Genomic DNA, 72,089 nt, shown 5'->3' with positions numbered 1-72,089 from the left:
ACCTTGACTCTCTACTCTCATTATTTTACATATATATGTTTATGAACCTTAGCTTTCTTCGTACGTAAGTAATCCTTATTTTTTAGCGTTGCGCTTTTAATTTTACGATTTTGCTTTACCTATTCTTCAAAACTCCTAGTATACTACGTTCTTTCGATTATATATATATATATATATATATATATATATATATATATATTATTTTAAAGATTATAATACCATACCACATCTGTTTTACAATTTAAACATAAAATTCTGTGTGGTAAGGTGTTACACTAATAACATTTCAAATATTATTCACTGAATTTGAAATAAAAGAATTAAACTTTAGTTCATCGTATATTCTTTCTTTTTATTTGGAAAATGAGTAAATCAAATTCAGTTTTAACATTTCTTAATCATTTATATATCCATCACTATATATTTATTGATCACACATTTTTTTTATTAAATAATTATAGAATAATCTAACATATACTATAATAAAATAATCAAATCTACGAAAACAATTAATCAAATTTGGTTACAATTATATCATATATAATTGTTTAGCAAGAAGTCAAATACATACTTTTGTATTCGGTGATTGACTGATTGTTAATTTTTAATGTATATGTAATATGATTATAAATGTTTAAAAAAATTAAAATAGAAAAGATAGCACAACGTACAATTGTGTAAGGAATATATGTAATAGATAATGAGTTATAACTTAAATAATATAGAATAAATTATCATTTGTATCCATAAAAGATATAAACGCTAACAAATATATTCATATAAGAATAAAATGACAATTGTATTTACAGAAGATAGTTTCAGTATGCCAAAAATACCCTAACGGATCAATTGTGTAACCAACGTCCAGATACTCTTGGCATATGAAAGCTATCTTCCGTAGTTATAATTGTCGTTTTATTCTTATATATATACATTTGTCAGTATTTATATCTTTTATGGGTTATCATTGATAATTTATTCTTTTTCTATACTCATCTAAAGTCTCTCTATTTTTTATAAAAAAAAAAAAAATATGTAATATGATGATCAAATATATATACATGCTTCCAAAATAGAAATTTGACCCATTTAAGGAAAGCTCAAAAAGCTAAATGCGCCAGCTCATTTATTTTAAGTCAGCATACGTAATTTTTAATTAAAAAAACAAAAAATAATTTTTAAATTAAAATATTAATTTTGGATCAAATTTTTTGTTTTTTAATAGGTTATTAGGCTAGAATTTGAGATACTTGGGTTGAATTGTTAAAAATTTTGTTAAAACTTAAAAACATTAAAAGATAGAAAAAAAAATGAGAATATATTGTTAAACAGATTATTCCCAAGAATTCAACCTATTTTGACAGTCATAATACTTCAATCATTGTATAAGGATATATTGTTTTTTATTTTTACTATATCTAAATTAAAATCTTTGTTTATTTTATTGTAAATTAAATAGAGATAACATAGTCACACACAAAAATAGAAACAAAATAAAATATGATAAGTCTAATAAAATTATTTATGACAGAAGAAGATAAATAATTAATATTTTGATATAAAATTTATAATAATCGTTTTATATATAATTTTAAGCTTAATTATAAGCTTATAAATAGGTTTAGTTATTAATGAGTCCTGTCATAAATTAAACTTAATTTTCAAGAGTTACATCTAATCTTAGCCGAATTCAACTCAACATATCTCGGTTAGAGTTAAGTATTGGATAAAATTAATTGACTAATAAGTATGTTACGTATATATAAAAGTTAATTATTGTTTAATATAAAATATATATTAAAATATAAAATAATATTAAAAATAAATTAAATAATATATATAAATATATAATCATTAATTTAGTGACCAACTATTAATATACACAAACATATTTTTTAAGATAAAATTAATTAGTCTCAATATTTTAAATCCTTCTAGTGTAGAAATTTAGTTAAGTACGATTTTAGTGTCTAAGATATAGGACGAAAATTTTGTTCGTTTCTAATTTTTTTGTGCATACAAAATCGTTTCTAAGGTTTCAAATCAAGCTTTAAAATTGTTATTTTTACTTAAATCTTAAAATTTTAGACCAAATTACCATAATAAAAAAAATTATAAAATAAAAAATAAAAGAAAGAGAGTATTTTTACTCCTACAAAAGAGAAAGAAAAAAAGAAGAAAGAAAAAAGAAAGATGATGAAAAAGCTGTCCACGACCTATCTCTATCTCTATTTCTGCCGTCATTTCCGTACGATTTTATTCCCTAAGATAAGGCTTATTTTAAAACTAAATTAAATATTAGGGGCGATTTAGTATATAAAAAAAATTAAAAACAAAAATTTTTTTTGACTTATACGTTAATAACCAAAATCGTAATTAACCCGTAAAAATTTCTTTAAAAAGTCTTTTATATTTTAGGACCTAGCAAATAGTGATTGGCCATCATGACATGAATTCATGCGCCTTTCTATGTGCCACGTGTATAAGTATGACTCTCATTTCTTATTATTTTTTACTAAACTTTTTTTTTTTCTAGGAACCACATAAATTGAAGCTTTATTAAAAGCATTTTTAACGGAGTATTTTAGAATATTATTTTTTTATATTTTAAAAAATAAATTAATTTAAAATTAAAATTTTTATTAAAATTAATTAGTGAAGTGAAATTGATATTATTTTAAAAATATGATATCATTTTAATAAAAAATTAATAAAATTTTACTATTTATATAATTATGTCGATAAAATAATATAAAATTTTAATTAAATTAAAATTAAATATTAAAAAAATAAATTTTATTTTAAATTTTAAATTATTATTTATAATATATAGTCTCATAAATATTTATATATTATTTTATAAAATTTAAAATAAAATTAAAATTAAATTTAGCATTAAAATTGCTCTAAGATTCGACAAATCACTTAGGATTTAGTCCCTGGTAGAAATAGAATTTGAAAATTTTTACCTATTCGGCTTGCGTTGTTAACCACTTGTATTGTGAATTTGTGAAAAAAATAAAAAACATATTTTGTTAACCACTGAATCATATTTTGTTAATACTTTTCATAAGTTTTAATTTATTTTTCAACATTTTCGGACTAAATTTAATTTTTCAATCTTATATAAAATAAAAATATTATATGAATACTAAAATTATATATTAATACATATAATATAATTGTATGTAAATGAAATGTTAGATTTTTTTAATGAAAAGATTTATAGAATGAGACACTAAATTAAGATCACAAATCTCACAAATAATTAAAATTATAAATTCATATATTACTAAAATATATTTTTTTTGTCAATAAATTATAATTCAAATGGGATAGTCTCCTTATACTCATCTAAGAGATTGCAGATTTAAATTTCTTATCTTTGATAATAAAAAATATTTTTTTTTATTTTATAAATGTCCTAATTTTAGATAAGCTAAATTTTAAAAAGCTAAGAAAAAAGTTTAAATAATATAAACTATTTTTATTAAATTGCTCAATTATACATGTTTTTTTAATATAAAATAATTATTTTTGTTGAGACATAATATATAATTAAATTTATATGTAAAACTATTTTACTAAAAGTGCATCAAAACAATTGTTAAATTAAAGCTTTTCACAAACTTTATTTAAAAACATATGTTTTGGGTTTTTCCTTAATTTATTAATAAAAATGTAAAGAAAGATAAATTAAAAAAAAAATGGATAAGAAAAGGGCCTTCTGTAGTGGGGAGTCTAGAAGCAGTGAAGCACACAAACACCTGTGTTTTCTATTTTCTAATCCTATCCATCAATACTAATACTATCAAGTATCAACCATCACAACTATTTAGTTAGTTTCAAAAGAATGGAAGTGGCGATGTCACTGAACGCGCTCGTACGGCTTCCTCCGTCGAGTTCAGCTTCAAGGCTCAACCTCCACGACGAAGCTTCAGCTTCACCAATTAGGCACTCTCTTTTTACTTCCCGAAATACCCCCAAGCCTCCTCAACGACGCAGCGCATTCTTCGTTGTTGAAGCCAAGGGTAAAAAGGGAATGATGGCTCGCCAGTATCAGCGACCCCCTCCTCCTCCCTTGCCCAAGCTCGAGGACGATGGAAACCCCAAATTCGTTATCTTCATTCGCATGGCTGACGTAATTCATTTTATTTTATTTGTTTAATTAACTAATACTCTTTTCCATTTCTTCAATTAAATAACTTATGTGTCATTATTTTTAGCTGTACATATGGTACCCTCTCAGCATAGTAACGGGTGGCACCACTGCCAAAATCATGGTTGCAGCAAAGGATAATTTTCTTGGCAAGTATATATACAAAGATACACTTGATAGAAATCTTGCAGCAGTTATTTACAAAGTAAGTCATTTTTTCCTTGTACTTATTTATTTATTATTATTATTATAAAATTTGGCGGTGTTGGTATGAGACTGAATTTTACAATAGCCTTAATATTCAAATTGTCTATTAAAAATAGCTCCTTTTAGAAAGAGTTCATTAATCATATTAGTCCTAAAAGTTACCCCACTAGGTCAGATCTTTATGATAGCTAGATGATGACGTGTTTAATTACGTGTCAAGGTAACATGACGTGTTAATGCCACGTGTTACAAAATAATTGATTATGTCATAACATGATATGAAATAACCAATCATTCTGTAACACGTGGCATTAATATGACATGTCTTTATGTCACGTGGACGTGACTCATATCATTTAAATTGGAGACTTTGCATGACTTTTATATATTGGCCACTTAAAAGTGTTTGTCTAACTTACAAAAAAGGGTTAAAAATTAATATTTAATTTTAAAAGTATAAATGTAAATAATTATTAAATATTCAAAATTTGCGATAAAAAATAAATTAGGCAAAAGTTAAACACTAAGTTACAGACACCATAGAATTCACCTTTACATATTTGATGTTCATAGAAGAATGGTGAGTTATATGATCTTAACTAACCTCAGTAAAGCAGAATACTGTATTTTGAAGTGGATTGTTATGACATTCTGAACCCTCAACTCTTGACTTCTTAATGAATCTTTTTTCAAGTTTGACTTGCGGTTCCGCCTCTAAAGCGTGATTGTGAGCTGAGATTTTAGCAGGGGGGAGAAAGAGAAGAGTTCAACAAGTAACTGTATGAGTCTGTTTTACACTTATGACCCTTTTTTGCCCCTTCGAAACCTCAATTCATTGTGTCCGGGAGTAAAATGAACTCACAACTACTCTTAAAACCCCTTCAGTTTCCTCTATGCTTAATTACAATATGCTTTCTTCATTGCTGATTGCATGTTTGAATTTAAATAGGATGAGAAGGAGATACAGAAAACTGCATTCAAGCAGCATGCTGTGCTGCGGGACGCCACTGATTTCAGATACGGCTACAAACTTGTTGTAATGTCCTTATACTTTGTTTATATGCCTCAATATTTTAAGGCCATCTTTAAATATTTCTAGTGTTGGAAGTGAACATCTCACAATCTTTGAAAGGAAGAGTCCTGCTTGTTTATCTAACTTATCAATATGCTGAATTTGCAGGAGAATAACAATATAAGAGCTGCACTTTCTACGTCGGATGTTGTTGAGGTGAACATTCACAAGATTTTCTTTACTACTACTACTGTTATTGATGTTATCATTTTTAATGTTTCTCGAACAGAGTACTTTGGTATTTTCATCTAAATTTTCAATCTTCCTGCATTAGATAGCACATGTTCTTAAAGATGGAAAGTGAGGATCCTAGTTGTTTGTATTGATGGATTTGCAAAAAATTGGAAACATCATTAACACTCAAAGATTTAGGTTTAAGCAAGTAGATCAATGATTGCCAGATAGTCTATATTACAAACTTTATGTGTCATGATTATTAAATCACTTTCCCCCAAAATTTTAAATTGTCAAATGGAAGCACATGAATAGACTTATTCTAACATGTTTTCTTGCATAAGAGTCTTTTTTGGAGATGAAACATGTTGAAATGATTTTAGTATTTTACATTGAACCATATAGCCATATACTTCCTACTTTTAATATTTTTAGAACTTAATGTTCCAAAAAAATTAACTAACAAACTCTGTTGATGATTTTCCTCTAACATGTATTGTGGTTTGCATGTCCATTTTGAAGCTTCCAACACCGGATAAGCTAAAAACCGTACTTGATAAAGTGAAAGACTTCTTTGGAGATGCAAAGGAGTCCTTTGGAAAGATAACGGCCTTGGGCTCTACTGAAACTGAGGAGTCTGAGGGAGGTACAAAAGAAAAGTCCAAGTGAGTTTCCATGTATATATATATTTTTTTATTTTCTTTGCTGCAAGTATAATTTACCCAAAGGGGAAATAGAGTATATTTTATACCATGCTCAATGAAGGGGATCCTTGGAGCAACAACTGAGTTGTCTCAGTGGATCACGGGTTCAAACCGTGGAATCAGCCACTGATATAATTATCGGCTCAGGCTGCTTATATTACTCTCTTTGGATGTGGCCCTTCTCCGGACCTTGCATTACCGCGGGTCGCGGGATGTTTGTGCACTGGCTGTCCTTTTATATGACCCTCAATATTCATGTATTTTATATAATGTGATGCTTACCTCCTGAGTCTCGTGTCAAGGAGCTCAGCGTAATTTACCATTCTTCTGTTTCTCTGCTACATATTGCCTTTGGATGCCCACATTTGGTGTGGTATCTCTGATTATGGCTGGTAATTCTCAAAGTTTGTGTTGTTCTATACCATTCTGTGCCAATGCCAGGGTTAAAGGATGAATCTGTTGCTGGGATCTATTTGCTTCGTTAGTTACGAAGCAGCCGATGACTGTATGAGCTCCGAAATATTCGTGGTATTTGTGGGATTGGTTAATGGAAAAGGTGCCATGCACAACAATGCTGCTCATGGTCTTGTTCTTATATATCTGTAGACATAACATGACTTTTATATTTCTTGAGAGTGAAACACCACTTTTATGTTGCTGATCACAAATGCAATGGCATCACTATCAGTTCAAGAGATTCCTAGAACTGTTGTACAAATTATTTGTTGTAATATCCATACATTTATTTCACACAAATTCATTAACTTTATTTGGAGTTGCAAGTTATCAAGCTATTAAGAGTATCTTAGTGATAAATTTGGGCAGAATGTGAGAATTTAGGTTTAAAAACTAATGAAATGAAAAAAAAAAAAGGAAGATGTATAACTTACATTCAGAAGTCCTAATAATAGTTCTAATATTAATCCTTTAGATGCCAATGATTTGTAATTATTTTGTTGTCTTGTCAGTGAAAATACACAAAGCAGGCATAGAATGGCAAGTTTTTAAAAATACAAAAATTGAAAAATAATAATTTTTATTTAAATAAAGAACGTTGTTATGAAGATTTTTTTTAAGCAAACAAAATAAATTATTTACTAAGATATACAAAGTTGAGAATATTTGTGTTTTTTTTTTTTGTGACAAGCAATGCAATGTTTTTTTTTTTTTTTGTTCGATGGATTGGACAATCCCCAATCCTAGGTTACATACTCACATACCCACCCACACTAACCTAGCCACTGCTAGGATTCGAACTTGTGTGGCTTTGGATTGAAGCAAATACTTTTGCCACTGAACCACATGCCTCAGCCACAGCAATGCAATGGTTTAACTCTTCTCCTCGGAATCTTCAAGTCAGTTTTGATAGTGAGAATTTTTAGTGAGAATCCAATATAATTTTTGTCTTTTCATACTGAGCCCAATTTAGCTTGATAGATATAATGTAAAAAAAGCAACTCTGATTGAATTTAGATTGGATTTGGACTTGGACTATGTCCCTAGTAAAGTCCAACTATGGGAAAGGGAATAATTGCACTCCCACTCCATCCCTTCGGAGAAGCTTTAAAGTCCAACTCTTAGAAAGGGGGTAATTGCTCTCTCACTCCATCCCTTCCCAGAAGCCATCAACCACCCACCTCCTCTCTCAATCTATTTATTTTATTTCTATTTCAATTTTAATATATTTTTTTATTCAATTTGAGTTCTTATCTTCTTGTTATCCTTTTTTCTGATCAGAATGAGAAAAAGTAAAACATACCTGAAAAAGAAAGTTGAAAAAAGTAAGAAGTTGTGCTGAAAATAGTTTGGAGAAAAATAGCAAAATTGAAGGTGGAGAAGATGGAGAAGAAATGCGTGTGGAGTAGATTACGGAAGAGAATGAATTTTAATGATCATCTGAGTTTGGGGCATTATTTTGTACTAGCCCCAAGGCTCATGAAATAAGTTACGGTTTTAAACTCGAAAGATCGTTGTATTAATATGGAATCTTTAGCATTGAAATATAATCCCAAAAATTTAGAAAAATGTACCATCAAGGTAAATTAAAAGGATATGAAACTGTTATATGAAAATGAGGAATGCTAGGAGCAATTTTGGTGTTTTGTAATTATCAATTAACTATTAATAGTGTTTTTAATGATGTGAGATTACATCTAATGGTAGGAGATCACTCACTTTTATTTTGATGGTTAAGTGCTGGCTAAAAAATACAAAAATTACTGCCCGTAAACTTTTCTATATGAAAATAATATTATAAATAACAGAATATGAAAGGGAGGTACATAATCTCAGATACTCGTTATCTCTTTATTCTGATTTATATAGTTAATATATATTATTAATGTAAATAATATGATCTGAAAAAAAAACATTATTATCGGTGGCTGAACTACAATAAAATTATATTATTAATCAATTAGAAATATTTATTAATTGTTAGGGATAGTTTTAATGTTTGTAACTTTAACTTATTTTCTAGTTTAATTTTGGTAAATCTTATTACCAACGAATAAGATGTCACTAATACAAATTTATTTTATCAACAATTTCGGACTGTTAATAATATTTATGAAAATTACTTATGATATTTTTTTTTTTTACTTTGACCGTCGCTAAAAATAATTTTCAACATTTTGATCATGGATAAATGATACGATATTATATCAAGAAATATAGAAAATTATATAAAAATCAAAGAAAATAGAATAAAGATCTCTTGAATTAGGGTCGAAGAAGGGAATTAGAATTTTCAATTATATGATGCATATCGACACTATTATCGCATAGTCTTATTTATGACATAATATTTTAGTTGAGTTATAGACTCAATACTAATCCTAACACTACTCTTCCCTTTAAAAACAATCTTACCCTTAAGGTTGCGGGGAAAAAAAATATAAATCCTAAGTAAAATTTTAAATGTAAATTACAATGAATAAAAAAATTAATTAAGACTAAACTAATATTTTCTATGCTATTGCTTAAAATAAAAATTTACCACCAAAATTTCATTATTTAAAATGAAAATCTTTAGTGAGAATCCAATATAATTTTTGTCTTTTCATAGCTGAGTCCAATTTAGCTTTATAGATAAAATATAGAGAAAGCGTACTCTAATCCAATTTAGATTGGATTTGGACTTGGAATATGCCTCTAGTGAGGTCCAACTCTGGGAAAGGGGATAATTGCTCTCCCACTCCATCCCTTCCCAGCAGGGGTGTGCATGGTCCAGCCTAGTCCGAAGATCCGGCCCGGCCCGACCCGAAAACCTGGTTCGGCCCCGAACACTGTAGGGGCTAATTTGGTGTGATTTCACCGGGTCTAGGGCCGGGTAAAGGTCTCAAAAATAGACCCGGTCATTATTTCGGGTCGGGTCTGGGCCAAGGCTCGGGTCACCCGAACTCAGCTCGGTGGCCCAGCCATCATACACAATTAATATTTTGTGTTATTAGTGATGGATGATAGTTATTCTTATGTGAAATTTAAGTATTGTAAACCTTAATATTTTGTTTTATTAGTTATTATAAGACTATAAGTTAATGTTTTATGTTTAAAATGCATAAGATTTTAGACAAATGCATAATATTGTGTTATTTGTATTGATTTAAATATTTGGTGTTATTAGACAATATTAGTATTGATTATGGATATGCTTTAATTTTAGAGAAGAGTTGGTTCTTGTTATATTTTTCTAAATGAATTTTACCATGTCAAATAATAGTTAGAGTCTTGAAAATTTGGATATTTTCACATGCTAGCTTATAAGAAAGTATCAAGGTAATATAATGTTAGCGGCCCGATTTTCACCCAGTATAATCGTGGCCCGAAAGTATATAGGTTTCATCAGGTCTAAGGCTGGGTTCAGGTCTAATAAACAGGTCCGGTGTATATTTTGGGTCGGATCTGGGTCACATCAAACCCGGTTTCACCCGACCCATGCACACCCCTACTTCCCAGAAGCATATGCGCAAGAAATGGCGATGCTCTCAAGTTGTTGTTGGATTGCAAAACCTCCATAATCAGTATTATTGCAGAATTTTACCAGAAAATCTATAGCATGCCTCCTATAAACTCTGGGCCTCAGCTCTGGTACATTTTTAGAATTTTAAAATTTTCAGACAGAGACCAGCTTTTCTCTCGTAAGGAGAGCTGTTTCTCTCTAGGTAGCTAGAGCTGTGACCTTAAGAAGAATACGGTGCTCCTCCTATTAGCGGAGCTTCATCCGATCTCGTCATTCCACTTCAAACACGTTACCAACATCTTTAAAGTCTACAATCACTTTTTTATGTCTGGAACCAAAGACGAGTGTGGTGGTGAAGCCAATGTCTAATCCCACAAGAGAGGATTATAGAGGAGATGTTTTAGAACTGCAAGACAATGCAGAGGCTAGGAAAGCACCAGCAAATCAAAAACTAGTAGGAAAGGTACTAACAAGCAAAAATCTAAATGCAACAACAGTTAAAAAATCCATAGACAAAATGTGGGGTAACCTTCAAGGTTTGGTCATCTCCAACACAGAAACAGAGTCTTATATTTTCAATTTCAGCAATCAAGAGGATCTACAATGACGGTCCATAGAGGGTGTTGGGACATATGCTGAGCCTGCAATGGTGGAGACCCAAGGTGTCTGAGTATGAGGTAAATTATGATCTTCTTCCTATTTGGATTCAAATACATGGTTTATCCCTAGATAAGATAAATAGAGAGAATGCTAAAAAAATAGGAGCTGCTGTGGGAAGAGTGATTGAAGTGGAGGATCCTTTTGTGGAAAGAAATTTACTCAGAACCTTCTTAAGAATAAGGGTAGAGTTAAATACCCTTATTCCTCTAAAAACTGGATTTTGGTTTTAAAGAAGAGAAGGAAATTATTCGTGGGCTAAGATAAAGTATGAAAAGCTGTGTGATTACTGCTATAATTGTGGAAGGATTGGTCATGATGGGAGAGTATGCAAAATGGAAATGGCTATGGCAGTTGAAAATCCAGAACTACCAAGATATGGTCCAAATCTTTCAGTTGCGGGAGTAAGACCGATTGCTGCTTTAGCTGCAAGGTTTGGCATTCAATTACAGAAGCAAAGAAACAGTGATAGGGAGAACCAGATTTGGGAGGCGCGTGAAGAAAGCCTATGGAATGGAGAGTCCAAGCAAAAGGAGCCAAGAGATGAGATAGGGTCAAATCAGCAGCATGGTATGTTTGCAGAAGCTAGTATGATTAGTGACAACCAAGAGAGGGTAGATGATACAGATAAAAGACAGAGATTGAGACACATGGAAGAAGAAATTACAGTTGGAGAAAATAAAGGGCTAGATGAAGAGAATGTGACTAGAAAGGGTGATATGACTTATTGGAAAAGCAAGAACGGACAGAGTAGAGACAGAAGAATGGAAGTAGAAGGAGGATATGAAGCAGAAGAGGCTGATGTTATGAGTTGTCAGAACCCCTTTCAAGAAAGATCTAGAGAGGATGAAAGGAAGAGAAGAGCTAATGAATATATTGGGCCTAACCAATTGGGCCTAAGTGGGAAGCACAAGTCTCAAATGAAGCAAATTGAGCTAGACATAGAAATATTAAAAGGAAAGAAGGCCTTGGAGATGGAGGTTATGAAAGTGGGCTGGGCAAATAATAATAAAAATTTCAATATAATGGGTCAAAGCCTTTCACTAAACAGATCAGCAGAAAAGAATACTTGTCTTAAAATAATAGGAAAAAAGGGAAAGAAGACACAAGTGCATGGAACTGAAATAGGGGAGTATTATTTTGTGGAACTTTCGAGTGATGATGACGATGATGATAAGACACGAACCAGCAAGGAGGAGAAGGTACCAGAGGCATTGGTGATAGAGCTGGTGCATGGCATCAACCAAAAGCTGAAGATCAAGAGAAAGTGGGAAGAGATTAGGCAGCAAGAGATAACAAGAGCAGGGACAAGTATTGATGATCAAGAGAGCGAAGAAGAGACAAGTAAGAGAACCAGAAGGGAACTAGTCAAAGGAGGTGAAATGATGGCATAATGGGTTTATATGAAGATGTTACTGGTGAATATGGACACAAGGATGAGGAGGCGGGCCTAAACATGCCCCACCCTCAGCCATGAGTGTCATTAGTTGGAACTGTCGTGGGATGCGGCTCCTGCAACAGTATCCGAATTGTTTAATCTGTGTAGACAGATAAAACCCGCCATGGTTTTTTTGATGGAAACTAGAGCTAAACAAGAATATTTCAATAGAGTTAGGAGAAAGTTACATTTTGATAAATCCTTTTGTGTAGAATCCCGGGGGATGTCTGGCGGTCTATGTCTTTTCTGGAATAATGAAATTAATGTTGAAGTTTACTCGTGGACCAATAATCTTATTAACGTAAATGTGAGGGACAAAAAAGGGAATAAATAGATCAGCCACTTTATTTATGGAAACCCAATGTATTTACAGAGAAAGAAGCTGTGGAGAGAATTGGCAGCTAATACGGAAGATCCGCTGACTCCGCAAATGTGCATAGAAGAATTTAATGATATCTTAAGCCAAGAAGAGAAGATTGGGATGCATCCAAAACCAGTTAGTCAAATGATAGAATTCAGAAATTTTGTGGACTGCAACGGCCTAATGGACTTGGAGTTGCAAGGGGAAAAGTTTACGTGGTTCAGTAATACAAGAAGTGGGTTCATCACGAGGGAGAGGATTGATAGAGCTCTAGCGAATTGGAAATGGAGGAAATTGTTCCAACATGCCAAATTGGAGTCCATGCCTGCAGTAAGCTCGGACCATTGTCATATTGTCTTAACACCGGAACCAAAGGAAAAATGCAAAAAAAATTTCAAATTTGAAACTTTTTGGGAGGATCACAAGGAATGCGAGGAGATCGTTAGAAAAGGGTCGAATAGGAGAACAAAGAGGGTCAGCGGATGGGGTAGCTTAATTGATAAGATGAATAACTGCAAAAAAAAATTACAGAGTTGGAGTAAAAAAACATTTACTAGAGCGGATAAAGAGATAGCTAGGCTACATAAGGAACTTCAGCATCTTCAAACAGCGAATTTTTCAGTAAATCAACAAGAAAGGATAGTGCAAATTAAGGAAAGAATTAAACAGTTATGGAAACAAGAGGAGATGTATTAGCGGCAAAGGTCAAGATTAAAATGGATACGACTTGGGGACAAAAACACAGCATTTTTTCATGCAACAACAATCCAAAGAAGGAATAGGAACATGATTGAAAAGCTTAAGAACTCACAAGGAGAGTGGGTCTATGGAAGTGTGGAGGTGATGAAGCTCATTGAAGACTATTATACTGATCTATTCAGGGCCTCACAAAGCAAAAATCTGGAACAGTGTGTACAAAAAATTTCAAAGAAAGTGACTCAAGAGATGAACGAGGGGTTAACAAAGCAAGTAACAGAAGAGGAAGTTAAGGAAGCAGTTTTTAGCATGGGAGGTTTAAAGGCGCCAGGTCCGGACGGGCTCAACGGTTTGTTTTATCAGAGGCACTGGAATGACATAAAAAACGAGGTATTTGATGTGGTTAGAGAGTTCTTTACAAATAAATCTTTACCTGATGAAATTAGTGAAACAACGATAGTCCTTGTTCCTAAGATTAAACAACCATAAAGCCTGAATCACCTTAGACCTATCAGTTGTTGTAACTTCATCTATAAGATTATTTCAAAGATTCTAGTAATGAGGCTGAGAAAGATTCTAGACAAAGTGGTGTCCCCGACTTAAAGTGCCTTTGTAGGAGAGAGGTTAATTCAGGATAATATAGTGATAGTTCAAGAAGTACTACATAGTCTTAGAAGGAAAGGAAGGAGGGGATCAGAAAACTTAGCTATCAAGTTGGACATGAATAAAGCATATGATAGAGTGGAATGGAATTTCTTAGAAAAAGTGTTAAGGGCTTTCGGGTTCACTGAGAATTGGGTACAACTACACATGAAGTATGTCAGAAGTGCGAGCTACAGGTTCAAAGTGAATGGAGAGTTGTCACAGAAGGTGATACCCCAAAGAGGTCTGAGGCAGAGGGATCCTGTATCTCCCTATTTGTTTATAATAGCAGCCGAGGTTTTCACGATTCTTATGAATGAGGCTCAAACAAATGGGGTTATATCTGGTTTCAAAGTCACACCCAATGCCCCTACCATCACTCACCTCCTATTTGCAGATGACTGTATTATTTTAGCTGAGGCAAAGGAAGAGGAGATATACCAGATCATTTTGATTCTAAATGAATACACTGAAGCATCAGGTCAACGTATTAATTTAGAAAAATCAGGTATAATTTTTGGAGAGCAGGTGTCGATACAAGTAAGAGTGAATATTGAAGAAATACTTGGTATAGCTGCGTGGGATAATCCAGGAAAGTATCTTGGCTTACTAGCACAATGGAGAAGATCCAAGAATAAAGCATTGGCATGGATAGCGGAACGAGTGATGAGTAAGTTGGAAGGATGGAAAGAGAAGCTATTAAATCAAGTAGGGAAGGAGGTATTGATTAAAGCAGTAGTTCAAGCAATTCCAACATACGCGATGAATGTGGTTAAATTTCCTAAGAACTTTTGTCAGAGGTTAAGTGCCAAAGTGGCAAAGTTTTGGTGGGCGACACCTGACAAAGAACGCGGAATACATTGGAAGAGTTGGGATAAGATAACTATGAGTAAAAAAGATGGAGGTTTGGGTTTCAAAAATTTTCATGTTCAGAATTTAGCTCACTTGGCCAAGCAAGCATGGAGGATTGTAGAGAATCCGGAGTCTCTGTGGGTTAAATTTATGAAAGTAATATACTTCCCAGATTGCTCTTTTTGGGAGGCCCGAAGGAATGCAAAAGCATCCTAGATGTGGAGTAGTATTCTAAAGGGGAGGGACTTTCTGAGGAAGAACGGTAGATGGAATATTGGGAATGGAAGGAAAGTAAAGGTGTGGGAAGATAATTGGATTATAGGTTCCAAGAAAATTCAGAATGAACAACATAGGGAGGTGCAACTTGTTAGTGAACTGATTGATCCAGGGGAGGGGTGGAATTCTAGAAAGATCAATTCTATCTTCAGTTCAGAGTTAAAAGATAAGATTATTAAAACTCCTATTAGCTTATTAGATATGGAGGATTGGTTGGTGTGGGCATATACTTTGGATGGATCCTACTCTATTAAGTCAGGCTATTACGTGGCAAAGAAGGAACAAATGGAATTGAATGGGGGAGAAGCATCCACAAGCAGTGACTTAAAGGAGTTATGGGCAGAAATTTGGAAGATTAGAGTTCTTCAAAAAATAAAGACATTTGTATGAAAAGCTGCACATAATATCATTCCAGTGAATGAGAACCTGTTCAATAGGAGAATCGCTAAGAGCCCTATGTGTCAAATTTGTAACTTAGAAATTGAAAGCACAGAGCATGCTATTCTGTTGTGTCCCTGGACGAGGGCTGCCTGGTTCGGTGTCCAGTGCCAGAAATGCCCAACTACAGATATAGTTTAATCATATGAAAAGTGGGATTTGGAATATATAAAGAAAATCAAACGAAGCGTAAAAACAGGGCAAGATGTTTTGATTAGCAGGATAGCCTATCTTAGCTAGGAAATATGGAAGACTAGAAATCAAGCAGTGTTTCAGAAAATAGGGATTAATCCAACCAGCACAATTCACAAAGCAAAAATGGCAGAGATACATTTCATAGAAGCAACACAGGATAAACAGACAGAAAATCAACAACTAGTAAAAAGAAGAGATAGAACCATTACCTGGAGACCTCCCCCAGAGCCTTGGGTAAAGGCAAATGTTGATGCATCCTTTAAAGCAACAACTGGGACAGGAGCCACTGCAGTGACGATCAGAGATAGCACAGAAAATCTTGTATTTGGGGCAACAACAAAAATTATGGCGTGTTCTAGTCTAGCATCAGAAGCTTTAGCAATCAGGCATGCCATTATTCTATCAAAAAATATGGAGATAAAGAAGGCGTTAATAGAATCAAATAATTTAATGCTAGTGCAGACGTTAAAATAAAAAAGTAGAATAGGTGAAATTGATCCCATTTTATTAGATATTTTTTAACTCACAAGAGGGGAAACCAAATTTGGTTTCACATGGACTCCAAGAGAAGGAAATCGGCTAGCTCACAAGGTTGCAGCATTGGAAGCTATGGGAGCATTGGAGAGATCGTGGATCATCAGACTGCCTTCAGAGATAATTGTACAAATACGCAAAGATGCACCCTGCAAATTGAAACGGCATAATTGTAATGGAAGAGCATCCACGAATAGAAGTGTAGCGATGGCAGGAAAAAAGAAGACAGCAAAGCGCGGGATCGGAATATCGACACAGTAGTCTATAAGGCGCAGGTATCAAAATAACTTCCGATGGAAGGCGACGATAGCTTTTGGCAAGCTCACGCTGCAAGAGGCTCTGGCGACGTCTTGTAGAGGTCCTACGTGGTGTTATCATTAGGAGTAGTTCTTTATTGTGGAGCCGGATAACCCATCAACCATCATTACTTAGCGGCTGCGGCGGTTACCTGAATCAGAGATGAAACGTGAATGAGTTGGCTATTTTGAATTTTGAATGTGCTACGAAATTTGATTCATCAAAAAGATTAAAAGAGAAAATTGGAAGTTGGTTTTAGATAAGGGAAACCAGATTGGGTTCAAGTTTTGGGTGAATTATTTTGTTGGGCTCATAGCCCATGACCAAAAAATAAAAAATTTTAGACAGAAAGAATACCATTATCAAAAATAGGAATAGTCTCAAACACTGCAATGTGATCTAAATTCTTTGAATCATTGTTAGTTTTAGATTCAAAATGAAAAGCTTGTGATGAATTATTTAATAAAAATACTATTTAATACTATATTATATAAAAAAATAAAAAAAGTTAGATAAAAATTAGAGAGAATAGAATTAAAATTCTTAAAATTAGAAAAAAAAATTAAAATTTTTAATTACATAATGCATATCTATATTATTATCTCATATTTTATTTATAACATAATTCTCTAATTGAACTATAAATTTAATACTAATCTTAACAATAAAGCTATCGTTAATAACAGATATTCTTGTAGTGAATCTTTTTAAAGAGCTAATAATAACCTATATTCATTTATATAATTTAAAAAATTGCAATGCAAGTACACACGTAATGATTTTTTTTTCTTTTCTTAATTGGTGATATATATCGAGTCTCAATTCATAATAAGAAACTTTACTTGCCTATAAAAAATTAAAAACAAGTCAAGTCCAATCCAGTACTCAACAATGATGTCGTCCCTTTTGGTCTCCTATGATTCTAAAGTATATATAAAGCTTACAAGAAATTTACAAGTGGGGAAAAGCCGAAAAGGACATCTACATATATATCAACTTGTATATGAGATGTCAAAATCTTAGTGTGATTTTCGATCAATTTCGGAATTGAATAATGATAGGATAATTTGTAATTTTTATTTGTGATTTATTATCTTGTTAATAATATAAGTTTCAGAATATAGTACTATGGGATGGAGTGTAACTATATTTTGTTTTATAATAAAATAAAAGGCGGGAAAGAAAATACCAATAAATTGTGTTAGCTTTATTTAGTTTACATGCAATTTACACTTCAAAACCTTTAGGTAATTTAGGTGGATACTACGAGGAAACGGAGTAAAAATGGCAAAATGCTTTTGAATGAAGTACTACGATGACCAAGCAATGAAAATATGATATATAATTTTTTTTTAAGTTAAATTTGATTTTTCGGTGAACGAAAAATGGTTAAATTAAGAATCTAGGATTGACTAAATCAATTGAATCAACTGATTTTTTATTAAGGGTGTTTTTGTTATTAACTGTTTTATTTTATTTCTAAAAAATTGGTTGATTTAGCTTGTTTAGTCATTCTCAATTCAATTTTTTTTGTTGAAAAAATTAAATTAAATTTGACCAACAATAAATTAAAACCACATCTTACATATCATTTTTCATTGCTTAGTCATAATCTATGATGCACACTGATACGGAACACGATACGACACGGGACACGACAACACGCAAATTTTAAAATCTTGTATGACACAGGGACACGTATACATATAAAATATAAAGTATTTTTTAAATAAATTGTAATGATATTTTGATATTTTATTGATATTAAAATATAAATTAAAAATTTTAATTATTTTTAATGTCTTATTTTAATTATATCAAGTATTTAAAATAATTTTTTGTTTTAATAAATAATAATATATACTATATCTAAATTTATTTTAAGAATATATGTTAAGAATAAGACTGGACACGCTGACACATTATAGTATTTAGGTGTGTTCAGGTGTGCCCGGAAAAAAATTTTTTATTTTTTATTAAGACACAATTAGACACAGCAAACACGCATGTCGGACGAGTATCGATGAGTGTCGTGTCCGAAATGTGTCCGACACGCGGACACGACAACTCAGCAAAGTATCCGTGCTTCACATGTCATAATATTTCGTCCAAAAGTATTTTGCCTTCACTTCATTTGAAAACACTACAATAATTTAACACATTGAGGTTGTCAAATGGTGCAAAGGAATTAAAAAATATATTTTAAAGACAATAAAAATAATCTAAATCAAATTAAAATTATCTTATTTTATATTTATTAATTATTACAATAATAAATTAAATAGATAATATTAAATATAATAATTATATAATTATAAATATTACATGAATGAAATTATAAATATTAAATTAAATTAAATAATTTTAAAATATTTTCTTCTTAGCATTACCGATAAATTAGAATATATTTTTCTAGTTTTAAAAAAGTATTTTTATTAAGAAGCGGTTTAATTTGCAAATAAAACATCAATAATGGGTGGATGATTTTAAAGAGGTTGGGAGGACACATTGATGGAAAGTTTTTTTTTTTTTGTATTATTTAAGAATTTCAAAGTGTCAAAATACACATTTTACATGTTCAAAATATAAATTGAATACAAAACAAAATTAAGTGAGATTATATACATTTTTTACTAATAAAAAGGTGATAAAATAAAGTTCAATGTTAAAAATTTATGGTAACCCACTTCATCTATAAATACACATACAAAGCACACATACACAAACACAAATCAATAAATAAAGCACACATAAAATCAAAGCTTGTTCAACAACTTGAACTAAAAAAAAAAAAAAAGAAGAAGAAGATCATGAAGAAACTAGAAGTGGAAGTAACCTCCAAAGAAATCATCAAACCTTCTTCTCCAACTCCAAAGCACCTTCGATGTTACCAACTCTCTTTTCTTGATCAAATATCTCCCATGGTCTACAACCCCACCGTTCTCTTCTACTCTCTCGACCAAATCACCCAATTCAACTTCAATGCAACCACCACCACCATCTCCAACCACCTCAAGAAATCTCTCTCCCTTGCCCTAACCCATTTCTACCCTCTTGCAGGGCGGCTCGACGGTGGCAAGGGTTTCATCGACTGTGCCGACGACGGCGTACCTTACATAGAAACAACAGTGAAGAATTGCAAGCTTGCTGAAGTTACTCATAATCCAATTCCTGGTATTAGAGATATTATATAGTTAGTACCTAGCTATTAGATATTTTAAAATTAGTGAAAATTCAAGTACAGTCAATTTTATATGAAGTTGATAGTTGAGAACTATTAAATAATTTGACTGATTTAATTAAATTATTATTATTTAACGCCTCTTATTTATCAACTTTACATGAAATTGATTGAACGAAAATTTTCACCTTTCAAATTTGTTACTAATTGGTTTCTTTTTGGACTAAAATGAAGTTACTATCTACATAATTTGATAGTTTGATACTTCGATGCATGTGGCCTTATACATATGTTGGGAAATAATTTTCGAAAATAACATGTTAAGTTCTTTCTTCACTTGAATAATATACAGATTTAATTAAATATTATTATGTTAATAAAAATAGCAACTTTTAAAATTATATATTAGACTCGTAAACTATAATCATATGTCTTTAATTACTAAAGCTTCTGAAATTTTTCTTAGTATATATGTATTTGTGTAAATTTTTTAGATTGGATAAACTATGTCATGGACTAAATATTATATTCTAACAAAAATAATCTCAAAAAGATGCAAATAATAAATAATTGAATAAGCCTCTAATAATTTAAAAAAGACAAAAATAATAAAAGAATATTTTTTATAAATAATAAACTATTTTTGTATATAATTAACAAATAACATATGAATTATCTAATCTTTTTTAGAAATATTTGCATAATTATTTAGAAATTGTATAGACAAAACGGATCAAATTTGATCTTTATAATTTTTCATTCAAAAACAAATCAATCATTCAATGTGTGTTTTATTATTTTTGTATTTTAAATTTTAACATGTATTCTATAAGAATAGCTAGTTTGATTTAGTAGTTAATTTTTTATATATACGCAGATATAATTAATGTAATATTAATTATTTTTATCATATTTTTAAATTTTTTAAAACTTATTTATTGTTTATATATTTAAAAGTATAGTTAATACTTAATTTGACTCCTAAAATTTGAAATTGGATCCAATTTGATCTTTAAAAATTTAATAGACTCAAGTTGGACCTCAAAATTTACAATCGTAACTTACATTAACCTTTAAACTAATCTCCGTTTATGACTTGTTGATTTGATAAATTAACCTGTTGCCATTTGGATTCTTTACTTAACTTCTATCTGATCAAAGATTTATTAGAATACCAGAAGTTTAATTATTGCTCCCAAAACCACAATTTTTAAATTGAAGTTGTTATTGTCATCTTTGTTAAGATATTAGAGAGTCAACCAAATTTTTAGAAGATCTAATAGGTCTTAGTCATGTGAAATTTATGTGAGGAATCCAAATCTTAGGAATCAGTTTAAATCTCCTCTTAAATTTTAAGGACCAAATTAGGTGTAACTCATTCAAAATGATATTTTTTCTTTTTCTAATAAAATTCCATCTTTAATAATCTTCGATGTAAAAACTTTTCTATGTACACTTTGATCATCTAATTTATTTATTTTTTGGTTGCCATATATGAATTTAAACACCAGGAGAACTGAACATTCTGGTTCCGTTCAAACTGGACGACATAACCAACATCATATTCGGAGTACAGCTGAACGTTTTCGACTGCGGCGGCATTGCAATCGGCGCGTGTCTTTCCCACCAAATCGCCGACGCCTTATCCTTCTTCAACTTCCTTAATCATTGGGCTTCCATTGCCACCAAAAAACGCAATCCACCAACTCCACAGTTTCTTTCATCAAAGCTTTTCCCACCGATAAACATCTCCGGCTTCGATCCGAGAAGCGGCATAACGACGGAGAACGTGGCGTGCAAGTTATTCTTGTTTGATTCAAGTGTTGTTGAAACCCTAAGAGAAAATTACGCAATGGAAAACAATAATGATGGGGAGAGAAAACCAACTCGTGTTGAGGCTTTATCTGCGTTCATTTGGGGCCGTTATGTGGCAGTTACAACAGAATGTTATGAAGATCCTGAGAAGAAGAAGAAGAAGAAGAGGAGAATGTATGCTGTGGTCCATGCTGTGAATCTAAGGCCGAAGATGGAACCGCCGTTGCCGGAAGATTCGTTTGGAAACTACTACCGAATCACCATGACGATTCCATCTTTGAATGCTCAACAAAAGTGTTATGGACTAGTGAAGCAGGTAATGTGAATTGCACTTATATATTTTTTATGCAAAAGTACAGGTAAACAATAAAAATACTAAATAAGGTCAATAATAGATATATTGGATATTTAATTTAATAGGTATCTAGATGATGGTGTTCATTATTTTTAATTGGATAGTTATTTCTTTTGATTCGATTTACTCATGCACAATTAACAATGACTGATGTTCAATTCACTAGGTATACAAATGGTTATTCTAATATTAAAATTTAGGAGATAATTTAAAAATAGAGTATCTTTTTATTTTATTTGATCAATTCTATAACTTATTGTTTATATTATTTACAAAAGTCATTGTCTACTTAGTAAAATTTTATTTTTATTTCTGTTTTATTAATATTCGATTTAAGATATGTTCATGCTTGATGGACAAAAAAAAATTAACCACCAATCAACTATATATAACAGGAAAAAAATTCATACAGGAATTATTATTTTTTATCAGTATTTTTAATAATTAGATTAATTTTTTTAATTTAATAATTTAATATCATATTATTTATTTATATTTTAAAATATTATTAATTTTAGCTCAAAAATAAATTTTGTTGATCTATTAATTTTATATTTTAAATGGTCAAAGACAAACACGATAAGCAAAATAAAATGTAAAAGAAATATGGTATAATTTATGGTTGTTTTTTTTAGTTAATCAAGATCTTCAAATCCGTCATAATAAGTAATTATCAACAATAACTGTATGATTTATGACCCATGCAAATGCATAAACATTATAAGATGCTTACAGAAGTTATTTATATCCCATTTCAAAAATACCACGCATATATTAAAAATTATCTATCAAATTAATTGTTATATATTTGTGTATTTTTTTTGTGACTATATATATATATGTATATATATATATGTGGGGAAGTTCAATCGTTGTTGTATTTTTAGATTGAAATTTTTTATTTATTAAAATTAAATTATAAATTTTTCTCTAAATAGATCATTTTTTACAAAAAAAAATAGTTGATTTCAGTAGAGAAGATGTTTTGTTTCACAAATTCATAACTATTTATGTTGGACCAAGTATTAGAAAAAAAAAATAGAAACCATAATAATTTATTGAAATTTGTCCACTTACTTGCAAAGCCCAAACATAAAAAATATCTTTTGGACAACGAAATTACAAGTCTTTCATGTAAATTGTTGCGTTCCACACTAGCCTAATAGATGTCAGAAGTGAACCGGTGTAAAGTTACTGGGTTACTGGGTCACTGGATCATTGGTTCAATCAGTGAGTCACTGGTCGAACCGATTAACCCGGTATAATTAAATAATTATATAAAATTTAATATTTTTTATTATAAGTATTTTTATTTTATTTTTATAAAAATAATTATTATTTTCAAATTTTAATACTTTATTAATTAGTTTATATTTATTGTATTATTATATTATTATAGGTAAAAACTCACATACAGTTGTTTTCATATGAAGTTGATATTTAAGAACTGTTAGATGATTTGACAAGTTTGACTAAATATCATCTAAAATTTTTCAATTATTAATTTCATATGAAAACAACTGCATGTGAGTCTTTACCTATTATTATATACTACAAGTATTTATTGAAAAAATAATATTAATAGATATCATATAATCATAAAAAAATAAATTGTGATTAATAAAATTTTTTTGTTTATCTTTTTAATTTGTATATATTTAATAAAATGTATAGTTAAATAAAATATAATTAATTTTAAAATGAGTGACTTTAAAATTAAAATAAATTGAATATAAATAAAATATATATATATATATATATATATATATTATAATTTGTCTATATTATAATAAAAGCATCCCAGCATAGTTAAATTTTATAGTTAAATTTTAATGTATACTTAACATAATTTTTTTTATTACTAATATAAACTTAAATCCTAAAATTATAGCAATTATAACTATATGCTAGAGAAAAAAAATATGGTAATTCCTCATGGGATATATTCTCTTTGGTTCTATATATATGGGACGTAGCTTCTATTTATTTATTAGTAAGATTTATTTTTCAGGTGAGGGATGAAATAAAGAAGATTGACAAGGAATACATTAGAAAACTTCAAGAGGGAAATGAGCATTTGGATTTCCTTAAGGATAGTTCAGAAAGGGTGCTTGTGAAGGGAGAATTCGTTTCATTTAGCTTCACAAGTCTATGTAGGTTTCCTCTCTATGATGCTGATTTTGGTTGGGGAAAACCAACATGGGTAGGTTCACCTGCCTTAACTTTTAAGAATCTTGTTGTGTTTTGTGACACTAAGAATGGCGGTGGCATTGAAGCCTACGTTAGCTTGAAGATGGAAGACATGGAAAAATTTGAAGCAGATAAGGAGTTGCTTGCTTGTGTGAACAAAAATAAGCCATAGAGTATCTTGATTTTGATTAATGAATGTATCATCATGTGTATGATTGTGCAATGTAATTAACTAATAATGAAAACATCAGTTAAGGTTAGTGTTCGAAGGTTGTTAAGAGTACCTGCAAACTAATAATGTGGATGGTCCAAGCACACTGGATAACTCCTCCAAATACTTTTTGAACGGTGGTTAAGAGTACTTCAATGGATTTTAACGTCAAAATCAATAGGCATTTTAGCAGAATAGTGTTAACATAAAATTATCAATTACCTAAAGTGTAGAAATATTTATAGAAATAAGTGTAGGTGTTTATTTTAGAATGAGAAGTAGTCCTGCTGCAGGTCATGCAGCGATTACAGTTAGGGTGAACAAATTCAGATCCGATTCACAATATTTATGGTATCTATATTTGATCTGTGTAACATCCTATCACACAGAGCTTTACGCTTAAGGCATAAAATAGAAGTGGTGTGATATTACCACCTCTAAAATAAAATATATATACAATAATATTGAAAGAGATACAGTACACGAGGAGCCTTGAAAAACGGATAAAACAAAAACGTATAATAAAAAGCGCAACGCTCAGAAAACATGATTACTTGCGTGTGAAGAAAACTAAGGTTCACTAATATATATACACAAAAAATAAGAGTAGAGGGTCAAGATTACAAAATAACAAGCTCCTAACTCTAGCATGTGAAGCTAGGGCTGACCGGAGAATATTTATACATATATATATACATAACCCAAAGTCCAAAATACACATATATAAGACCCTAGTTCTCCATAAACCTCTAAAAGGTACAAAATAACACAAGTATATATATGGAGAGTCTATACACATATATCAAAAGACCAAAAGTAAAACTCCAAAATGTATCCACTTCGCTGCAGAAGCCTAGCGAGGTGCCGCTCGACCTGCATCTAAAAAACAACAATATAGTATGGAACGTTCTCAGCATAGTAAGGGTGCCACGCACATAAGATATAAGGTCGTGGAAATGTCAGAGGCAATCCTAGAACGCCGACACTCAAATTATAAAACTTAAGGAACTAAAACAGAACCCAAAACTCAAGGTGGTTATCTAAGACTTTCTAAACTAAACTAATTCCTTAGATCTAACTAAACTTAAATAGAACCCTAAATCTCTCCGCCTTTCCTCCGTTGGAAAAGACAAATAAGCAGACAATGACAAACACAAGTAGGATGCAAGTAATACAAATAGTAAGGATAACAATTAGCATATTATAGTCACTTAGGCAGTCTCAATTAATGCACAAACAAGCAAAGTCACACAAATACATATGATGAATGTCTATCCTATTGGCCGTGAGCTCACGCGTCGGTTAATTGCCAGAACCCGACATACCCGGTAACTAACTCGGATACCGTCTCTCGAGTGCGCATCTCCAGGAGGCATAAGATCGGGGGTTTAGTGCTCTATCACCTTCTCTTGGAGGCATACACTAGGGGAAAATAAATCGGGAGATTAGTGTCATACCACCTTCCCCTAGTGAGGCCGTGCCATACCGGTCGGGGGTTAGTATCCTACCACCTTGCAGACAGAGAGAGAAAGAATGTGAGAGAATACATCGGGGAATTAGTGCCCTACCACCTTCTTCACATCCCACAAAACACAATTACAAGGAATACGGGAGAATAAGATCGAGGGATTAGCGCCCTACTGCTTTCCCCGCATCCAACACATCAAATATCATCTCTATGTCCATTTATTTTCAAAGATTCATCATCATTATTCCTTTATATTCATACAGTATAACCATGGTGTCTCACACATACATCTCATATACTTGCATCTTTATACTCAATTCATTATTTAAAAGTAAGCTTACCAAGCTAGCCCTTCTTCCTAGCTTCTACTCATTACTAGGCATGCTATTAAGATCTAGGGTTAACAGAATGAAAATAGAGGTTTAGAGGTTGAAATTTGAACTTTAAACATAAAAATTCATTTTTTGCTGAAACAGGGGTCACGCGTACGCAACCGTGCATGCGTACGCGTGCGCGCCAGGTAGAAATGCATGGTCGCGTGTGACCATGTTCGCGTATGCAAAATCCTCAGGTCACGCGTACGCGTGGGCGTACATTTTGTCAAAAATTTGACTAAGTCTAAAAATCTGCAGAATTGAGTTTTAAATCCCAAATTTCTAACACGCATAACTTTTTTGTTTCAAATCATTTTTCATCCTTTCTTTGAACGGTGTAAACTTCACGGACTCAATTTTTATATAAAACAGATTTGAAACAATTTAGGGGTCTGAAAGTCGAGTTATGACTCGCCGAAGTTCGGCCGAAAATCCACTTTTTCCCCAAAACCTTAAACCTCAATTTTCTTTCAAACCAAACTCAAAACCAAACTTCTATACCAACATTCAACTAGCAATATACCAAGGCACACCAACACCGTACTAAATTGTTCACATCACACCACCCTCAGTCATACTTCATTGTTATACAATCTCAAACCTAAATACCTCATTTTACATCAACAATATCATCATGTACTTACTCTATATATATAATCATATCATCACCAACTCAATACTCACTACAACAATTCCTTAAGATAGCGACGGTTTTTTTGCGGCGGTTTTATAAATGCGCCGCGAAAAGACAAACTGCGACACATATAGCGGCGGTTAAAGGTCGGGGCTGCAATCAGGCCGATATTTAGCGGCGATATTGCTGTCAGGTTGACATTTAGCGGCGGTTTTTTTTAAACCGCCGCTATATTGCCGGTCTGGTTAGCATTTCGTGGCGTCTTTTCGAAAACCGCCGCGATATGTCCACCGGTGACTTCTTGTTAGGCATTTTGCGGCGGTTACGTTTAAACCGCCGCAAAATGCGTATTACCACATATTCCATTGTTCTCTTTAGTAAACCATCTTACGTTTAATCTATTTAAGTAACGATTACTATCTGAAGATACTTATGTTTAAATCATTGTTACTTAAACTCGTAACACTTTTTCTACATTTGTTTTACGTTAAAAATATTCACAAGTTACTTGTAAACTCTATATATGTTAACTCATGTGAACAAATTTACCAATAAGATTTTCTTGATGACGTTATTAGCATTTAAAAACTGCATTCAATCATGGATGTAAAAGAAGAAAATAAAATCAAACTCTAATATTTATGAAGTTAAAACAAAGTTCTAGAGAGCATAAATCAAAGTTACTTCTCTTTGAAGTTATGCCTTACTAAACCTAAATCAAGAATAAACACGTACAACTGCGACCCAAATCATTAAACTAAGGAAATCAGCGTAACTGTTATATTAAAAGATCAAAATTTCTCTCCAACATCGTATTGACCCGGCGAAAAATACTCTGTTATGAATCTATGGGCTTCACGTTTCAGAGGATCTGATATTTCATCTCCATACCATGGCATTTTATTCAGATCAAAGCACATTTTCTTAACATGTATATCATCTTGTTTATCTTGTTTGTCTTCTAAAGTTTCTTCCTCTTCATCCGGAACCTTATTCAGATCAAACTGCATGGATCTATCGATTGCGACAGAGGATACATCATCTAAAATGTCTTCTGAATCAGACTCTTCTCCATCTAGACTGTCAGGAACTATTTCTCCGGAATATTCAGGTAAGACTGAAAATATCAACATGCACATAATAGAATGAGTATACATAGAAGAAATTGAGAACTCTGGAGTCATTAAATACTGACTTAGAAAAAAAACCAAACTATAAGATGCTAAGACAATTTTAAAACTAAACGCAATATTTTCGACAATTACCATCACCCTTGTTAGTAGTTTGGGCAATTTTCTTAAACAGAAGCTCTATAGCAATTGTTGTGATTGCAGAGGATGACGAAAACTCCTCATTTTTCATCGATCCTGTTCCACCGTCATGTTATGTTCACTATTGTTTTCAAAACGTAACACTAGTGAAATTATATTGCTTAATACATAGCAAGATTATGATAAATGTAACCCTAAGAAAAACAACAGCTGTAGAAGGAATAAAGATTTAACGTAAACTAACTTTTCGTATTAAAATCGTTGAAAGAACCAAAAAGTTTGCTTTTACTCATGAGAATTCACAATAACATAAATATTTAACTGCAAAAAAAAACTACATAAGTATAAAGTAACCAAAGAAAACAACGTACAACGCTGAGATTATTTAACTTAGTTTATGACAGAAATATCATTTTTAAATTACATTAACATGCTTCATACAATGCATTACGCGACATCATCGAAATTCTCTGAGGCATTTTCTATGAGGCCTTCTATATCTTCCTCCCTTGTCAACAGTAAATCTCCAATGTCACCTTTCGCTGACATGTTCAACCCTGACTGTGGAGAAAAACCAACTTCATCTTCTTCATTCTCTTCTCCCATGTCATACAAATCCCTTGGTTTCACATGAACCACAACACTCCATTCTTTAGCTACTTCATCATCCACATAGTATACAAGCTGAGCCTCTGATGCCAATATGTACGGTTCATCTTCTTCACGATTACCAGTGTGTATTGGACGAGAGAAATTAACGCTGGTAAGCCCCAAATGGTCTTGTTTGATGCCTCTACTGGTAGTGGTATCAGCCCAAACACATTTGAACAATACCACTGTGAAGGAACAGCTATAATTTAATTCAATTATGTCTACAATTTTTCTGTAATACGAAACACCACCAATGGCCACTCTATTATCCCGCATGCTTGCATAACTTCTTGTATTAGATGATACATATACTCCACTATTTTGTGTTTTCATCCCGTTTTCCTTTGAGATAGTTCTAAACTTGTACCCGTTAACATTGTACGCCCCAAAACGTCTGGCCTGAATCATGGGACCGCACGCAAGCAACTGCAGGTCTTTCGATTGAAGCGTACTTTCCATAAGAACCTGGAACCACATAACATTCATGCTTTATATTAAAATCGGTTTCCATATAGTACTAATTCCAGGCTAAAAACACATTGGTCAGGTTAATATTTTGTCAACCTTATGCTTAAACCACTGAGGAAATTCTGCATGGACGATACTATCTATCTTAGCTTGCGACCTTGTCTGATGACGCAAGCTTCGCTTTGTGTTTTCCCTAAATGTACTTTATTGGAGAGAAGAAAATTAGTCTAACTAGTCACTGAGAGAAAAGAGTTATATCGGTGTTTTATAAATACATGCGTATACTTACTCAAGGAATGGAACTATGGCATCGCAGTTGACTAGCAAATGACGATGAGCTTGATGTTTTTCCATTGGACTGAGTTCGAAATGCGATACAGCCCCTAATGCCTTTCCAATAGCTGGGAACATACTTTCCCCTAAATTATGAAGAACGTCAACGGGCTCATCATCAACTCGCCTTGGTCGGTTGATTCTAGTCTCAATATTATCCAAATACCTAGAACAGAAAGTCAGGATTTCCTCAGATAAATAGCCTTCTGCAATTGAGCCTTCCTGTTGTGCCCTATTACGAACATATTGTTTCAGACGTCCTAAATACCTTTTATATAAATACAATGAAACGCTTAGTATATACATAATTAATTGAACTAAATGTACTAAAGGGATTTATCAAATAGCTAACCTTTCTATTGGATACATCCACCTATAATGTACTGGTCCACCAAGAGTAACCTCATCAACAAGATGCACGGTGAGGTGAACCATGACGGTGAAGAAGGATGGAGGAAAAATCATTTCCATATGACACAAAGTTTGCACAACATGATTCTAAAGCTCAGCAAGCTGCATAGGGTTTATGGCTTTCCCACAAAGTTCTCGGAAAAATGACGACAAATTTGCAATCACATTAGACACCGGACTCGGAAGTGCATTCTTCACTAAAATTGGGAGTAATTGTTCCATCAGAATATGACAGTTATGACTCTTCAACCCAGATAACTTGCATTGTCGCAAATCAACACAACGAGCAACATTGCTAGAGTAACCATTTGGAAAAACCACATTCTGCAAAGTCTTCAGGAACACATCCCTCTATGAATTCGACATCGCAAATATTGCAGAAGGATATTTACCACCTTCTCCCGGCTATAATTCAGGCCTTATACCCATGCATTGTAAATCTCTGCGAGCTTTAAGATTGTCTTTAGATTTGCCGCTATTGTTTAGGATAGTGAAGACTACATTGTCACATACGTTTTTTTCTATATGCATCACATCGAGGTTATGACGCAACATCTGATCCTCCCAGTACGGGAGGTCAAAGAAAACACTCTTCTTCTTCCAATGCGAGTCATCTTCACTTCATCTACATCCTGGCCATTGCGTCTTTTTTTGGTTGTCACACTTGAACTCTTCCCAAATAAAACGTGCACATTTGACTGTTGCCTCAATACATCTATTCTGGATAACTTCTTTGGCGGATCTCTACCATCGACCTGCCCGTCAAATCTATTTCGGTCTAGTCTGTATTTGTGTCCCTGATTTAAAAAGCGTCGATGGCCCATGAAACACCATTTTTGACTGTCTTTCAGCCGATGTGTCTTAGCATCCAAGTTACACGAAGGACAGGCTAACCCACTGTGCATATTCCAGCCAGATAGGTTTCCCAATCCTGGAAAGTCGCTGATAGTCCACATCAATGCCGCACACATCTTGAAAGTGTTTTCCTCTTTGGCATCATAGGTTTCAACGCCATCCCATAATTGTTTCAACTCATCTATCAAATGCTGCAAATAAATATCTATGTCGTTGCCTGGCATTTTCGGCCCAGGAATAAGCGTGGATAGGATGAAAGATGTCTGCTTCATGCAAAGCCAGGGTGGTAGATTATACGGAATAAGACTCATAGGCTAGATGGAGTACTTTGTGCTCATATTTCCAAAGGGATTAAATCCATCGCTCACCAAGGCTAGGCGAACATTGCGTGGATCCGCCAAAAAATTAGTATACTTTGCGTCAAACTTTTTTCATGCTTCAGCGTCCCTTGGATGCCTAAGGAAACCATCGTTATTAGACGCCTATTTATGCCATAACATATCACTCGATGTCTTGCTGCACATGAATAACCGCTGCAGTCATGGTATGAGGGGAAAGTAACGAAGGGTTTTGGCTGCTATAGGTTTTCCATTTCTCTTCACTGGTACGTTGAGCCTAAGAATAGAGCCCTTTTGAGTCTTCTGCTTCCATCTTGAACACCCACATTTCTTGCACCTAGTCAGGTTCGCATCATCACCTCGGTACAACATACAATCATTTGGACAAGCATCTATCTTGGCGTATTCAATACCCAGCTTTCTTATTATCTTCCTGGCTTCATACACTGTATTTGGAAGTTTTGCTTGTTCGAATGCGTCCCGCAATAAGTCAAGAATCATTGTCATTGCCTTGTCACTCACACCGCACATACACTTGATATGATAAAGCTTCACTAAAAACGATAACTTGGAGTACTTTGAGCATCCGGGATATAACTCCTGTTCTCCATCTAACAGTAGATCGTTAAAATCCCGCGCCGCGCGACTTGGACCTTCATACAAGCTCGGTAACACGTCTTCATCATCTTCTGCATGTTCGATTGTTGTGATATCCTCACTCCCATGTTGTATCATGAAATTGCATGCCTCATTGACCATTTGGTGCATTTGATTCACTTGGGATATCAGATTGCCATCTACTCGTCCTAATCCAGGACTCTCTTCAACCGGATTCTCACCATGACGCACCCAAATAGTATATCCAGGGGAAAATGGTCGTAATAACAGATGGTCGTATGCATCCTCTCTTATTTGCATAAGTTGAAACCCGCACTTAGGACATGGACACTTTATCATGCCATCAGAGGATGCATTCGCAAACGCAAAGTCTAAAAAATGGTTCAGTCCTTGCCTATATTCCACACTACTCCGTGATTTTGAAATCCAGGTTTTATCAATATCTAGTATAGTATCAAAATATAGCGAACTAATTAATAGTGACGTAAGAAAAGATGAGAAAACAAAAAGGTAAAATTTTCAACCATCAGAATTATGACGATATAGTTTTAGCTAGCAACTTAGTTTTAGCGAATTTCAGTTGATATGAGATTTAAAATGGTTTGCAAAATATAAAAAAATGTGTTTCCTTCGCTTACTGTCATACGGGAAATTATGGCGAATAATACTCTCGTAAAATAGTACCACATATAGTCTTATTAGTATTTTTTTTATGGTTTTGACATTGTTATTATTTAAAGTTTGTCTATGTACTTTAAAGTGCACAGTGTGTAACTAATGTCTTTTATATAATGTATGAGAACAATGATTTATTTTATTATATTTATTTTTATACTAAATAACCAAAAAAATTTAAGCTTTATGTTTGTTTTTTTTTGTTACTTATTTTACTTATCTATAATTTTTAATTTAAAATTTATGTTTATTAAGTAATGTTTTCTCCTAACAAAAAAAATTATGAAATCATATTTATATTTTTATAGGAGTACAATCTTTATATTAGGCATATTAAATATGATTTTTTTAAGACACTCCATGAACTTAAATGAATGAATATTATTTTTAAAATGAACCATGATATATTGATACAAAATTCGATACAAAAATTATTGTGTGTAAATTTTTTTTTAAAAAAATAATAAACATCTCGCTAATAACAACATTGGAACTTAAATTTAGACGCTAGAGTATATTAAAAAAGTACGTTAATAATTTAAAGAGATAAATTATTAGTGTAAATTTATTTTTTTTTAAATATTATCCTTGTTGAACTATTTTACTTTTATTCCTTAAAAAAATATATTAATGAAAATATTTGTAACAATAATTCACATCCAATATAAATATCTTTATGAGGTGCCCGAAAAAAAATACGTAGAAAATTTTTTACTTTAACGTAATTGACAAAAGAATTTATTTAATAATAAACCTCTCTTTACGAGTTATATTAGAATTTAAATTTAGACACTAATTATTATTATATATTGTATAAGTATCAAGAGTATATTAAAATAGTATGATAATAATTTAAAGAGAATAATTATTCTTTATACATTTAATTAAAAAAATTACCTTGTTTAAGCTATACTCAAAGTTGAGCCATTTTTTATAATCTTACGATTGAGAGCAACCAATTTTTTTAATTTTCAAAATTTTCTTAATTCTGTTGAGGGTTAATGCAAAATTTACAGAACATGAGTACGTGATTGAGTATATAATTTTAGATTATAAAAGTAGGTATAAAATAGAAAAAAATATTGGACACCAATCCTTTTGTATTTATTTATTTATATAATAAATATTTTTTATATTGTATTTGTGAGGTTCTGTTTTTGTATGTATATAAAAAAAATAATTAAAATTGATATCTCTAATAGTAATTTTTCATCTAGCGTTAATTTTGATTAGTATAATCCAAACAACATTTATTAATCTATAATCAATTTTGATACAAATATTGTCAAACATAAATCATCTAAACTTAAACTTACTTTTCATCAAAATAAATTTTATAAAATCAATTTTATCCAAATTGACATTTGCAAACTGAAATCCAAACACATACTAAATCCTTTTATATATTGTGATATAATTGGTTTCAGCAACAAAAAAATTGAGCGAAGACAATATTTACTATATTTTTATAACTTGCAAAAATTATTACACCATATAATAATTAATCCCATAATTTTATACTAAATAATACTATTAATATTTAAATATCCTTATAATATAGTAATGTTATAGGTTGTTAATTAATATACGAAAATTTTGATGGTTATAAATTATAAGCAATTATTGTAATAAATTATAATTAATAGAATATTTCTAATTATTTTAATAAGGATATTAATAGTTATAATATTTACAATAAAAATTATACAATAAATTATGATAAGAATAATCTTATGTTCATTAATAAAGATATTATTTTTTAATATATGTATAGGTATTATAAGTATAATATTAGCCTGTTATAGTGTAATAAATATCATTCTTATTATAGTTATTACTTATTACTTATTTAAGGGCATAATCATATAACAATTGCTAATTATGGTTTGTCCGGGCAACACGATAATGTTTTGATTTTTAGTAAGGAAAAAAGAAAAAAAAAATAATGTCCCTAATGGACTACCCGCAAGCCCCACTCCTCCCAGCCCCAAATCTGAAAAATGAAATCAAAAGAAACATAACCTAGCCGCCACCGCCCTCTCTTAACCCCTTCCGCAGCCATCGCCCAGTGCAATCACAGCAGCCCCCACCGCTCTGCAGCAACGCCTCAACCTCATCGCCGATTCCATTGTCGAGTTATTTCTTCTCCTCGCCGTCGCCGCGAGTTCACTCTTCTCGTCGCCGTCAACGCCGAAGTCTCTCTTATCCTCACCGTCGCAGTCGAGGTCTCTGTTCTACTCGCCGTAGCCGTGGAGCTCGCATTTTGTCGGCATCAATATCGCTCTCTGTCTAGCGGTCCCTACCTCTGGTTAGCTTAAACAATGCTTCCTGAGTTTGATGGTAGCATTGCAAGGAACAAGGCAAGACTAGTGGCACAAGGATATGACCAAGAAGAAGGAATAGACTTTGATGAAATCTTTGTCCCTGTTGCCCGAATGGAAGCTATAAGACTTCTCTTAGCCTATGCTGCATTTTGTGGTTTTAAATTATATCAAATGGATGTGAAATGTGTATTTTTGAATGGTGTGATAGATAGAGAAGTATATGTGGAGCAGCCTCCTGGTTTTGAAAATAAAGAGCATTCTAATCATGTTTTCAAATTATCTAAATCTCTCTATGGTTTAAGACAAGCTCCTAGAGCTTGGTATGAGAGACTTAGCTCTTTTCTTTTGAAAAATAATTTTCAAAGAGGCACCACTAACACAACTCTATTTATCAAGAACTCTAATGATTCTTTTATTCTAGTCCAAATATATGTTGATGACATTATTTTTGGATCAGCCAATGAATCTCTCTGTTCTGATTTTGAAAAACTCATGACAAGTGAATTTGACATGAGTATGATGGGTGAACTTAATTTTTTCCTTGGGCTGCAAATTAAACAAACTGAAAAGGGTATTTTCATTCATCAAGAGAAGTATGCCAAGGAATTAGTTAAGAAATTTGGTATGGAAAATGTCAAACCTATGGAAACTCCCATGCATCCTAGTTCAAAATTAGATAAGGGAGAAACTGAGAAAGATGTTGATGAGACTAGGTATAGAGGAATGATTGGTTCTCTTATGTACTTAACTTCCTCTAAGACCCGATATTGTGCTAAGTGTTGGTTTGTGTTCTAGGTTCCAATCCAAACCAAAAGAGTCACATCTTTCTGCAGTTAAGAGAATCATTAGATATGTTCATGGAACATCCAATTTTGGTCTTTGGTATCCTAAGATTGATGATTTTTCTGTAGTTGATTATTGTGATGCAGATTTTGCTGGTGATAGAGTTGATAGAAGGAGCACTTCAGGCTTATGTTGCTTCCTTGGGAAGTCCTTAAATGTTTGGTCAAGTAAGAAACAGCCAACAGTGGCTCTATCCACTGCTGAGGCTGAGTATATAGCTGCTTCTTCATGTTGTTCTCAGCTTTTATGGTTAAAAACACAGCTTGCCGATTACAAATTAAATGCTGAAAATATTCCCTTGATGTGTGATAATATGAGTGCCATTAATATTTCTAAAAATTCAGTTTTGCACTCTAGGACTAAACATATTGAAGTGAAGTTTCACTCAATAAGAGAGCATGTCCAAAAGGGGGATATTAGCATTCAATTTGTTAAATCGGAGGAGTAATTGGCAGATATTTTTACAAAACCACTTGCTGAGGACAGATTCTGCATGCTTAGGACTAGTCTAGGAATTTTGAGTTATGATTCTGTGTTTGAAAATTGCTGATGTATTTGCTGGAGCCTTTTGTCTCATAAACAGGTATGAGACAATTCTGGGCAGAAGAAGAGCGTTCCCCTTAATCAGCGTGATTTGGGCTTATTTCAAGTAAAGAATGATTTGGGCCAACCTCAAAAATCATATCTAAATTGGTCAAATGTGTTTCCTTAAATCCAACTATCTCTGGGCCCATATATGAATGTTACAATTTTTGTTTGGTTGTTATTTTTTGATGGGCTGTGTGTTTAAAATTTTTTTAAAGGATTTTCATTTAATGTTTTTGATCCAAAAAGATTTTCAGTTTGATTTTTTCTCAAAATTTAAAATTAATTTCCCATTTTATTTTATAATCAAATCAAAATCCTTCTTTTATAAGGTCATGTCTTTTCAAGTCATTTCAAAAGGTGATGCAGTTGCATAGTTTTATAAATCTACTTTTGGGTATGGTTACCAACACTCCCTCTCTTCCCTCCATAACTCCTTCTCAAACCCTTCGGTTTTCACCACTACCCTCATTACCCTTTTCCTTCTTAAACCAAAAACCACCAGATGAGGAAGAAAACCATAGCGCACAAGCCTCCTCGTGAAAAGGTGTATAAGCTTCCCTCCAAGCCTTCCATTCGCTCCCAAGACCGAACCTTCACACCTTCACCATCTCCTCCTACCTCTCCTCCTCACACTGCTCCCATGGCGCGAACCAAAACCACACCAAGGTATCCAGCCCCTGCCAAACCGACGCCACCACCTAGGACAACGCCATCTAAATCAAGCTCTTCGAAACCTAGCTCATCCAAGGGTAAGCGTCCTACTGTTGAAGAACCTGTTCCTGAGACAACAAAACCTAAGCCAAGGTCTGTTCCTTTGCGCTCACAAAGAGGTAACCCTCATCTCCCTCTCAAATCTGTTAGAGAACCAGACATTGATCCTTTTGCTCATAAATCGCACTTCATGACATCTTACTCAGACTATAACCCCCATCGTTTCAAATCTGCCATGAATCACGATTTTTATGAGGGAGTTATTCAGTATCGTACTCTGTGTCCCTCTTTTCTTGCGGATTTACCTACTTTGAAAAAGAAAGGTTTTCTTTTGTTGAAAATTTGGAATTTTTAGATTGGAATCACCTTTTCAAAATCAAAAAACTTGTGTATCCACTGTTAGTCAAAGAATTTTATGCAAACATGACTTACCATGAAGGAAGTGTGCATTCTTATGCTAAGGGTAGAGACATTATTTTAAATAATGAAACTATCAATGATTCTTTGAAGTACACTGATGTTGGGCCGTGTGCTTATACGTCTGTAAAGTGGGATGAAGGAGTTGGTATCTCTTACCATGATGCTTTGGCTCACATTTGTGAACATGTTTCTTTAATTGATGGCATCACACCCACTCACAAAGCCCTAGGATATGAACGTGCTCAGTTGTACTGAATTGTCAACCACATCTTACTTTCTCAAAGTGATTCATATCAAAAGGTCTCTTACACAGACACACTGGTTTTGTATGTCCTAATCACCAAAACAGAAATCTCTTTTGCCTATTTGATGGCTAGATACATGTTTGATTCTGTTAGAAGTGAGAAAGATAAAGCACTACCTTGTGGCATGTTTTTAATTTGCATATTTGAACATTTTGGTGTTGACCTGTCAAATGAGGAATATGAAAACAGACATTCATACCTAAAAGGGGGTGGTTCAGTGAAACAGCAAAAAAAACCCACTAGATCTGAAAGGGTGGTCCTAGATGATGAAGATGATGACTTTGTCCCTGAAAAATCTCCTGCTCCTTCCACTGAGGGTACTTCCATCTCTACTGGGAAGCAATCTGCTCTGCTAAATATTGTCAAGGATGTCGTCCAGGAGTTTGTCTCCCAATTCAATCATATGATTGCCATGAGCAAGGAACAAAGGAAGCTCGCTAGCAAGCATGAGAATTTCCTAAGGAAGTCAAGGGATAGAGTAGCTGTGTTCATGACCTTCATTGATAACCTTCAAAAGGATGAAGACCCTGCCACTGATGTTGAAGAGGAAGCTGGTTCGGAGGGGAATGGTTCTGATGCCTAGAAATTGTCTCATGAAAACTACTGCTGCTGCTCTCTTTTTGTCTCATGAATTCTGTTTCTTTTGCTATTATTGAACTGTTTTATTTTGGATTACTGTAATAACTCTAAATATTGCTGCACTCTTGTTAGCTTAGTTAAAATCTTGAACTATGATCTAACCTTTTCTTGCAGGATTTATAATCATATTTTTTGTTGGTCTTGCCTATTTTCCGCCCTTGATGACAAAAGGGGGAGTAAAGCTATTAGGTTAGGAAATGTTGTTTTTGACTGCCTTGAATGATGAAGTTCATTGGTATTACTGCAGCCACCAGTATTGTTTTGGTTGTTTTAGTTTATGACCTTGTTTGGCTACTGTATTAGAACTTGCTTTCATAATGTATTGGGCTGACTCTATAGTGTTGTTTGTTCTATATCCCTTAGATAAAATAGTTATATAGCTCTTTATTATGTTCTCTTTAAGTAAAATGTACAACAAGAACAAAAAGGAAAGCATGAATCAAGGGGGAGCTACTCTTGAAAAAGAAAAGGAGAGCAACACTAAAGCAAGAAACATCAATCAAAGGGAAGTTTTCCAACTTTACCAAATTTCAACTCTTTTGATTTTTGTTTAAATATGTTTGTCATCAAGGGGGAGATTGTTGAGTTAAGAAATTAACTAAATTAATTAGTGATGACAAACATTATTTTTGGGCAAAATAAATAATTAGTGTTAATTAATTTCATTACATATTACTAATTATTTATTATTGCAGGCCAAAATTTAAGAGCCCAAATGAAATGAAAAGCAAACTGCAAGGATATCGGGCTTAAAAAAAAATCAGAAGCCCAAGGAATCAAAGCTGAAGAAATCAAAATGGGCCAAGCATATCACTACCCGATCCAAGCCCTATTTGATTTCAGCAAGCAAATCCCTCTCTTTTTCCTTACCAAAAGCAACGTTCACTTTTGAACCTTGCTCAGAAACTCAGAAAAGTGAGAAAGAGAAAGAGAGAGCTTCTTCACTAAGCCAATTGTCAAAGAAGCAAGAAAGAGAAAGATTAAGCTTGAAAGGCAGATGTCAAATCACCAAGTTCAAACCAAATCAAGCTTAGGTTAAAGGTAACTCATTTTCTCTTGCATGCATTAGATCTTCTTCTTTTCTTCCTAACTCTCTGCAAGTTCGAAAATGGCATACAAGGGAAAGGTGTTTTCTGCCCTAATCTGCTGTATATCTACGATCACAAGTGATTCTTGGGGACCAAGTAGCTTCTCAATGGCTCAGATTAAGTTGACCATTGAAAGACTCTTGTGGTTGTTGCTTTATGGCTTTCGGTCAAGATGAAGAAGTTAGAAACAAAGTTTCTACTCTAAGGTTTATTGAGAAAAAGTGAATCTGTGGGTTGGTGAAGCTCAAGGCTCAAAGTGTTGACCTTGGAAGAAGAACCCAGCAATATGCAAGGAGATAAAAGAAGACTTTGTGCTCATTCAGAACCAAGGAGAGAAAACCAGAGTTTGAGAGTTGTGTTCTGAAAAGAAGTTCCTCTACTTGGATAATGCTTTCTTTCAAAGAAGCATTCGGCCAATACTAAAGAACTCAATCTGAGGTTTGCAAATCTGGTTTTGCACATAGCGAAGAGGCTGTTGATGAAGTCAATCTCCTTCATGTTTTACTGATTGTAATGTACTTTTCTATGTTTATCTTTCTGTAATTTCTTGTGAGAAAAGGCATTGTGAGAAAGCTTAAGAAAAAGCCATGAGTGGAAAAAAGCTGAGTGATACACTTGAGAGAAAAGCCTAGAGTTATTTTCAAATTTCTTTAGGTATGTCTATATCTTGTATATTGTACCTGTGAGGTATCCCTTTCTTAGTTGGGTTAGCACTAAGAGTGAAGAGCTAGGTATTAGCATAGCCAATGTCAAGTTAGGTTAGAACTTGAGTGTAAAAGGATTGTGTTAATCCTGTGGAATTGGTGTATGTAATACTGTTAACTATAGTGGAAATTCCTCCATAGTTGTGGAGGAGACTGGACGTAGGTTGCATAGCACAAGGCAACCGAACCAGGATACATGCTGGTGTTAGCTTTTCTCTTCTCTACTGTGTTCTGTTTTCTGATATTTATGAGACAAAAATAAATTGTCTCATAAATTTCTGCTGTCAAGTACAAACAGAATCAGAATTGAAAGTTTGTTTTAAAGGGTCATAACAGCAACTTAAAAGGAAGGCATATATTCAACCCCTATTCTCTAAACCTACCACAACCTTCAAAAATCCAAAAGATTAATTGAAATTTTGCACTTAGATAGATCTCTATCTTGATGAAGTTCTAAGTAATAGTCGTTATAGGTGTTTTATCATTTTTGTTGATGATTTTAGTAAAAATACTTGAGTGTATTTTCTAAAACAAAACTCAAAAACATGTGATACCTTCAAGATATTCAAGAAGTTTGTTAAAAGAACAAAGTGGATGCAAAATCAAGATTCTAATAATAGACAAGGAGACAAAATAGGTTTATTTGGGTGAGCTTCTAAAAAAAAAATTTTTTTTTGAGTTATCTTTTTTCAAAGGGTAAAGTATGTTTTTTGTCCCTAACGTTTTCGAAATTTTTTAAAATTACCGTTAACATTTAATTTGTTTCAATGTTATCCTTAACGTTTTCGATAAGTTTCAATTTTATCCTTACCGTTAATGTTTTGATAGTCAACATATAATCAATATTTTTCTTTCTAATTTTAGCCCTCCTATAACTACCACCATCATCATCATTAACATTTTTTTCTTCCACTCCATCCACCAGCCACCATTGCTATCCACTCTCACCATTAGCTCTCCACCACCCAACACCTATTGCACACTAGCACTGTATCACCGCACCCTCCCCTCTCACCTCACACTACCACCATATCACCAACCACCAAGCCACACTACTGCAACTATACCATTGAATTGTCTATCATCTACATAATCAACAATAGCCACCACTCCTTCCCATCAAATTGCCATTGCTTCTTTTTCTTTCTCTCTCTCTCTTACCAAAGCCTTTGTCCCTTTCTCTCTCACCACCACATCCCACAACCTTGTGCCCTTACCATCACAAATCCAATCCTAACTCCATTCAAAATCATATCATTAACAACAACAAAAATAACATATAATAGAGAATAATGAAAAATTAATAGAGAAAATTGAAATTGAAATCAAGAAAAATGTTAGATCTAAAAAGAGAGGAAGGAGAGCGATGGTGGCGCGGTGGCACAACGTTGTCAATGAAGGGTCGTGGTGAGGTGAAGATGTGTGATTTTGTTAATATTAATGATAATAATGATGGAATGGTGCATTAGGGGAGGTAAGGAAGTGGAGAGATATGGTGGTGCAAAGGTAGAGGAGTCAGGTAGTAGTAGTGAGAGTGACGGTGTAGTAAGATGGTGCGGTGGTGCAACACTGGAGCGGGCTGGGCTGTGGGGTGTTGGCGGGTCGGTGGTGGTGGGTTTAATCATTATGTTAGAAGGGTGCCGAGAGAGCGTGGAATATGATAATGAAAAGATATGGGAAGTAAGTGATACATGATAGAGGGGTAAAATTGGAAAAAAAGATGTTAACTATTAAAAAATTGACAGTAAAAATAAAATTGAAACTTATCGAAAATATTAAGAATAACATTAAAACAAATTAAACGTTAAGGATATTTTTTAAACTTTTCGAAAACGTTAACGGTAAAAAGTATACTTTACTTTTTTTCAAGAGATCTTATAGAAAAGTAAAAAATAATTTTAAATTTAGATATCTCATGCAAAAAGATATTTTTATTTATCAATTTTGTTTGGGTATAACCATGTAAAAGTACTTTTTTGTTTATTTATTAAAAAAGATATAAATTGTAGCTTCTCAAAGAAGATATTTTTTTATTTGTTTAGTCTTTTTACTTTTACTACTAGAAATTTATCAAACACGCTAAAAAATAAAAAAAATATATCTTTTTTCATTGAAAAATATCTTTTTTTATCAACTTAATGGAGTCCAAACAAGCACAATATCTTGCTTGTTCAAATTGTTTTAAGCAACAGAAAATTTAACATTAACTAACAACTAATAGATATACTCCTCAACACAATAGAGTTGCTTAAAGAAAGAAAAGAATCATAATAGATATGGTCCTATGCATGTTCAAGTTGAGACAAATGCCTAAAGAATTTTAGGTGGAAGCAATTGCAACTACAATACACATTTTGAACAGGTGTCTAACAAACAGTGTTCATCATAAAACTCAGAGAAAGTTTGGAGTGGAAAGCTGCCTTTAATTCATTATTTCAAATATTTTGGGTTTATTGCTTATGCTCACGTACTAGACCAATTAAAAAACAAGTTAGATAACAAGGTGAAAAGTGTATTTTTATTAGTTACAGTACGATTCAAAAGAATACAAGCTGTACAATCTAGAATCAAAGAAGGTGATTAACAGTAGAGATGTGTTTATGAGAAAGACATATAAGACTTGAATGCAAAGATAAAAAAGCAATCAATTATAATTTCAAATAGTTATGATGGAGAAGAAGGACAACCAAACAGTATCAATCGACTAAAACTATCTAAAAAATCTCAAAGAGAGTGGAGACTACATGCTACATTGGCAGATTATGTCGTCAACAACGATAATAATCCGTCCGATGAAGATATAACCAATTTGCTCTATTTTCATATTGTGAACCAAAGAAATTTAAAGAAGCGTCAAAAGATAATAATTAGAAGAACGCAATAGATGAGGAGAGTCATGCCATTGAAAAGAATGACATATGCCAATTTACAGATTTACCTACAGATAAAAAATCAATTGGAGTAAAGTTGGTTAATAAGACAAAATATAAATCTAATGGGCAAATTGATCATTTTAAGACAAGATTAGTTGTTAAGGAATACAAGCAAAAATCAAGTATTGATTTCTTTAAGGTATTTGCTCCTATTACTAGATTAGATACTATTCATATGACTATTTCACTCTCTCCTCAAAGTAAATGAAAGATACATTAGATGGATCTTAAATTTGTATTTCTAAATGGTATTTCAAAAAAAAGAAATGATATAAAATTTTTTGAGAAGAAAATATAATTTATAGGTTGAAGAAAGCATTATATAAGTTAAAACAAGCATGAAAAACGTGGTATAAGAAGATTGATTCTTATTTTATGGAGAATAATTTCAAAAAATGTCCATTTGAGTATATTTTTTAGATCAAGTTTGTTGAACTTAGAGATATTTTGATCATATATCTTTATCTTGATGATTTGATATTTACTCTCAACAATTTGAAGATAATTGTATATTTTAAAGAGGATATGTAAAGTATTTTGATATAATAAATATGGGCTTAATATCTTATTTTCTCGATATTGAAGTAGTTCGAAAAGATAATAGAATTTTTATTTCTTAAAAAAAATATGCGAATGAAATTTTGAAAATTTTCAAATGGAGCATTAAAAATCAATTGCTACTCTAATCGAAGAGACTAAGAAAAAATAAACGAAGAGCAGTTGATCCTATTTATTACAAGAACTTGATTAGGAATATGATATACTTGACTACAAATAGACCAAATATTTTGAAAGTCTCATTTATAAAATATAATTTTAGGCTGGGCTGGATTATTCAAAGTATGATCAGAATCTGACACAAAAATAACATCGAATAAAAATGATAAAAAGAAGACGACAAAATATATCTTGAGTTCAGGACAGATCTTGAACACCCTTAAGTACGCATATGAAGTTTATGTATACATGAATATAATGATGTTTTATGGGAATTTTTGTGTATGTATATGTTAATGTAAAAGTTTGACACAACAGTTATTTCGACTATAAAGTATGGAAGCCGACACAGAGGCATCGTGGTTAATTAATCGGTCCCGTTACGTTATCAACAGCATATCTGCCAACTCTTATTTATAACTGTGTTTCATGGAAGTGTCTTCGTAGATGTGTCTAATAAAAAAGACATTTTTATTATGTTAAAAGTGTTTAATAGAAGTGTTTTTATAGATATATTTTTTGGATGTGTCTCTTTATATATGTATTTAAAATATAATAATTAATTATTGTTGGCAATAAGTTGACAAATAATATGTTGGTATCCTATACTTTTCCTTAATTAAAATAGTCGAAATAGAGGGGATAATAGAAATGGCGTCGAATGGAGAAAAGGTGCAATTAACACGTCGAAAATAAAATTGGTTCATAATGGATAAAATATTAGCATGAACATGGAGACTGTTACCTGAAAATTCTCAAGATGTAGTAAGAACGTAGGTAATTAACATTGGAGAGTAAATAAAGCAATATGCGTAAAGGGCTAATAATCATTCAGTACAGCAAAGATTCTTTCTTTGTAAATAGAAGTAAAGAATTAAGAAAGGATTTTAAATTTTTCAACACCACAAGTCATTCTAAATCTCTAAAAAATTCCAAATCGCAATGCATGTGCATGTGAATGTTAAAAGTCAATTTCTGTCTTTATTATTTTTTTTATAGTTTCTTTATGTTTCTCGTTTACAAGATGCTTCTTCTTTCATTTTTAGCATTTTTCTTGTTTTTATTTCATGTCTTGATTTATTTAATTTAATTCGTACTTTGTAGTACATTTTTGACATTTATCTTTATCGTTAATAATATAAAACTCTAACTACTTTTTTTTTAGTTACAAAGTTAACATCTATATTAAAATCGATAAATTTCGAGTCAAACTCACTTTCTTAGAGAAATTGTATCTGCTTCCTAAATTAAATCATTGATACAAAATTTGGTCGACATATGTGTCGAAATTGACAAAAAATTTAGTCTGTAAAGATTTATCATCGTTCAATCAAGACGTTTTATATATCCCATTTATGTCACAACCTAAATGAGTAAATGATGATTTGATTGATGTTTCGTCTTGATGCTGCTAATTTGCTTGTATTTTACTGGCAAGGTCAGACCAGCGAAATAGGTGTAAAAAAATTGATGGCAAGCCGGCACTTGATAATTTTTTTTTTTTTTTTTTGGTGTCTTGGCACTTGATAATTTGCATTAGCTACATCATTGATAAACCCTTTTATTTATTTATTTTCCTCTAGAATACACTCCACAGGGATTTTGTGAAGCCACATACCCCACGTGATTCACACATGTGGAGTACATTTTGGAGCAAAAAATGTTTAACCCCGATATAGTCATAGTCACAGCCATTATTTGTTAATTTCGCACCTAAACTCGGTCAAGTGGAAGAGGTATTGTAGGCCACTTTTTTTTTTTTCCTTGGCACCCCTTAATTTTATGCATAACTCTCATCTATGAAGATCTTTGTCACTTTTTTGACGATATCACCCAACAAATCAAAGACTGATTCGTCGCATATCTAAAAAATTTGCTACTGACCAATGAATTGATAAATACACCAAAATTTAAACCTCAAACTTGATAAATACACCAAAATTTAAACCTCAAACTCTTTAATAAACAACCGAGTAAGCTAACCACTCGACTAATCACATTTTTTAACCTCCAATCAAACCACCCCCCCTCTCTCTCTCTCTACCCTTTTGGTCATTCACCTGTATTCCCTTTTTCTTGAGCCTTCATTATTAGATTTTTCTATTTTTAATCGAAATTCTACAGCGAGATTCATTTAACAAAAGACGGGGTAAATCGCCAAAACGTGTCCAGCTATGGGTACAAAATACAAATTTATATGCTAGTTTTAAGCCTTGGAGGTTGCGACGTTGCGTTGCATATATGGGGGTGTTACTACTACCAACGCCTTCAATTTCTACAAGGAGTGAAAAGAAAAAGTGTTCTAGAAATTGCCCCTTCTTGGCCAAACCATCACATGCAAAATTAAGAAAACAATACTATGACATTCTTTTTTTTTTTTTACCCGAAAAAAATGGAGGTTATTTGAGAATAATACACCTTCTGCCTTCTATCTAACCTGCATAGCAGCGACCTTACCAACAAGCACTGATTCGTTGCTCGCAGCTTTCTTCGCGGCAAGCTCCTCTAACCGTTTCCACGTGGCCTCACGCCCTGCCGTGACTGCGTCTTCCTTCAATATATCCTCCTCAAACTTCTGTAAGCATTCTTTCGACAAGTCAGGATCAAGATCATTGAATATCTTCCGCACGTTTAACGTCAAACTATGGACAGCCTGATTCCAGTGGCTTCTAGCGTTTCGCTCCAACGCCGGGAAGATGATGGGCAGTATCACTTTGCGGTTTTGTTTGATTAAGTTCACGATGTGATCGTTGTTCCATAAGAACAAAGCTCTTTCGGCCACCTGTAAAAACAGACAAGAAGATTTGTGTTTGTAGAGTGACATAGAAAAACAGTATATAGTGTAATATTAATGCTATAGTTCCATGAATATCAACACACAAAAGAAGGCATCCCGGTGCACATGCATTCCGCGTTAAGACGTTTAACACAGGGTCCGGAGAAGAAGGGCCGCACCCAAAAGGTGTAATGTAGACAGCCTAACCTGATAATTACATATCAGTGGCTGCTTTCACGGCTTTAACCCATGACCTTGAGGTCATACGGAGGCAACTCAACCGTTGCTCTGAGGCTCTCCTTCTCCATGAATATCAACAAAGCAACAAAAATCATTGTTTAGTTTCTGGACAAATCGAATTGCGAAGAAATGCACGAGCAATGATGTTATGCGCTCATCCATTAGGGTCGGCGACATAGATCATCATACAGCGCCAAGGTACCTTGTCATAAAATCATCATACAGCGCCAAGGTACCTTGTCATAAATTATGTGTTTAAACCATTTATAGTTAAATTATTCTAAACTAGTTTCCTCCATCATCTTCTACCTCTAATTATAGCACTATCCTTCATCTGAAATATATCGAGTCAATTAAAAACTGAAAAACTAGGCACCACCACCATTGATGCAAAAACTTCCAAATGAAACTAGCACCATCAAGAAACATTTTACACATGCGTTCTTTATAATATATTTAGCAGGTTAACGGTGGCGTTCAAAGAAGGATGGATCCCAGGTTCTAGTATTAACTACACAAGAACCATAGTCACATGAACACATGTAATGGAAGTAAAATTGGACTCAAGTTCTGAGAAAATCTGTAGAACACTTGGCCAATGCAGTTAACGAATGAAATGAAAGCTCCAAATTGAACCGTTCAGTGACAGCCCACATATTTAGCACCATCAATAATGAGAATGAAAATTCTCTAATTTTTTATATAGGAAAGTCTAATAAGAGGTATAATGTTACTTGTGGTCTTGTGGATCATAAAAAAAGAGTGAAAGCCTAACAATACAATTGGTGATTGCACTTATTCAAATATCATCATTCGAATAACTCAGCGTGTCAAATTTCAATTTGCTAGACAATCAATAACTTCCAGATTAAATAGTAGTAAACGATCAGCACAAAAACATGCTCACAATCCGGTCTTCGCATGCTCATAATGAACCACAGTAAAAATTAGAAATTAAAAACATGCCAACTTACTAGCAGGTCACGTGTCCAACATGTTGGATACCAATGCTCAAGAATTCACATACACAGTAAGACAAGTGTCTTATCCAATTGAGAGAAGAATTGGTGTTTTGGGGTTTTTTGTGTGTGTGTGTGGGTGGGGGGGAGGGAGGGAGAGAGAGAGAGAGAGAGAGAGAGGGAAGGGGTTGGACACATTTCAAACACAGTTAACGACAGCCCCCTAATCATTGGAACAGACTTAAATGTAGCAAGTATTGGCGTACATGACATATATATCAATAATCTCCCGTGGTTTTTTTAAAGAGTTCAGAAAGCAATAAGTACTGGTGATTTGACATATAAGAATAAAAACGGGTGGCCGAGGCTTACAAAGTACAAAGAGAAAAGTTACATTTGAGAACAGGCTGACATTTAAGATAGTAACATTTCTAAATTATTAAGGGATGCAACAAGTGACATGATAGAGGTTATATTAAACCAGTTAGAGAGATTAATAAGAACCATTCCCAGGCCTTAAGATTTTGGACCATCTGGCTACCAACATAGAAGCAAAGTTTCATCGACCATTTTCAACAATTATCATCTTAATCCTTGTTATCATGTTTGTCTTAATTAGTAGAGAAACCTTTGGTGAACTCATTCATTATGGGATATCTTCCAAATTCATCCATCATCCGCAATTGAATGTGTGTGGACCCCACTTAGACCTCATTCAATGGTAAAGAATGGATGAGTCAGCACATTATCCCATGAGAAATGACTTCACTAGCATAACTCTAATTATTAGTTATCTTCACAAGATTCTGAACTGTGCTTATTACATGCCTAGCTTATGCATGGGAGGGCACATGAGAAATTATTAAGAAGCTATAGTTGCCCTCTCCTAGCAGGATAGACTTTACAAGCCAAAGCCAAAGTGATCGACACGAGAAAAGCAGACGCAGATCAAAACCTGCAATAGTGAAAATTAAACAGCAGCACTACCGGTATTTTTAATTTTTTAAAACCCCTTTTGCAGGCAGGCTTGGGTAGAATAGGATTATAGACTCAGCCATAATCTGCATGTTTGGCAGCGTTTTGTGCTCTGTCAAGCAAAGCAGTGACAACTGACATAAAACTAGGATTAGAGGGGATGGAAGCAGATTTTACTCCCAATTTCTTTTCTTATATATAATAATCCTTCACGTGACATATTCTGATGATGGCAAGTAGCCACAGGAGACAGATACTCATGCAATTTGAAGCAGAGAGACATGGAGACTAGCGCAGGTTTAGTCACAGAATCTCATCAATGTTATGACAATTTACCAGACACTTCTAGAGCCTAAATTGTTAAGAGAGCAGGACTTGAATGTCTTAACATGTTTTGAAACAGCATAACAGCATATATAGCTCAACGAAACAAATGGGTATAGGTTTCTCTTCTTTACAACTGTTGTTATGTTTGAAATTTGAAGCTACAAAAACAACAATTAGGATGATGCAAAATTTAAAAAGAATTCTCCTTTTCTTTAAAAGAGCTTCTCAACTGGAGAAAACAATGAAGTTGCAACATTTAGCATCCGATGCAACTGTGTCTTATTTCAAAAGTCACAAATAATATCCACATGAAATTAAATAAGGGGAAAAGGAACCGGAGCTACCAGAATGAAATGAAAAAATTTATACCTGAAAATGGGGGCTGTTTAAACAATGGGCGATGCGGCGAAATAATGGCATCATACAACGCTGGAACTCTGGAGGTTGAGTTGCTTCTAGAACTTCTTCTAGCTCACTCAGGAACATAACTTCCTTGGAACTATTGGTTATCGGCCAGTACTTCAATAGTCCCCTAATAATAGTATCAGCAAGCTTGCAATCTTTCTCCACAAATTGAGTAATGCAATAAGATAACTGCTGATGATACATTGCTAAGCACTTTGGTTTGTGCAGTGGAATCAACACACGAACAAGAAACAATTTATGCTCTTCTTTCAATGGTAGCGCGAAACCATTAATGATGCTCCCCAGAATTTCCAAGAACTCAGCAATCCCATTATGCTTCTCGGATTCAAAAATAAAATTGTAAAAGATATTATTGATGGATTTCCTGATGAAAGGGCGATGCGCCATGAACTTCCCGTAGATGCGATGCAAGGTCATCTTCAAGTATTCACGTTCTCTAGGATCCTCAGAGTCAAACAAATCCAGCAGCCTCAAAATGAAAGATTGATCAATGAATCTCTTAGCCAACTTCGCATCCAGCTCCGGCGAAGCCACAAATCTCAGAAAAAGCTCATACACGATTTGCAAATGAGGCCACGCAGGATCCATTGATGGCTCCTCCTCCTCCACATCAACACCATCAACAAGCTTGTTCTCACGAGGCTGAGGGCTAAGCGTCCTGAATATATTAGCAGACACGGTTTTAACAACCTCTTGTATCATAGATTCCGAAAACTTAGCATTGGCAGAAGTCACATAATCCACCAATTCCACCAAAGCCTGCCTCTTGATTTCCTTTTCCTTTAGGTGCTTCGTGGGGTCAGTAAAGTCAAACACAACACTGCACATCCTGAGCTTCTTGATGAACAATCCTGGCTTCTCCGAATTGGGAACATCCCTGAATGCAGCCAAAGGTACCTCATATGCACTCAAATTCCCATTGGGGTTTTCGCCTGCGGCCAACGGCAATTGAACCCGATTCCCATGGTGCTGACCGGAATTCAAAGCAGGGTGATGTTGGGGCTGCAACACTGAAGAATTCCCAGTTTTGCTTCCCCCAGGAGGAACAAGATCACTGTTTTTGGAACCAACACCACCACCATGGCTTCTTCCACTTGTGCTGCTTCCACCACCGTGTTCTCGATTCTCCGAATTTTTGGACGACTTTTTAGGGAGTTTAAATATCTGCTTGAACATAATTCACATAACAAGAAAAAAGAAACCCCCCTAAACAGTATAACCTTTTAAAATCAAACTATACCTTATACTGTGCTAACAACAAAGGGTTTTTTTTTCGTACCAGGAATAAAATAACAAGATTCAGTAACTCAGGCAAAAACACAAACACAATGAAGGCACCAAAAGAAACAAAGCACACGTGTTGTTTTGGACTTGTGCTTGACACAACTGATTTAACTACACAAAGAGAGAATCAAGAAGAGACCCAGTTGCTTATCTTGGAAGAAGAAGAAAACCCACTTCTCTGATTGCACCCATGGTGTTGATTGAGCAGAGTAGAACCGAATCGATGGAGATTTGAGGAAAACACAGGCCAGAGAAAGAGGGGGGGAAAATAAGGAAGAAGCTTTGATTAGAAAGAGTTGGTGATGGTGGAAGAAGAGATCAAGGGTCAAAAAAATCAAAGAGGTTGAGAATCGAGAGAGTTCAAACTTCAAAAGTTCTTTCTCCCTTGTTGAGCTTCAAATGACGGAGGAAGACGAAGAATGTTCTGCAGATTACCTTTTTCCCCCTGATTTCTTTTTTATTTTAATTTATAATTTTAAAAAAATTAAAAAAAGATAGAAATAAATAAATATAAGATTTTGTTATAGATTTATTTAGTATTATCAATTGTCAATTTTAAAGTAACAGAATCAATTGGATAAATAAATAATAACTACTTCTTTTTTCTTTCTTTCTTTGTTTTCGGTACATGCTCAATTTCGTATTCAAAAAGATTTCGTTGACTAATAATATATAAGACCAAAATTTAAATGAGATATGGATAAAAAAAAATTTTTGGATTCTTTAAATTTTGAATTTTATTTTAGAGAATAAAATGTAATTTTTTATTATTTATTTCATAAATAAAACAAAAAAATATGAAAAAAAAATTATTTAAAAATAAAATATTACACTTTATTCTCTAAAATAAAATTTAAAATTTAGAGAATTCAAATAATAAAAAATGTCAATGAATTGTGAATTTAACCGTACATATAGATAAAAAAAAGTATTTAATTCTTATAAAATAATAAAGTAATTTAACTAAAGTTAAAGAAACTATAAAATTAGTATAGCGGATGATTCTTATGATAAGTAAATATTTAGTGTAACTTGAATTTATTATAATAACCATTTTTTTTATAAATCCGATGTAAAAAATTTTTTGGTAGACATGTCAAAAAAAAATTATTGCTACTAAATTAGATATTCAAATCTTAAAAAAAATGAAGAAATTGAGATAAAATATTCGAATTTGAATATCTTTATCTTTATTTGATTCAGTTATAATTTAATTGGATCAAATTAATTATTTAATCAAACCAAATTTTTTATTCCGTTTTTTATTCTATTATTCACAAATTAAAAATATTATATACATAATAAAAATTAATTATCAAATTAACATTATATATGTATGTATTATTTATTTTATTTTTTAATATATTTTATACGAATAATTAATTTAATAACTGATATTTAATATATACTTAATATAATTGTTCTCATCAAATATCTCGCAGCACAGTCCAAATTAATAGATTTATAGTAATAAATCTTAACTTTGTTTTACAAGTAAATCTTATTCATTTATAGAAAAAAAAAATCAAAACAGAAAAACTAAAAAAATAAATGATATATTGGAATGCGAAGAAAAAATGGGACAAAGCACATGGAGGCAGTAGAAGCATTATACAAACCGAAGACTATAGATTAATCAAAAGGAGAAGGTGTGAGGAATATCTTATTGTAATTGTAAATTTGTAATTACAAAGAAGAGAGGGGAAGGAAACACTGAAAATGTTAAAATAATAGAGAAAGCAAAGCAAAGCAAACACGGTTTTGTTGTCTTAGTTATGGTTGTTGTTGTTCTTTGTTGACCTGGTATGTTGTGACTTGTGACTTGTGACTTGTGATTCCATCAAAATCAAAAACCCTCTCTCTTTCATAGTTTCTTCTATTCTTATAATCTTCTTCTTCTAAGAGAAGTGGTCAAGTCTCTGTGATTTTCGACCAATTTTGAGTCAGCACAAAGTGCAAATGGAATTATAGTAGAAAAAATAATAAGGGGCACCCTTAAATACGCCACAAAAGAGAACGTCTAAAATGCTTCAATTATTGTACCCAAAAAAATAAAAAGATTGGTTCAATCAAATTGCCTACACGACATCGTAAATGCTCGCATGAGTGACATCAATATTTAATTACGCCAATTAGGATTCTCCCAATTAATAGTTAATTAATGTTAATATATGAAGTTCATACAATAGAAATTACGATTAATTTATTAATTCTCCTATTAATAAAAAAAATACTATTAAGTTTATTATTATTTACTATATTCTTTACTAATATATATAATATACTAATACTATATAAGAGTATTATTAATATGTGCTTTAAAGATATATTTTAAAAAAACCCAAAAAAAGGTGTTACTACAAAAAATTTTATATTTTCATCAATACATTAAATATATCAAAAATTTAAAAATTTATTATTAGATTATTAAAATATACTCTTAAAATACAAGATCACTAAATCTATACTATAATTCATAAACGACTTTAATGTTTGTGTATTTTACTATCACACAAACAAAAGTGATTAAGCTTTAATGACTTTAATTAAATGCCAATGTAACATTACTTCGTAGTTCGTACTCACATTATATAAAATTTATAGGCTCGTTATACCTCTAAATTTATTTTTGTGGCAACTAAGTTTAAATAATTGATATAAACCTAACAAAAATTAATTTCATTACTAAGAAGTATTTTAGATACGCGTCTTTACTAACATAAATGTTGGTATTTCGTGCTTTTTCTTTTTCGCATTCCTTCTTCTTTTTCGTATTTTTTTTATCATTATCGTTTTTTAATTATTATTGTTGCTGCATTTTTTTCACTCTTCTTTCTAGTGCTTTTACATCATTATGTATTTTTTTAATTTTTTATTCTTCTTCAGAAGATAAAATAAGAAGAATTGTGAGGAGGTGAATCAAGGAGGAAGAAGAAGATGATGATGTAAAATTTATTAAAAAATAATTCCAAAACTTTTTAACGGTGACACAAATTTTTATTAAGAGGATGAAATAAGAATGATGAGAATTGTTAAGAGGGTGACACAAGAATTATAAGAATGTGAACCGTGACACAAGTTCTTGTTAAGAGGGTGAAACAAGAATTATGAGAATGTAAAAGAAAAAGAACGCAAGTTCTTGTTAAGAGAGTGAATCAAGAATTATGAGTGTAAACTGTGACACAAATTCTTGTTAAGAGGGTGAAATAAGAATTATGAGAAGAAAAAGAAAAGAAAAATGATGATCATGATGATAATGATGATAATAAATAGCAGAAGTTTGAATTATATATGTAGAATTTATCAGAAAAATAGTACCAAATTTTTATTGTTAAACTAATTGTGTGATATTTAACTAGGATGAAAAAGAATATGATGATGGTGATGATAATGAAGGAGTAGGAGAAAAAATAAAGAAAAAAATAAATCAAATGAGAAAAGAATAAAGAGGAGGCGGTGGTGGCAGTAAATGTGTGTTAGGATTATGGTTTGTAAACGGAGGTTTGTATAAAATTAAGTTTGCAAAATTGATTTTGATTAAAAGTGAGTTGATATTAACGTGATTTATGTTTGGTAATTTTTATTCAAAATGGATTATAGTAAACTAAATATTGTTTGGATTATATTATTTAAAATCACTTTTAGATAAAAATTACAAAAAGGACATAAATTTAAATAATTATTTTATGTTATCTTATAATTTTATTTTAGATATCTAAATAAATTTTAATTTTTTTTAGTACTCTCAGTATTCTTTACTCTAATAGGATTAATAGAATTATAATACAAAGCAAAAAAAATATTCTATAAAAAAAATAACAATAACAATTAAAAAAATTCATATAAACAAAAAATAATAAGAATTTTATTAAAAAAATAAATAATATGCATGAGAAAGTATTGGAGAAAAAACATTATAAAACAAATAACAAATATATGAATAATGAAGGACATAATTGGTATATAGTGTTGTGATAAACACAATAGATATGGATGCCCATTAATATCATGGCTGGATGACTCAGTTCTCATTTTACCAAGAAAGAATGTACATTAATGAAGGTTAAAAATTTTCTTTCATTATGCCTATAAAAGGAGGTTAAGCCTCCGTCAATATTACACACAGCAATAACAAATATTTCTACCTCTCTGCTTTCATATGTTATAAAGTCTATTTTATTCTCTCTCCTAGTGGGTGCTAGTGTATAATATTAATACATATAATATTAATACATTTTATTAGTGTGAGATATTGATGTGGTGAATATTATTATTATTTATTTACATATTTTATTTTATATCTAGTACATCTACCTTATTTATTTTACAACACGTTATCAGCACGAGACTCTGATCAAATTTTTAGGAAGGCTCAGGTAACAAATTTTCATTATGTCGAAACTCTCTCATCTTGAATTCAATGCTCTTGATATATCTGAAAATAATTATTTATCATGGATACTAGATGCTGAAATTCATCTTGATTCAATGGATCTTGGAGATACCATTAAGGCTGAAAATAATACATCCCAGAAGGATAAAGCTAAAGCCATGATTTTTCTTCGTCGTCATCTTGACGAAGGATTGAAAAATGAATATCTCACATTAAAAGATCCTGCAGATCTTTGGAAAGACCTTGAAGAAAGGTATAATCGTCAAAAAACGGTAATACTTCCTCAAGTCCGATATGAATGGACGCACTTGCGTCTGCAGGATTTTAAATCTATAAATGAATATAATTCTGCAATGTTTTGAATCACCTCACGAATGAAATTATGTGGGGAAAAGATAACTGATCATGATATGTTGGAGAAAACTTTCTCAACCTTTCATGCCTCGAATGTGTTCATGCAGCAGCAGTATCGAGAAAAAGGGTTTAAAAAATATTCTGAGTTAATTTCTTGCCTTCTTGTTGCTGAACGCAACAATGAGTTGTTATTAAAAAATCATGAAGCGCGCCCAGCTGGCGCCGCCCCATTTCCTGAAGTAAATACGACAAATTACCCCAGAAGAGGTAAATGGCAAGGTTTTAATAATAAGAAAAATTATGGAAGGAAAAAGAATTATGTTCAAAAGAGAGGATCTCACCAGAAGTGGGATAAAGAAAGGAATATCGGGCATAATAAATCAACCGAGGAGAAGTGTTTCCGCTGTGGTGGAAAGGGCCATTGGTCACGTACCTGTCGTACCCCAAGGCACCTAGTCGATCTTTATCAAGTATCTTTGAAAAAGGACGACAAAGGAAAGGAAACAAATTTTGTTTCAAATGATGCTGAGAACTCCACCACTCATTATGATGTATCTGATTTCTTTGAGGATCCTGAAGGAAATATTGGTCATTTGATCAACGATGGAATAGTTTAATATGTGGGATTGTGAAGTATCTATGTAAATAAATAATGTAAAGAACTTATTGTTAAGTTTTATTTTCTATGTATTTAAGTTTCAAATGTGATGTACATAAATAATGGAATATTAATGTTTATGAATTTTGAAATTATTAAATGTGTCAAATTTTAAATAAAATTTTAGTATATGATATTATTTTATGTATAGTGTTTTTTTTAGAAAAATGATTCTGATCAAATATTCAATTTAACTGTGCATACTGCTCATTTTATTATTATTTGTTTTTTTTTTAAGAGAATGGCAAGGATATGTAATGAAGATATATGCCTTGCGGATAGTGCAAGTTCGCACACTATTCTCAAAAGTGATATATATTTTACCCATCTTGTGCCAAAAGAAGAATGTGTTAATACTATTATTGGCTCAGGCAATGTGATAGAAGGCTCCGGAAGAGCTATAATTTTGTTTCCTAGAGGAACAAAATTTATAATAAATAATGCACTATTATCTACCAAGTCTCGAAGAAACTTGTTGAGCTTTAAAGATATTCGCCGAAATGGATATCATATTGAGACTATGAATGAGGAAAATCATGAGTATTTATGTATCACAACTCATGATTCAAATAAGAAAGTTATATTAGAAAAATTACCCTCACTTTCATCTGGGTTGTACTATACAAAGATTAGTGCAATTGAATCACATGCCACCATAAACCAGAAGTTTACTAGCCCAAATGAATTCATAACTTGGCACGACCGATTGGGTCATCCGGGAACAACCATGATGAGGAGAATTATTGAAAACTCTCATGGACATTCACTAAAGAACCAGAAGATTCTTAAAACTAGTGAATTTTGTTGTGCTGCATGTTCTCAAGGGAAGTTAATTTTAAGGCCATCACCAGTAAAGATTGGATTTGAGTCTCCTGAATTCCTAGAAAGGATTCAAAGTGATATATGTGGACCTATTCATCCACCATGTGGATCTTTTAGATATTTTATGGTCCTAATAGACGCATCTTCAAGATGGTCACATGTGTGCTTATTATCTTCTCGCAACCTGGCGTTTGCGAGATTACTGGCTCAAATTATTCGATTAAAAGCACAATTTCCAGAAAATCCAATCAAAGCAATTCGTCTTGATAATGCTGGTGAATTTACTTCCCAAGCTTTTGATGCTTATTGTATGGCTGATGGAATAAGTGTTGAATATCCAGTAGCTTATGTTCACACACAAAATGGGTTAGCAGAATCACTTATTAAGCGCCTCCAATTAATTGCTAGACCCTTGCTTATGAGAACAAATCTCCCAACCTCGGTTTGGGGGCATGCTATTTTACATGCCGCAACACTTATTCGTTTGAGGCCAACGAGTTATCATCAATTCTCTCCTATGCAATTAGCTTTTGGCCAGCAGCCAAATGTCTTCCATTTAAGAATATTTAGGTGTGCGATATATGTTCCCATTGCACCACCTAATCGCACCAAAATGGGACCCCAAAGAAAATTGGGGATATATGTTGGATATGAGTCTCCCTCTATAGTGAGGTATCTTGAGATACAAACTGGTGATGTGTTTAAAGCCCGGTTTGCGGATTGTCATTTTGATGAATCAAAATTTCCAACATTAGGGGGAGAGAATAAGCTTCCTGAAAAGGAGCTTAACTGGAATGCATCATCATTGATGCATTTAGATCCTCGATCAGGGCAATGTGAACGGGAAGTTCAAAAGATTATACATTTGCAAAGAATAGCAAATGAATTGCCTGATGCATTTTCTGATACAAAGAGGATAACCAAATCTTATATACCAGCGGAAAATGCCCCAATTCGAATTGATGTCCCAGTAGGACAAGTAGCCACTGAAGCAAATTCACGCCAGAAGCGTGGCAGGGCGAAAAATGCCCCAATTCGAATTGATGTCCCAGTAGGACAAATAGCCACGGAAGCAAATACACGCCAGAAGCGTGGCAGGCTTGTCGGTTCCAAAGATAAAAATCCTCAAAAGAGAAAAGAGGTAAATACGATTTCTGTTGAAAAAGACATAGTAAAGACACCTGCAGTTGTCCAAAATTCTGATATAGTATTAATGCCAAAAGACGTTCAGGTACCTGAAAATTGTGAAAATGATGAGATCTCAATAAATTATGTCTGTACAGGAGATAAATGGGACCGAAATAAGACAATTGTCAATGAAATATTTGCATATAATGTGGCATTAAATATCATGCATGAAAGTAAGGATCTTGAGCCAAGATCAGTCGAAGAATATCGACAAAGGAATGATTGGCCAAAATGGAAAGAAGCCATGAAGGCTGAATTAGACTCACTTGTAAAACGTGAAGTCTTTGGACCTGTAGTCCGTACACCTGAAGATGTAAAACCTGTTGGATATAAATGGGTATTTGTGAGAAAACGAAATGAGAAAAATGAAGTTGTGCGCTATAAAGCCCGACTTGTGGCACAAGGTTTCTCACAAAGTCCTGGTATAGATTATAAAGAAACGTATTCCCCTGTAGTGGATGCGATAACATTGCGCTATTTGGTCAGTTTATCTGCATATCATAAACTGCATATGCATTTAATGGATGTGGTAACAGCCTACTTATACGGCTCATTAGATCGGGATATCTATATGAAATTCCCTGAAGGACTAAAGATATATAAACCATCTAGTGAATATTCACAAGGGTTATACTCAGTCAAATTGCAAAGATCTTTATATGGTCTAAAGCAATCTGGACGAATGTGGTATAATCATCTTACTGAGTATCTGGCCAAAAACGGATTCAAGAATGATGATATATGCCCGTGTGTTTTCATAAAGAAAACTGCTTCTGGATTCATTATAATTGCTGTGTACGTTGATGATTTAAATATCATTGGGACTCCTAAAGAGATTCCAACAATTATAAAAACTCTAAAAGAAGAGTTTGAGATGAAAGATCTTGGAAGAACTAAATTCTGTCTCGGCCTGCAGATCGAGCATATAAAAAGTGGGATCTTTATTCATCAAACAACATACACAGAAAAGATCTTGAAGAGATTTTATATGGATAAGTCACATCCTTTAAGTACCCCAATGATCGTAAGATCTTTGGATGTGAAAAAGGATCAATTCCGTCCTAAAGAAGAAAATAAAGATATCCTTGGTCCTGAAGTACCATATCTTAGTGCCATTGGAGCACTAATGTATCTTGCTAATAATACGCGACCTGACATATCATTTGCTGTGAATTTACTAGCAAGATATAGTTCCTCTCCAACCAGAAGACATTGGAGTGGAATCAAACAAATCTTTCGATATCTTCATGGGACGGTTGATATGGGATTGTTTTATCCCTATGGATCCAAATCACAACTAGTTGGCTATGCAGATGCTGGATACCTGTCTGATCCACATAAAGGGAGATCTCAAACAGGATACCTGTTTACATATGGTGGAACAGCTATATCATGGAGGTCCACGAAACAGACGATTGCTACAACATCCTCTAATCATGCCGAAATACTGGCGATTCATGAAGCTAGTCGCGAGTGTTTTTGGCTGAGGAGTCTGATCCAATATATTCTGTCATCATGTGGACTGATTGATCATAAGATAGCTCCAACTATCCTGTTTGAAGATAATGCAGCATGTATTGCTCAACTTAAAGGCGGATACATTAAAGGTGATAGAACAAAGCATATTTCTCCCAAATTCTTCTTCACTCATGATCTTCAAAATCAAGGGACAATTGATGTGCAACAGATCCGCTCAAGTGACAATCTGGTAGATTTATTTACAAAGTCACTCCCAAAATCCTCCTTTGAAAGATTGGTACATGAGATTGGGATGCGCAGATTTCGAGACATTAAATGATGTCGGCAAGAGGGGGAGACTGTACTCTTTTTCCCTTGGTCAAGTTTTTTTCATTGGATTTTTCTTGACAAGGTTTTTAATGAGGCAGCTCCATCATTAAAGGATATTGTACTCTTTTTCCTTCACTAAAGTTTTTTTTCCCACTGGGTTTTTCTTTAGTAAGGTTTTAACGAGGCAATAATCCGAAATGGTCATCCAAGGGGGAGTGTTGTGATAAACACAATAGATATGGATGCCCATTAATATCATAGCTCGATCACTCAGTTCTCATTTTACCAAGAAAGAATGTACATTAATGAAGGTTAAAAATTTTCTTTCATTATGCCTATAAAAGGAGGTTAAGCCTCCGTCAATATTACACACAGCAATAACAAATATTCCTACCTCTCTCTTCTTTCATATATTATAAAGTCTATTTTCTTCTCTCTCCTAGTGGGTGCTAGTGTATAATACTAGTGTATAATATTAATACATATAATATTAATACATTTTATTAGTGTGAGATATTGATGTGGTGAATATTATTATTATTTATTTACATATTTTATTTTATATCTAGTACATCTACCTTATTTATTTTACAACATATAGAAAATTCTGGTTGAAGAGCAGAATCACTTCTGCGTTCGGATGATAAAAAGTTGCCAAACATACAAGTGAAGCGTTTAAGATATTTAAACGCACTTCTCTCTTCTCCAACATGTTTGCCATTTGCCAAACACACTCTTAATTATTCTGTTGGTCCTTATATAGTTTCACCAAATTTTTAATTAACTCCTTATATTTTTTTTTAATTAGGTTTCTACACTGCATTGATTTTGTAATTAAGTCATTTTCATATCAAAAACGTTAAAATTAACAGAATATTTCTTCTAAAATATATGCAGTCAAAGATCTAGTTATGTTTTTAATTATGAATACATTTAATTTATAAAAAAATATTCAGTTAACTCTAACATTTTTTATCCTATGAAATACCTAATTATAAAATTAAATGCAGCGTAGAAATTCAATTAAAAAAATATATAAAGACTTAATTAAAAATTTGATAAAATTAACAGAATAATTAAACTAAAATAAATATAGATAATAATAATAACAATAATAATAATATAGTATAGATAAAAGTGAAAATAGATAACATATTAAGGATTATCAATTATGTAATCTGAGTTCTTAACCAATATATAATGTTACTAGCATTATAGCATAACATGTACTAAGAGCTGACATTTATTTATTTATTCATGTGAAAATATTTTTTTTTAACTCTTGAATAATAGATTATATGGTTAGATTTTAATATTTATAAAAATATTGTCTTTATTTAAAATGTGACTAAATAAATAAGTTACATTTTTAAATAAAACATCTTTATAAAAAGATATTTTTACACACAAACTACAGACGAGTGATGAAATGAAAGGTACCAAGGTAGTTAGGTGTACCCAGCATAATTGAAAGAAAAAGTATGTGAAACCAAAAGGGAATCAGCCAAAACATAAACAAAACCACATCATGCTTAATTAATTTAATTTTATTTAATTTTTAATATTTGTTATTAATTGCCGTATCAAAATTGAAACCACCCCTCCACTAACAAGTTGCAACAACCCAAAATCCACTCCTGGGATCACGGAATATCTCATCAAGCCCGATTCAAAATTCAGCTTCAGTTTGGTGAATCCCGAATCAAGGTTTCTCTTCCCCTTGGTGGTGCAATTCATCGTTACTCCAATGGATCATTGACGGCGCAGATTAGAACTTCTTATCTGGGCGGCTACGGTGTATGGTTTGGAATTGGTTACATCAGCTACGCTAACCTCATACAGTCCAACAATCAAATACAAGGCTACATTGGATCTCTTCCGGAAGAGAGCATCTTTCATGGCGGTTTCACCCACTGAAGGAGGATCGATTAGTACATTGACTAATCCAACTCAAGGCGATGAACAATTCAGTGCTGGTGATCCAGTCATTCAAGAACAAGAAGGGTGGAAGGTATACTTCATAAGCTTCTCCTTGGTTTTTGTAAATTTTGAAACAGGGTGGTAGTTTAAGCGTTGTTATTCATGCTAATTAGAATTTTTTTTTTACTTCAAAAAGATGTGTGATGCAATGTTCTGTGATGGTTTTCATATGACCCATTCATTATATAGTAAGGAATGTTCTTAGCCTGACCAGGTTTCAATGCGCTATCTTGGTTTTCATATGACCCATTCACTGTGTTAATGTTGTAATATGATGATAACATGTTTTGATTTCAAACTTCACTTACTTTTTTAGAGTAAGATACATCAATTTGGCACATAAATCCAATATAAGATAACTTAATTAGTTAGTGCAACAACTTTCTACCATATCTTTTCCTTGAGATTTAACAGGATATTATGAACATAAAACTATATACCTGTGAAAATATTTCACCTAGCAGAAAGTTGCTAAAAAAGATATAGTGGATCCAAGCTTATTTAGGGCTGCACGCGGATCGGATCGGATCGGATATGGCCAAAATTTCGATCCGATCCGCACTAAAATCATCGGATCGGATCGGATCCAATATCCGCAGTTTTTAAGGTTGGATCCGATCCGCACATTTGCGGATCGGATCGGATCGGATATCGGATATATCCGCAAAACACAAAAATATTTTTAAAAGTTTATTTTTATTAAAAAATATCAATGAAATTCATTTTTTCTATTCTTTTAAATATGTTTACTCTTAAAATAATATTAAACATACTTTTCTTAAATAATAAATTAAAATAATACAACATATATGATAATTATTAGTTGAAATAAAACATAAAAAGAATATTTATTTATTTATTTCTTTATTTTTGCAGATACACGGATATGCGGATCGGATATGCGGATTCCAACACAAAATCCGTAATCCGATCCGATTAGTGTGCGGATCCGATCCGATCCGATCCGAAAGTCTTGCGGATCGGATCCATATCCGCAATTTCGGATCGGATTTGGATAAATACCGCGGATATGCGGATCCGATCCGATCCATGAACACCCCTAAGCTTATTATTAGCATAGGCAAACATACTTGAACAAGAAGTGAGAGTTTGGCAACAGCAAGTTCATCGATAAACGATTCCAATGATGACACATATCCTGAAGAGAAGGCGTCTAGTGTAGTAAATTTAATAAAACTTTATTAGCATAAAATTATACTGAAGTCTATACCAAGTAGATTGTCATTGTACATGATGTATCGATGTATCAAGATAAAAAATTGATATTACTTAGAAAATTGAAAGGAATTACCATCTAGTGTGTAGTCAAATTCATATCTTAGTTGAGGCTTATCAGAGAACCCAAATCCTAAAAGAGGAGACTAAACGGAATGAATTTGATAGCACAGCAATGATTGTTTGTGAAATCAGTAAAATTTTCAAAATGTTATGAACTTATATAGTTGAAAATAGTAGAAAGAAAAAAGTAGATTGATGATTGTACACTTTCCTAAAGTTCAAATTTCATTTCTAGTTTTATCATCTACGTATTTCACTGAAATGATTACCAGGTTAATATATAAAGGTGTTTTACCGATTATAAACATATCAATTCTGTGTAGATGTTTTTTTAAAATTCAAAAAGCTCGTTTAATTAAGAGATTGTTATAGTATGCTAAGAATATCTGTTAATTACTTACTGTGTTAGGGCCAGTTTAATTCGTATTTAATTTTGTGTATTGACGTTACAGTTGCCAGATCATAGTGGCGTAGGCGAAGAGGAGATTCCAGTCGTAGGAATGAATTTTGGTTCGTTGCCTCTCGTACAGAAATTTTATGCAAATTATACAAAGAAAGTTGGGTTCGTTACTAAAATCAGGAACATGAATTTCGACATGACGCGGAAGGAGTCAAAGATACCGGTTAATTAATCTATCTACTGCACGCGAGAAGGTTATCGAGAGTCTAGGGTGAACGCAGCAACTCGAGCAAACAGGATTACAACCACGAGATGTAGAGCAAGGATGTATGTTGTGCTGGACAAGGAGAATGAATGTTGGGTTGTGTCTAGATTAGAACTGAGGCATTCTCACCCCTGTTCGTCTAAGAAAGCTGTCCACTATCATGAATACCGAGAGCTGACCATGCATGCTAAGTGTGTCATTACGGATAACGACGAGGCTGGAATAAGGCCCAACAAGACGTATCTAGCACTGGCAAACGAGGTTGGTGAGTCCGCAAACCTGGGTTTTTCTGAAAAGGATGTCAGAAATTACATCACACGCAATCTCCGATGCTCCGATGACAATGAGGACTTCCAGGGGATGATGAATTATTTCGTTCGAATGAAGGAGATCAATCCCAACTTCTTTTATGCAATAGATGTTGACGATGCTAATAAATTTAGAAGCGCACTTTGGGTAGATGCTAGGTGCAGGGCTTCTTATGAATACTACGGAGATGTGGTGTCGTTTGACACCACATACAGAAGAAACATGTCTGTATATGTATTTCTGAATTGCAAGAGCAGTTATTTCTTAAATTTCTCTTGTTGGCTCACAGTTGTTTTTTGCTCTTTTCACAGGCATGGTCTGCCGTTTGCATCCTTTGTAGGTGTAAACCACCATGGGAAGTCCACTCTTCTTGGCTGCGCTTTACTTGGGAGCGAGGAGATCCCTAGTTTTGAGTGGGTGTTCACGCAGTGGGTGAGATGCATCGGGACTGTACCAAAGAGAATTATCATTGACCAGTGCAAGGCGATGACTGGTGCTATTAGGAATGTCCTACCTGACACTGTCCACCGATGGTGCATCTGGCACATAATGAAGAAATCACAATTCAAGCTTGGTGGATACGCTAGGTACGGAGAACTGAGTGCAATGATGAATCACATTGTATGGAATTCTCCTTCGACTTAATCATTCGAGTCTGATTGGGCTAGTTTCACCAAACATTTTAACTTAGGCAAGAACAGATGGTTAGCAGGTAAGTGATGTTAACTAAATCCCGAATCTGTTGGTTTCTATTTGTCTATTTATTCACCTCATGTTATTAGTCCCACCTTGATTCCGTTCGTATTGTTTTTATAAGAAATGTAGAAGAGTTTTCTAGCTCTAACGACAGTGAATGGTCCTTTCAGTATGTAAACAGATGTTTTTTTTCATAGTGTGTATGGATGTTTTTATAATTTATTTTATCAACGAGTTAGAAGTGAGCCCATCATGTTGTTCATAAGCAGCACTCTTATGCCACTATTTTTTTTTTTGCAGACCTTTACGCAAATCGACGGAAGTGGGTTCCAATTTTTTTCAAGAGTCAATTTTGGGCAGGCATGAGGAGTACACAGCGTAGTGAAAGTATGCATGCATTTTATGGTGGATACCTGCATTGCAAGAGTGGGTTGGTTCAGTTCGTCCATGAATATGACAATGTCCTTGGAACCAAGGAGCAAAAGGAGCTAGAAGATGATGCTGCAGACTCGAAAGGCGTCATCCCATGCATAGGGAGCACGGGCATTGAGAGACAATTTCAGTAGGAATACACCAGTAGTATGTTCAGGAATCTTCAACTGGAGGTAAGAAAAAAAACCGATTGCGTGGTTCGATCAATTGAACAAAACGGAGATACGATTTCTATTACAGTGGACGAGCAAAAGGTATTCTGGAGGAAGCCGGTTTATCATACTTTCAGGGTCGACTTTGACCCTTTGAGTCGAAAGGGTCAGTGCGAGTGCAACAAGTTTGAATCCGTTGGTATTTTGTGTTGCCACACCCTTGCGGTCTGGTCATACTACAGAGTTGACATTGTACCGAGCTGCTATGTTCTTCCTCATTGGAGTAAGAATCTCATCCGCAAGCACACTTACATCAAGAGTAGCCATGACGTGGCTCGGAGTGATGAAAGCAACAACTTGTTCAGACATCTATGTTCAGAGTTCTATAACGTTGCACAGGAGTTTGTTGCTTGTGATGAGGAAGCAGCCATCTTGCGAGCTGCCATTTGGGATGCAAAGTCTAAGCTGATTGATTACCGTGCCAGCATCCGGAGGACTACTGTTGCTGCGTCTCAGAATACTGTGCCCACACAGAGCACAGGCGGTGCGATTGTACATGACATACAGGGACCCTCAAGAGTCAAAACCAAAGGACGGCCTAGGGGTAAGAGACTTGGAGCAGAGTTGGACAAGTCAATTAAGAAATCAATGCAAAAAAGGAATAAGAGATCACACCTGGTATGTGTTAGAAGTGGCTAATATGAAATAATTCTTGTCACGCAATGGTGTTCTTGATTAATTTATGTTGTTCTGTTTGTGTTGTGCATCTTGTAGGATGAGGTTGACCTTCCGTCAGATAATGATCATCATGGGCCCCTTAATAAAGGAATTGAGGATTCTACATTGTGGAACTCATCGGATGTTGGCGGATTCATGCACCTGTTGAATTCTTTTAGTCATATATAGATAGGTTTCTTGGTTCGAGTTGGTCTCATTCTTTACATACAGCGTAATAAACTAGGCAATTTTCTGTTTTGTCACCAATGGTTCTCATATTTTATTGTAATATTTTCAATGAACCAAAAGAGAAGACAATAAAAATCACGATTGTTAAATGGTTTAAATCTGCCGTGAAAATGGAGCAAGAGAATTAAAAAAAAAAAGGACACAAATGCATTAATATATCAATGCAGTGCACGCAGTCGGTAATGTACAACGAAATCATACACAAAACCATCCAATTTACAATGAGAAGAAACATCCAAGTCCCTACAAGAGACACCATCCACCTAAAATTCTAACTACTGTAGCCTTATCAAGACATTAGTTCGTGCAATGCGTTAATTTCCAGCAATTTCACAATTCAAGCATCACAAAACAGTGAGAAAAATTAAAGAACACCTCCATTTAGTTAACACCACGCGAGTTAATACACATAAGTGCCACTTAAGCATAGACATGACCAGAAGGGTTATGTACAACGATCAGAGTTCACTCAATATTATCAATGTGCAATGAATTGCTTAATGAACTAGTGACATCACTAACTTGGAAAAACATTGCTTGAGAATCCTGAAATGACTGATATATGAAACCTGCTAACGAGTATCTAATAAAACATGAGCCACTCACTCATCAATGAAATACTAACAAGTTCAAATGCTTTAAACATGACAAAACATAAAACAAATCCAACACCATCCAATTTACAATGAGAAGAAACATCTGATTCCCTACCTAAGACACCATCCACTTAAAATCACACCTAATGTGAGGTGATTAGGACCGAAGTCCGCACAATGCATTAATTTCCAGCAACTTTAGAATTCCAGCTTTAGATAGAAAATGATATAAAAATAAGGAACAACTCCATTTAGTTAACACCACGAGAGTTAATGGAAAGCAGTGCTACTTAAGCATAGACATGACCAAAAGGGTTATATACACCGATCAGAGATCACTCAATATTATCAACATGCAATGACTTGCTTAATGAACTAGTGACATCACTAGCTTGGAAAATCATTGCTAGTGAATCCTGAAATAGCTAACTCATGAAACTTATTGACTAATATCTAACTAAACATAAACCACTCAGACATCAACGAAGTATTCACAATTTCAAATGCTTTTAACATGCCAAAACATAAAACAGATCCCAAACCATCTAATTTACGGAGTAACAGAAACATCCTAACTCCCAGCTCAAGCACCATCCACTCAGAGGTTTACTTCCGTTGTCTTCCGTCCTTCCTCGGCTTTCTTGTGGGTAACCCCGCACGATGCAGCATGCTTTTCGTGCTCGGTGCTGTGAAAGGTGATCTCACAGCCTTAGACTTTTTCCTAGGCTAGTTTCGGCGCACATTATTGCTTTCCAATGCATGCAGCGCCTTGCCAATATCTGAATTATGAGGACCCATCACTATGTCTAGAATGATCTCCTTCCTAAACTCCTGTACAACGTCCTGCATGGCAATTACGCGTTGGTTGGTAATTTTAATAACGAGAAAGAAATTGACTACAAATGGTTTCAACCTAATTGTTATGACATATTTAAATTCACCTGATCCCAATGCTGTAATGGTTTATCTAAACCCCAAAACTGCATGAACTTGATGACGAAAACACCACAATCACAGCTATATGTACAAACACAGAATATTAAGTTCAACCATGATATCGTTATCAAGTGAAGTGCTACCGACAGAATTTTGTTAGGTGAATTTTTAACTTACCCGTTATCCTGTTGTAGGACGCTAGCATTGAATATAGGCAGGCCGTTCTCAGTGTGCTTGTATGCGGGCATAGAGATTTTTGCCATGTCTTCAATGAGTCTCCCCTGGAAATCAGCAACACGTTAGGAATCATACTGTTTCAATTACTAAGTCTAACGGCAGACTAATTGGTTATGGACCTGGACCTACCGCATATGCATGTATTTTTAGCCTTTCATCGTTAGACTTTCCTGTATTCATACTATCCAGCACCCACAGCCTTTTTTGAGTAATCTCAAAGGCATACAGCCACCAATGACGATCGATACAGACTGGGGCAAACCACTATGATGGAAGCAGCAATGTAAATTTAAATAATCAGGTTTGTCACCAAATAGATACAGCCAATGAAATCTCAATTAAGCACACGCTAATTCGAGTGCCCTTAACATGAAAACTATAAACCAAATTCAGAATCATCTAATTCACAATTAAGAGGAACATCATATTGCCTATTCACAAGAAACATCCAAGTAATAAAAGCAAGGTTGTAAGCACGTAGACTAAAACATCAACCTTCAAGCGTTAGCTAATACAAGACCCATACAATTTCTTTCATCTAGGCAATTAACTTACCCATTTTCGCATGGAAGCTGATATCTTGTCAAAAAACATAGAGTCATCACCGAATTGAGGACCCAGCCCAACATAGCTAACGGTGGGAACCTCCCTGAAGGAATCCAAGTTCCTCTTATGCAACACAGTTTCCTGTTAAAAAAAAGCACTATTTAGGTTCCAATCTAAAATCATTATCGATAAGAATCTGCAAATTTGTGCATACCGAAATTCCGGGAGGAATACAGTAAAACTCATCCTTAAACCGCAACGAGTCTGAGTCATTAAAGGTTGAACACATCCAATGAACGATCTGAAAAAAAAAAGGTTTAATCTTCGTTAGGGTCATCAATTCTAGCCAGGATAAATATTAAGAAACATATTCATTATATCAGTGTGTTAGTGTGTTATACTTACGTTGCTGTTGACCCAGTGTCGGGGCAGCAGTGAGCAGATGTCCTCTCGGACTAATGATAGATGCTGCCTTCCTTCATAGGACGCCAAAACCTGACTTTGCTCCAACGATCCATTGGCCGCCCATCGTCGCAGTCGCTCCTCATCATCCTCATCAATCTTTCGCCCTTTGAGAAGTGGATGCACCTTTATAGGAGTACATTGGGTATAATTCTGTTCTGTCCTAGTATTGCCCAGTGAGATTTTCTTGCTTGGTGGGCTAGGAGTCATGCAAGGCATATTGGCTGGCATCATGGTCTGCAGTGGCCTAGTGTTCTGCAGTTGCTCAAAGTGTTGCCAAATTCGTTCACTCTCAGGATCTCGGTTCGACAGAAAATTGGGATTACTGCAAGCAACTCAACCGATGTTAGAGAAATGGCAGTTGTGTACGGATACAATCCATAAATCACTAACAAGTAAAATAGACCACAAAATGAAATGGTTTTGATTAGGAGACTTGCCCGTCGAACTCCCATTCTTCATGTTTCACTAGCGCAACAGAGAGTGTTCCTACATCAGGAGCCACAGAGAAAGGTGTTTCATGTGTTCCGTTATCCTAATTGAGGTTGCCTTCTTCTAGTTCGGCACTTGATTTTTTTTGGTCAACTCCCTGGTTATAGAGTCGGCACATCCGCTTGGCAAGAGGCTCATTCTCCTCATCATCATCTGTACTGATTGGGATATCCTTTTCCTCAGATTTCTTTGGAGTCGACGTACATGATCGGTCCTTTTTAGCCCTCCCCTCTTTTGGCGCAGCGCCCTTGCTAGGCTGTTTTACATAAAACGAATAAATTGTGTAATGAAACATCCAAATACATTCAAAATACCTTAGTAAACTTAATCAAAACTAGTTGATGATTTAAACCGTATACAACAATACTCGTATACTCACCCTTGGGGTAGTTTTGGATCGTTCTTCGCGCGATGAACTTCTTGTTGTTGGAGATGAAGATGTTGTGCGTCCCCTTGTACGTCTTTCCTTTGATACCTGCTTACTCTCTCCACCGACTGACCTCCTCTGTTTGAAGCAATAGCATGAACCAAATTAACAATGGCGAAGTAAGCTTGTTAAAATGCGAAAGCCTAAAAACGTGCTTACCCTTGGCGGCAGGAAATGCTTTTGCCCACGCTTCTGTGGTTCTTTTTTCACCGGTTTCCTCCTCGCCTGTGGTGCCTGGCTCTTTATGTCATCACCCCCCCATGTCTAGTCAAAAGGCGCCCCTGAATTAAGAAACAAAGAGAATCAACTCTCAGAATCAAACCCCAAAGCACAACCAAACCACAATCCAGTAATAGCAAAATAAAAAAAATCTCAAACAAACTGGAATAGCAACATTTGCCTAGCACAACTGACAACAAAGACGCAATAATAGAAAACTTCTTGAGTGGTCGAATATGCAGCTCCGACTTAAATTACTGGATAAATTAACTGATTACGAGATAGAAATGAGTACCTCAGATAAAATATATTGCGCCTTCTTTTCAAGTCTCTCTGAGGTCCACGCATCGAGCCACGGCTCCGGCTCATGGCAGTTGTCGAGCACACCGTATTGCAACCGCTGAAAATAGAGTATCTGATGCAAGGATGGGCCCAGTTAAAGTTATACACGACAGAAAACCACAGTTAGCATCAGATAACATTCAAGATTCTGTAAGGCTCGCAATTATTTGTTATATAGCAACGAGACATAGAATTTGTGCCAGTAAACATACAGATGAAATCATACAATGAACCATCTAAAATTAGTGAACAGAGAGTCAAGTAATTCAGCAACATATCATTATATCACATACAAATAACAGTACTGGAGTCTAAGCTCTCTAAAGTAGTGTATAGGAAATTAAATTTATACAAGTGATGATCTTCATAAAAAAAAATAATTTATTACTGGGCATTGTGTTCTACCAGCATGACGAACATGCAGCCTTCACATGTTTTGTTCCCTTTCAGCTTATACTTCTCCACTGCCTTATCGAACCACTTTAGAATTTCCAACGGCCAGTTGAACCTCCGTGGATCAGAAACATCTAACATGGGGTAGATGTGCCATGGAGGAAGTACCTGTTGAGTAGTTAGGCACAGGAACATCTTCATCACCACCAGTAAGAAATATCTTCTGAACTCCATCCTATCTGATTCTGTGGCCATTGGACAGCTATAAACCAAATCCCGGAGCTCGGTTGTTTACCGTCTATGGAACCGATTTTTTATGGCGATGTGGGATGCATTACTGTCATCAAATGCTGGAAATGGATCCCCTACAAAATGTTCATGCGTTATTCCATGTTAATATGTATGCATAAGCAAAATAGTTAAACAATGTAGCAGAAGTTACCTCCGGACGGAATGCCGAAAACCTTCCCGATTAACTCGGCATTGAGGCGAATGTTGCCGATGTCTAGTATAAAAGTTCTTGACTTAACTTGGTACGACTCAGCTAGGTGAACCATGATGGCTTGCTTTACCGACCAATTTGAAACAAGCCTCAGGAATCCAAAACCAATCAGATCAATCTCCGCAAGCTTGTCAGCGGAATTGTTTTTCGATAGCGTGCTCATCATATCATGGATGTAGCTGGGCGAGCACCGGGACTCTAACAATTTCTGGTAATTGTCACAGTAGCTGTCAGTCAAACGTAATGTAATGACTGAATGGTAAAAAATGAATGGTAGACCACATTTTACCTTTTTCCCCATGTTGGATGGGTTTCACTTCAAATCAATCCTGCTGAGGTATCACAAGAAATAGCCCCTCAAAACTGTATATAGGAAAATAGCAACAATTTCACCATCCAAATTACAGTCATTTCAACAAATAAATGAAGAAAAACAGCTACTTGAACAGTGATTATTAAAATTTT

General features: G+C 33.6%; 4 protein-coding genes across 4 annotated transcripts; 3 read left to right on the top strand and 1 right to left on the bottom strand.

The window, feature by feature from the left end:
* Positions 1-3,669: 3,669 nt before the first annotated feature.
* On the top strand, positions 3,670-7,085 carry LOC112784337 (protein HHL1, chloroplastic). The gene is made up of 6 exons (XM_025827492.2): positions 3,670-4,141; positions 4,227-4,364; positions 5,316-5,402; positions 5,547-5,594; positions 6,135-6,277; positions 6,758-7,085. The coding sequence occupies exons 1-6, from the start codon at positions 3,854-3,856 to the stop codon at positions 6,768-6,770; spliced, it is 717 nt and encodes a 238-aa protein (XP_025683277.1). The 5' UTR covers positions 3,670-3,853; the 3' UTR covers positions 6,771-7,085.
* Positions 7,086-19,375: 12,290 nt separating this feature from the next.
* On the top strand, positions 19,376-24,473 carry LOC112785158 (stemmadenine O-acetyltransferase). Its single transcript, XM_025828602.3, has 3 exons — positions 19,376-19,837; positions 21,356-21,975; positions 24,026-24,473. The coding sequence occupies exons 1-3, from the start codon at positions 19,474-19,476 to the stop codon at positions 24,374-24,376; spliced, it is 1,335 nt and encodes a 444-aa protein (XP_025684387.1). The 5' UTR covers positions 19,376-19,473; the 3' UTR covers positions 24,377-24,473.
* A 21,405-nt stretch (positions 24,474-45,878) lies between these two features.
* On the bottom strand, positions 45,879-51,411 carry LOC112786926 (serine/threonine protein phosphatase 2A 59 kDa regulatory subunit B' eta isoform). Its single transcript, XM_025830301.3, has 2 exons — positions 49,430-51,411; positions 45,879-46,565 (listed from the first exon to the last, which is right to left on the bottom strand). Exons 1-2 carry the CDS (start codon positions 50,660-50,662, stop codon positions 46,212-46,214), a joined length of 1,587 nt encoding a protein of 528 aa, XP_025686086.1. The 5' UTR covers positions 50,663-51,411; the 3' UTR covers positions 45,879-46,211.
* A 12,566-nt stretch (positions 51,412-63,977) lies between these two features.
* On the top strand, positions 63,978-65,488 carry LOC112785496 (protein FAR1-RELATED SEQUENCE 5-like). Its single transcript, XM_025828958.1, has 4 exons — positions 63,978-64,450; positions 64,538-64,847; positions 65,009-65,105; positions 65,223-65,488. Exons 1-4 carry the CDS (start codon positions 63,978-63,980, stop codon positions 65,486-65,488), a joined length of 1,146 nt encoding a protein of 381 aa, XP_025684743.1.
* Positions 65,489-72,089: the final 6,601 nt, after the last annotated feature.

This window comes from Arachis hypogaea, chromosome 20 (assembly GCF_003086295.3).
Source record: "Arachis hypogaea cultivar Tifrunner chromosome 20, arahy.Tifrunner.gnm2.J5K5, whole genome shotgun sequence".
In the NCBI taxonomy this organism is placed as follows: Eukaryota; Viridiplantae; Streptophyta; class Magnoliopsida; order Fabales; family Fabaceae; genus Arachis; species Arachis hypogaea.
Note: the sequence above shows the minus strand (reverse complement) of the source record. Positions and strands in the feature narration are given on the sequence as shown.

Bases quoted from the DNA above. Each gene is read 5' to 3' on its own strand.
- LOC112785496 (XM_025828958.1), top strand. From the start codon at position 63,978: ATGTATGTTGTGCTGGACAAGGAGAATGAATGTTGGGTTGTGTCTAGA. The intron at 64,451-64,537 runs GTCTGTATATGT...CTCTTTTCACAG, and splicing joins ACCACATACAGAAGAAACAT to GCATGGTCTGCCGTTTGCAT. The intron at 64,848-65,008 runs GTATGGAATTCT...TCATGTTATTAG, and splicing joins GTGCAATGATGAATCACATT to TCCCACCTTGATTCCGTTCG.
- LOC112786926 (XM_025830301.3), bottom strand. From the start codon at position 50,662: ATGTTCAAGCAGATATTTAAACTCCCTAAAAAGTCGTCCAAAAATTCG. The intron at 46,566-49,429 runs GTATAAATTTTT...CTGTTTTTACAG, and splicing joins TAAACAGCCCCCATTTTCAG to GTGGCCGAAAGAGCTTTGTT.
- LOC112785158 (XM_025828602.3), top strand. From the start codon at position 19,474: ATGAAGAAACTAGAAGTGGAAGTAACCTCCAAAGAAATCATCAAACCT. The intron at 19,838-21,355 runs GTATTAGAGATA...TTTAAACACCAG, and splicing joins TACTCATAATCCAATTCCTG to GAGAACTGAACATTCTGGTT. The intron at 21,976-24,025 runs GTAATGTGAATT...TTTATTTTTCAG, and splicing joins GTTATGGACTAGTGAAGCAG to GTGAGGGATGAAATAAAGAA.
- LOC112784337 (XM_025827492.2), top strand. From the start codon at position 3,854: ATGGAAGTGGCGATGTCACTGAACGCGCTCGTACGGCTTCCTCCGTCG. The intron at 4,365-5,315 runs GTAAGTCATTTT...GAATTTAAATAG, and splicing joins TTGCAGCAGTTATTTACAAA to GATGAGAAGGAGATACAGAA. The intron at 5,403-5,546 runs GTAATGTCCTTA...CTGAATTTGCAG, and splicing joins GATACGGCTACAAACTTGTT to GAGAATAACAATATAAGAGC.